This window comes from Fundulus heteroclitus, chromosome 11 (genome assembly GCF_011125445.2).
Source record: "Fundulus heteroclitus isolate FHET01 chromosome 11, MU-UCD_Fhet_4.1, whole genome shotgun sequence".
Taxonomy (NCBI): Eukaryota; Metazoa; Chordata; class Actinopteri; order Cyprinodontiformes; family Fundulidae; genus Fundulus; species Fundulus heteroclitus.
In genome coordinates, this window is record NC_046371.1 from 33,746,380 (window position 1) to 33,796,925 (window position 50,546).

Consider the following 50,546-nt stretch of genomic DNA (forward strand, 5'->3'; position numbering starts at 1 on the left):
AAATGTAATTGGTTATTAGAGAGATTAGAGATTTATTTGTTTTCAATTTGTGATTGTTTCAAGAATTGTGCTATTTTTTCTTGGCTTTCTCCCATTGAAACGTTGCTGGGGTTGGCGGCTATAAATTCTTTTAGCTCTAAGGGGTACAACCGCTTATCTGTAACAAGATGCACTGCATAGTGCACCTCGTCCAGTATTAAGTTAAGCTTTTCTAGATATGACTTTTATTCAGTTACTGTGATGTTCCTATGAGGCAAATTAGGATGGAACGCCAGACAGACGTCTAATGCAGCTCTGACAAAATGGCAAAGATGAGATCAACTAATTATGTAGATATGAATTACAAATTAATGTTGTATGTGTGAAAGATGAGTCGATGATAAAAATAATTCAGGGAGCAGATGCTTCAATAATGCTCATAATGCTATTTAAATGGCTTATTAGGATGCAATGGCACCAACCAGCCTGCTGTTTCACCTGTTTGGTGGAATCTCAACAAGTGATCCTAGAGCTCCCTCTTGTGGCAGAACGATTCTTAGAAAATTTGCAAACTAAACAATTACGTAATTTTTTAATTAATGATTAATACTACTTAAAGTGGATTGAAAGTGGCAAATTTACAGCAGTGTTGAAGTTTGAAGCTCAGGTATATTCATTTTATACAATCAAAATCGACAAATCCCAGATTTTCTGTTTCACACATAACAGTGAAACACTTGTGACCCCATTGATTATGCTAGCAAGTCAATTACACAAGGGTATAACAGCAGTATTATCGGCAAATGAGCTGCTTTGATCTACTTTAAGTATTTTCTTATTTTCAAAAATTCATTGTATAGATATGATTTACCATTATTCTTATCTGACCTCTTAAAGGGATCTCAATATCCCACACGTTTTTATTTGCAGCCCGAACATGTGATGTAATGATATCATCTGAATCTCTGCTTTGTAGTGGTTATAACAGACAGAAATTAGAAAAACTGATTATAAAAGCTTTTTAATTTTTTGTCAAAAAAACAAAACAAAAAACAACCAAAGACAGGGTTTGAATAACAAACAGAAAATTAATGGATAGGCATTAATGATCGACACATTTGTGGTATTCAGGTTATCCAAAATAAGGCCAAATTTCCACGTCCAATGTTCACATAAATTCAATTTACAACAGCTGTAACATTTAAGCAAAACTGAGAACATTCCTGAATTCATTTTCTGTTTTCATTGCAGACTTACATTAAAGTCCAATCTACGAACCAGAACTGAACAGACTTTAACTGTGAATGACAAAAAAACGGACAAAAACCAAACACTTCAGGGCGTTCTCCATTATGACGTGTCCATGGAAGCCGTTTCTGTAATGAAAAAATGAAAACACTTCACTTATTTGTTCACCTGTCTGAGGTTACAGTCACTTTTGGCTGAAAAATACACTGAATGTATTTTGCGACGAGATGTCTCAGAAATATCATGGTACAGCAAGAGCAGAGCAAATGGGCTGAGCTCTGCTGGAATCATTTTGATCTTATATCACTCGTTAATACATGTTCTTCTCATCTCAATCTGATTATTAACCAACAAATGATTATTTATCACTTCCTGATATATAAATCTTTAGTAACACCTGTGAACTTAGTTTTACGATTGCGCGCTTTCTTCTCTAATCTGAAGGGAAACTACAGTCCAATAAATACTATGTGAAACAGTTTTAGTGAGCACATTAACCCCAAAGCCCTCCTTCATGGCTGCTGGCTTTCCTCTGAATTTAAGCTGAATATAAAACATATGGGTGAACTGTTGAGTTGGGAACACACACACACACACACACACACACACACACACAGAAACTCACGTGTTTCATTGAAGAGGAAGGAATCCTGATACTCCTTCATGTACTGGGAGGACCTGGCCTCATCCAAGAAAAGAGAGTAAACCCTCTTAATGTCCTCCACCTGAACCTCTGTCCCCTGAGGAAAACCAAGGGCAGTCATGACCAAACGGCTCACATTTAAGTTAGAAACATCAGGGAACATTTGAGCTGATCTCAATGTCCAATATTAATAATGCCATTGTGGTTGATAACCCACATTTAAGGATATTATACACAGTTTTCTACATTTTCAAAGGAGTGACCACATCAGTGACATTGCTTCTCTGCTTCAGTTAAACAGCCCCATGCTGCGCTGCATCACCATCACTGCCTCATGCCCAAACTAACACCATATGCCCAACCCCACCTCTCCAGAGACACGTAACAAGTGGCAACAAGATGGAAATAAACATTGGTTATTAAAGTCGGCCTGATACCGATGCTGATGCAGATATAGGCGCATTCCACTGGGCCTACCTTGCGTTTACGACAGACCAGCCCCGCTGTGCTGATCAGCTGGATGGCGTAGCGTAGCGACGTCTCCATGCCGATCCGAGTGAGGACCGTGTGGGCCTCCTCGCTCAGCTCTACGTCCTCCTCTTCACACCTAAAACGTAAAGACGCAGATTTACTTCCCCGTTTGTGGCTGGGCAACCACAAGCGACCTTTGGAAGCGGATGGCGGGTAACGATGCTTACCGGATCTTTAGGATCTGCCTCGTCTCTTTCTCTGTGTAAGGAGAGGTGGCGATAATAAGCAAGCGATCCAGCAGGTCGATGGGGATGCCATGAGGGCTCTGGTAGTTTGTTCCACGGATTCTGCATGAACATTAAAGTCAGTAAATGACTCAAACAGTACCAGTAACACTAAGCCAACCTAACAGGTATACATAAACATATGAGATACATCAACGGCAATTTGGTCCTGTCTAGTTGCTCAGGTGTTACTAACGTTCACACAGCAGGGAAATGTCACCCAAATCCGTCTTTTTCATGGCAGTGTGAACGGCCCGATTCTGACATTTTCACCCAATAAAAGAAAGAAATTAAAACGATAAAATCGGCTTTGTGCCACTTCCATATGTGGTACTAACTCAGATACGTATCAGATGTTTTTCAAAGCGGTCATGTCACATTTTATCCGTCTTTAACGTCACTCTCCAACTAGGGCTGGGCGATAAATCGATTTAATCGATTATTTCGAATTTACAATTCTTTAAGATTTCATTTTTGGAAAATCTGGATTTTATTTTGCCAATACACTCATTGGGTTTCAATGAAGAGAACAGCATGTGATGCTGAATATATGTTTAGGCAAATGTATTGTCAAAATATTGTTAAGTAGAAACTGTTTTTTACTATAATACGAGGTACTTCATTTACTCATTTACTTTTTTTTAAACTTAGTTTAAAGTTCACAAGTGCAGTGAAGCCTGTTCTTAGCTCAATGTGTAATACCACTAGCAGCAAATGTTTTGTTATATTTTCATTGTTTATAATGGCACTGCTGCCATCTTGTTTTACAAGCCTGTTTCACAGGTTGTTTTTAGTTGCAATTTCAATTCAGGTCAACTCCCAGACGAAATGGTTGACATAAAAGCAAGGTTTTTAAATAATTTCTTTAATTTCTTTTTATGAAACAAAAAGGAGGAAAAAAATCGATTATTCGGATTTGGTATGATAAAATCGGAGATTTATTTTTTTAATCCATATCGCCCAGCCCTATCTACAACCTCCAGCTACACATCCACACACAGCAGCAGGCATTAGTGCTCCATTGTTAACAGCTGTGCTACTTTCTTCTTCCCTTACTTGGTCTTGTTATAATATGGTCTTAATATTGTCGGCGCTCATTGCTCAACAGCTTTCTAATAACAAGAAGAGATGCCGGCCAGCATCTGTTTTTCTCCCCAAGGTTTTTCTTTTAAAGAAACCTTTACTGAACACTTCTAGAAACAATTACATTCACCATAACCTCCGTAAGCAGCACGCTGCTGTGAGACGTGTTTTATCTGCGCATGCGGGTCGCTTTGCAGTATTGAACCGTCGCATTTGATAATAGTATGAACGGCCACTTCAAACAAATGTGATTTCAGCAAAAAGGTCGGAATTGAGCATCAGAGCCTGCAGTGTGAATGTAACCTATTATCCATTATGAACACAGAGGTCGATTACCACATAACATCATGATGCATCAACTATGGTGACGCACTTGTAAGTAAGTATTATCCAAGTGTACACAGTTCTATGAATTAGAGTTCTGGTGGATCCCATTCCCGTTTGGGTCCCAAACTGATAAAGGAAAGAAAGCATTCAGTGTGTTGTCTCCTACAGCGTGGAATCAGCTCCAGTCTGAGCTCAAGATGTCGGAAACGATTTCATTGGACTTATTTTGAGCGGTTCTTAAAGATAGACAAAAAGCTTCTATGAAACAGTGTCACTGCTTTTAAATTGTTTTTATTGTTTTATGTTTGTGCATATGTATTAATTGGTTTTATTTTTGTAACCAGGTTGTAGTGTTTTGCAGATTTCTGCCCAGGTCCCCCTTGAAAATGAGATCCAGATCTCAACGGGGTTTACCTGGTTAAATAAAGGAAATAAAAAAAAATTTAAATAATAATAATCATTTATAGGATCCACTAGAACTCTAATTCATAGAACTGTCTTTGTGTAGCTACAATTTGAGTATGGAACCTGGACATTTTCATAAACAGATGTATGAAGATATTAAACTGTACAGTGATGAGTGTTGTTCTCGATTAGCATTAATTGTACCGTGTGATGCCTCTGTTGGTGGCCATGATGAGAACGGGGGACAGGTCACTCTCCAGCGCGCGGTTCAGGAAGGAGAAACACTCCATGTCCAGCATATGGACCTCGTCGATAAATAACACCTGGACGCACAGACATGACATCTGGTTAAACTCTACCAGGTGTGAGCAGAAGAAAACAGTTCAAGGGACACAGTCATACATACCCCAGGAATAATCTCTGCCTTTCCCTCTTCCCTCCACTCACACACTTTGGCGTTTATCTGCTCGCGGACTTCAGACTTGATCTCTCCGGTGTCTCCAGAGAAGAGAGCCAGGAAGCCTTGTGTACGGCTGTTGATGACGTCGATCTCATGGAGCGACACGGTGTGTACCACCTCTTTCCTCTTCTGCAGCTCTCCCTCAGGACACTGGACAAACTTTGTCTACAAAAAACAAAACCATTAAGCATCACGCTGAGCCTTATAGTGGTGTTGGGCATTTATAGCCCAACACCAGAGGAACCACCTCCTATTGCCATTTTACCTGAAAGTTTTGTTCAGAGACCAACAATTTTGCCCATTCTTGTCAAATAGCTCAGTTTCAATCAGATTGAATGGAGTGTCTTTAAACAACATTTTCAAGTCCCATCACAGACTCCCAGATGGATTTAGGGTTGAATCTTGACTAGGCTGTTGTTCTGACTGAGCTTTTGGGTTCTTGTCCTGCTGGAAGGTGAACCTCTGCCCCAGTCTCAAGTATTTTACCAGCCTCTAACAGCTTTTCCTCCAGGATTGTGACGTATCTGGCTCCATCCATCCATCTTCAAATCAGCTCTGACCAGCTTCACCGTCTTTGCTACTGAAAACCACGTTTCATCATGGAGATGGTGTTTTCAGGGTGAAGCATTGATGCTTCTGATAACAATTAACAGCTCAGGTCCAGTAGTTTAATATGTACACTTCACCAAACGTTCCATGTGCAAAATGCTCCAAGTTTGGATGATATTTAATGGTCTAATGATGCTTTAATCTTTCCCACATTCTACCTCTGACTTTTCTGGTGTGCTGCCTGGTCTTCATGATGCCGTTTATTCACTAATCTCCAACAAACCTCTGGAGCAATTAGTTGCACTGGATTTTATCCAGGGTCATCAGGTGAATACAAATGTGCGCAACAATAGATTTTTATGTTTAAAACGTGTTTCCCACTTCGCATTACTTTGTGCTGGTTGGAGCGTTGCCACAGGGAGGAAGGGGAGAAGCTGTGCACAGCCAGGCTGAATCGCTTTGTCATGACATCGCCACGTGGAAAACGTCTTCACTGCATCTGACTCCAAGTTGTATTGCATTATGGGATATGTAGTGTGATTAGTGTGTGGGCTACACTGCCGGGCAACTAATAATAAGATATTTAGCTTGAAAAGCATGAACTAAGGTTTCATTGTACACAGGAAAGGCAGCAGAAGAGCCTGATGTGAGAGGCTTTAGTAAAGTGAAGCATACCTGAGCCCCCATAGCATCGTAGTCTCTGGCTCTAGTGAAGGAGCGTCCCAGCTTGGTGATCTTCCCGGTGGCTTTGTCAATGGTGATGACATCTCTTAAGAGGAGAAGGGAACAGAAACAGACAGGAGATTGGTGAGGTTTAGCTCAGTATCTGTTATAATAAAAACCTGGGAGAAACTAAAAGGAGACAAACTCACCCAGCTTGTACCTTCTCTTTGCTAAGACTGTCAATCATCTTGTTACCCAAATCATATATTGTCTCCATTTCAGTGGTCTTTAGGGTCAGCTTGCCCACTTTTGCCCCCTAATCAAACCAGGTCAATCTTCAGTCAATCTTTGCATTTCAGTTGTCCTTAGACATATAATGCATGTCTTCTAACACCATGAATGCAGTGCAGGGGTAAAGAAACATCAACAGTTAAAGCAGCTCACCGTTCCAGTGGCAGGTCTATCAATCTGGATCTCCACCACCTCTCCTTCTATGATCTCAGTTTCCTCCCTGTGAATAAAGAACATACAAATTCATTTATTGCATGCAAACACGGGAGTTTACAGTCCTGTCGTAACAAATCTCTTACTTGATTGTCACTCCAATGGCTTTTCTAAAAGCTTGGCTCAGTGCCTCAGTTTTGCTCATTTCCAAAGAGAAGATCTCACTCCCAGCCAGAGCTGTGAAGGGCGTGTCGGGGCCCAGTGACTGTGCTATCCCTGCAGGAGGACAAAGCCAGCAAATATGGAACATCGAGCAGGAACTCTTGTCTCAACAAAAATGTAAAATAGGTCAAAGTGAGCAGAAAATACCATGTTTAATCAAGGGAAATACTGTGTGCTGGAAAGCTGCCAATGTAGTTCTTACCCATTGCGATGGCAGTTTTTCCTGTGCCAGGCTGGCCGGCGATCAGTACCGCCCTGCCAGCAATGTGACCGTCTTTAATCATTTCCAAGATGACCCCTGCTGCACGACGGGAGGCCAGCTGGCCGACCATCCCCTGAGACACCTGCAGGTGAACAGGATCAGGTCACCTTCAGCACAAACTGAACACATTCTAATTCACTCCTCTACTACTAGCAAAGTAAACTGCACTTATCTAGCAACAGAAACAAGCTTGGATATATTTTCATGTTTTCATTAGAAAAAAAATTATTGCTGGCTAGTGCTGCATCAGGTCCCAAAACGCAAACAAACGCAATTTCCAAATAGCAGAGGTCTGTAATTTTTGGCTTCGTAACAATTAATGGATCAGACAAGTCCTTTAGGTGTCAGTAATATGTTTAAAGTGGGTTTGCTCCACATGGAAGGGTAGAGAGCTGCAGCAGTGAGATAATCTAGTTTTATTACTTGTTTTAGAGTTTATATAATTAAAAGTCCTTGTCTTAAATAGTCCTTGTATACAGATATCTTTATCTAGAGGCCATTCTTGTTGCTTGTGGCTAATGCAGAGAAAAGTCTAAATCAAATTGCAGTTTTGGTTGAAATGTATCGTAGGCAGAACGCAATCATTTCTGCTACAGGTTGAGATGCAGCGGCTCTTTTAGCACCTGATCTGCACAGCGACATTAACTTTTTTTAACTGCTCTTTTTTAATATAATACGAAATAACACATACGGCTTCTTGTCTTAATGCTAGAGGAAAGAAATTAGGTTTCTTTACCCAATATTAGTACTTTTAGAACACTGTATCAAGTGCAGTGCATGCATCATAGGTATGACAGGCCAATTAAAAATATCCCATATTCATCCAGCAAAAGTGTCATGTTTTAGGGACCAATGGCCCAAATCTCATTCTACCTACCTGTCTTGGCTCCAAAGCATCATCCAGACCAAGTCCACGAATGTGAGAGTGTGCCCCTAAAGCACAAGGTGACAAGAGAGAAAAAATTAGCTGCATTTGGAAGAGAAGATCAGATTAAGGATCCAAAGTAAACGTGGATTCCTACCAATTCTCTCAATCCGTGTGATGTCACGAACCTCTGGAACCTTTGTTGCCGCCATCTGTACCAGGGGTAGAAAAACCTCAAATATGGCAAAGTTTAAAATAATGACATTTAGACCTATAGAGCAATAATCACGTTGCTCTACAGGTCTAAATTTTAAACATTCCATCATTTGTCATCCATCCTATATTTTAATGCACTAGCATTTATCCAACCCAGGGAAAAAAGGATGGGTTTTAATATACTAGTTACCTTAGCGGTACTGATCCTTACCAGCAGCCACTGTGCTTCTTATACACACACAGCTTACAGTATTTAGCTACCAAGCTTTCCGGCAATCAAAATCACCACAAAAAGATTTCTAAGTTGGTTGGCTATTTAGGGATGCGTTAGAGAGGTCTTGGCCATCCAGTTGGTTGTCATAGTGACAACTGCAACAACGCAAGAGGGACATACCATTAGCGGGCAGGAAGGGCCTTTTTAATAAAAATACATTTAATTCTTAAAGTAGCCAAAGCTGTGTTACCAAAACAGAATTAGCTTGCCCATTTCTTCACAAAATAGCTTGAATTCAGTCAGACTGGATGGAGTGTCTGTGAACATCAGCTTTCAGGTTTTGCCAGATTCTCCATGGGATTTAGGTCCAGAATTTGACAGGGCCATTCCAATACATTGGTATGAATGTATAAGTATATCCATTCCATTACAGATCATCTGGCCTTATGACTACACCTCTTATCTTTCTGAATGATAAACCCATATCCCAGTCTTAAACCCTTGACAAAATTCAATTCCTGGACTGGCCTGTATTTAGGTAAATCCGTTTTGCCTGTCCCTGCTGACAAAAGCAATCTGCTGCAATCAGGGAGTACTGTTCTAGCTGACAAATGTTACAATAACCGAAGTTATTTCAACGGGATAAAACTAATGGCAGAGAGAAAAAACTGCTATTTAACTTGCAAAGTCTCTCTTAGTGGTCCTCACCAGGCAGCCACGATGATATTTATAATCACAGCAGGTTCTGTGACAATAATAACACCACTTTACCACTTAAAAGGATAGCAAGCTGCCTGGCTTGTTAGGAGTTCAGTTTGTTGTCATAGTGACCGCTGCAACTCGTGCCACAACAAGAGTGGCACACCGCTAGCAAGCAGGAAGTGTCTTTATATTTATTAGTGTTTTATTCGTTTATTCGTGTTAATGACCTAAGAATAAGTGAAGCAACAAAAATCGTAAAAGACTAACGGTATACCCAAGCGATACGTTCCCTCTGGTGGTGAATATTTAGGACAGGAATAAATACCTATGGCTAACGGTAGCTAATGATGTGCTAGCGCGTTAGCTTACTCCATTCATAGCTTTCTTTAAACCTGAAGCGCCACAACGTAACGTGATATAGACCCCATGCAGGCCAGCCTCACACACATTTCACTTTGAGCCCACAAGTAACTCTACCCGTGTGTAAAACAGTTAAACAACAAGGGGAATAGTCTACAGGTTTCACATTAAAACGTGCGCACTCACCTCCACAAGCACACTTAACGTGAAAAGGCAGCGGCGCTTCTTTCTGAAAAGGGTCCGCCTTATTGTGTCCGGAGAGAAACAACAATCGGTTTTCTTTTCCGGTACGTTTTCTCTATAGGCGTGCTGAGGGGCGAAAGTGAGCACAACGAATGTTTTTTTCTTTCTTTTCTTATTGAAAACTTCTCATTAAGGTAGGTCCTCAGCAAATGCTGATTTCTATACATTTATAACGCCATAAACGATGACTTGGACTCGGACCATTATAACGCTGCCGGAATCCTAGATTTCAAAGATTTCTCTTCACGTCGACGCTTATTAAAACAAAAACAAAAAACAGCTACCGCTGACAATATTATTATGCTTCATCATGCATCAGTTTTGTACAGCGTGGTGCAGGTTGCTTCGGTTTATTATATATATATATATATATATATATATATATATATATATATATATATATATATATATATATATATATATATATATATATATATATGTATATATATATGTATATATATATATATATATATATATATATATATATATATATATATATATATATATATATGTGTTTTCAAATTCATTAGATCACGTCATGTAAAAATTGCCATACCCATTTAAAACGAGCAGTGTTGTTTTTTTCTTTCAAATCTCATCAGTTTAGCTGTTCCGTACAATGTAACTACATTATAATTCCACATTTCTATTTTATTATCTGGAGTGGTTAAAGTTATTTGTTTTTAATCTGATTATGTAATGGAGATTACACGTTCCCCTCTACCACCCAACCGTGGATATTAGAAAACAAATATTTCTGTACGGAGTGATGGGGGTGGAAGGGATTGGTTCAGGGAGGGATATTGCTACAGGGAAAATTAGTGCAGCTTGATGATAAATATTCCTTTACTTTTGTCCAGAGAATCTTGAGCATGATGGGGGAAAAACTCTCTGCAGGCAGTGCTGTAAACATTTCTCCACCAGAGGTTGCAAGAATCATGTATTAAATATGTAAGAATGGAGCCATGTATTCCCTTAAGAAGTCGGACACTGAACGTCTGCCTACTGAGTTTGACATTACCAAACAATGCTTTAGTGCGGGGAAAAGCCATGTAGATTTGACCAATGCAGTAAAATGCTATCTAACCAATGGGCAGAAGTTGAGCCCTTAAGACACAGCCCTCCTGATTTGCATAATGAGGCAGAAATGCATACAGAAATGTAAAAAGGACAGGCAGAAATGTAAAAATGACAGGCAGAAATAAATAGCATCACAGAAATATATTGGGTAAAAAAATACAAAGGAAGAATAAAACATTATAACATTATTATAATATGTTATAATATAATAAAATATTATAACACATAAATAAATACCTAAATAAACAAGTAATTAATAAATAAAGTTGAAGATTATAACGGACAATAAATAAATAAGGTAATTATTACAAAGGCGAATAAATAAAGAAGCTAATTAAAATAGATATATACATTTATGTCTCACTGTATAATTTAATTTCTACCTACATTTATTAATTTGGTGGCAATTAATTGTATGCTTATTTATTTATTGAGCATTTATTTATTTCTATATTTATATTAAATATGGAAGACTTGGTCCTCCATAGCAAACACCCTCATCACTTGTGGCTGTAAATACAGTAAACGGTTGTTCTATAAAGTATTGATTCAGGGGCCCTGAATACAAGGCCACGTCACACATTCCATTTTTTTCAACATAAAAAATGCTGCAAACCATGCATCCACCTTCAATCTGCATGCCTTCAGTTTGATATATGAAAAAATTAAATAGTTAAACGACAGTTAATGCTCTGTAGCTAATTACATATGGTTTGCTTTAAACTGATGGCTGCTAAAATCAGAGACAGTTGAAATCACGGTTCTCAAACTCCAGTCCTTGACAGTTGTTGTCCTGATGCATGTAGACGCAACCCTGTTCCAATCCGCCTGAACCAGAATGTTGAAAATGATTGCTGGGTGCAAAGGTGGGAGGTGGGAGAACTAAGGCAAGGCAGCTGTTAATCACTTTTGCATCTCTCTGTTTGAAGACGATTTTATTGATTAACTGGAATGTACGAAAGCCCAGTTGTTGTGATCTGAACTGGCTGAAAGACTTCATAGTATAAATAATAATGGAACATGCAGCTTTATTACTACAGGACTCATAAAGAGATGGCTTTGATCAACAAATATTACCTCTTCAGCATGTCTACAGAGCTCTTATGACCTAATATCCATGCCGGACTATCAGAATCAGACATACTTTAATAATCCCAGAGGAAATTACTTTAGTTACACGCTCCAGATATCCAAACATTTTTATATATATATATTTACAACATTCCACACAAAGTAATATAAATATATACATATATAAGTCAATATATATATACGTATATATATATATATATATATATATATATATATATATATATATATATATATATACGTATATGGATGGATGGATGGATGGATGGATGGATATACATATATATACATATATATATATATATATATATATATATATATATATATATATATATATATATATATATATATATATATATATATATATATATATATATATATATATGTACAACTATAGATCCAAATAAAGTGATGGTACATACCTAAAAGTTGCAGGACACTGCCTCTCGAGGATCGACGAGTCTTGCTTCAAATGAGTCTGAGTTGACAAGACTGTTGTTGTCATGCATGTCCGCTGGGGTTCAGAAGTCTCTTATGTGCACTCAATCTGTATTGTGCAACTTTTAAGCCAATTTTTAAGCCCTCACAAAAAAAATGGAAAATCCTAATTTTAGGATGCATATAAACTGACCCTGCAACATTAATTTTCATGTTAACATTAACTTACAGTAGTTTTCATGTCTTTTACTATAATGTTTTTTCAGTCCCCCTTCAGGCAGAAGTTGCAGGATTCCACAATAACCTTGTTTTTACCTATGATGCCAAGAGGATGCAGAACTTTACATAGAAAAATGGTTGTGAAATACTAAATTAATAAGAGATTTAATGAAAATCATGTTGGCCACTAACTTATAAAACAAGAGAAAAATGAGTCCAAGTCATGCGTTCATTTCAGAGCCTCTCAGTTACTCATCACCTGTTTCTGTACAGTCCTCCACAAACCTCTCAGAGCGCTACAAAACCAACACTGCTGTTCAGACAGAAGCCTGTTACGTTCATGTATTGTGCTTCCTGGCATGAGTCTACAAAAATCAGTTTGTTTTCTTGGTAATCTTCTAGTTTTGTTGGGAATGATGGAAATGTTGATGCTGCAAGTAAGTGTTTAGTATTAAGACAGGTTGTGTATGGTTTGCTATCTTGTTGAACAACAAAGCAAACTTCAGAAGCATGAAGCGTAATAAAGTAATGGGGTAAAGTGAGACAATGACATCACACCTTTGGTATTACATCAAGTGTTTACTGCTAAAAATAACTTTAATATCAAATGATCATAACATACATCAATCACTGACAGTTTACAATGTCTGGAGTTCCTCTATAAATGCTTTCCCCCTAATATTGGTTCATATTAAGTCAAAGAAAATTCACATCCAACATAAGCTTCCCTTTGATCAGCACACATTTTCAATGTAAAAACAGCAAAAATATTCTGGTAACATGCATTTATATGTATAAAAAGTAATCACAGGTGGTTGTACTGTGATCATTAGACGAATGTTGTTTGATTAAAGCTGGTTGAGGGTGATGGCAGAGTCGTACCAAATCCAGAAGCCTGGATAGACGGGCTCGGTAAAGGAGGCCTTGAAGCGGTGGAGGAGGGACATGGTATCTCCTACGGCGTAGAATGCGAGAGTGCCCCCATCGTAGTCCAGGAAGACCCCGATGCGGGAGGAGTAAGGCGCGTTGATTTCTATCTGATCTTTGTTATGGCGGGCTGAGTAGCTGGAGTCGGAGCAGAACAGGCTCCACGATTTGCGGTTGTAGCCAATGCGGCAGCCATCTCCGTAGCCCGTCCTCTTGATGCCTTTGTAGGTGACTCCGATGGCAGCCCCTTCCCCACTCCAGTCTACCTCCCAGTAGTAGGCGCCTGCAGCAAGGTTCTCTTTACATAGGACCTGGGGCAGGGAGTCGAACCTGGCTGGGTTGTCGCTATAAGATTGGGGGTCTCTCTTGAGGGTGGCCTTTCTATTCCCTCGAGACAAGTAGAGCTGTCGGTAGGCTGTGTTTGGGTCCAGAGTGAGTTGGCAAGCATCTAAAGGATTTAAAAAACATTCACTCAGCATCAGGAATCGTTTAACATAAATTACTTGGGGTTAAATATAAACGAGTAAACGAAAGAAGGCAGAGGAACCCCTCACCAGGGCACCAATAACTGCAAGGTTACTGATGCAGAATCTAATTAGCATTTCCACCTCTGTTAGATTTTTAACTAATTTCTGCAAGGGCATGCTTTGCAGGGGGAAAGCGGGAGACCCTCTGGCTGGACACACACACATAATCAGAAAAATCCCAGCGGTAAGATGTCACCTGCCTGCTGTGTATCTCCACCTCTGCAGGTCACAGTTGGTGGGACACCCGGTGGCCTCGTCTAGTTCGGTCCGGCCTTTGATCTGGAATGCCAGAAGCATTGACACTGTTTGTGAATTTGACCACAAACAAAGTTCACCAAACAAAGACCATCTAAGAGGTCAGACCAAGGACCAGTGAGACTCCATCTCAGTCTTAAACCAGCTGGGCTTTTTTCAAGCTTCTGGATGCCACGCTTCTAACTTGTTTCCCTTTTCCATTGGCGTCTACCCAGCACAACATGGCTCATTCCTACTTGACTCGACGCGGTTGGGTTGTTTTCTATTACAACCAGGTACCACATCAAGCAAGGTAACATGATGTGTTTGCATGAGACAAATAGAAAACGCAACAATGGAGGGCATGGTAGCGATGTTGAACGTGCTGCTCAGTCTACCAGGTTCATCTCTATCTTCTCCTCAGCCACCACACCCAAAAACGCTTGCACTTTGTCATTGGTCCTCAGAGATTTCAGAGCTTCCATTTTCTTTCAGTAGAATATACTCCGTCACTTTAATACACTCAGGCGCTCTTGTGAGCTTTTACATATGGCTGGTCAAATTCTCGTGAATCACATGAGTGACACTACCAGTGACGCCACCGCCTAACCAAACAGTGGCCGACAGTCTTCTGACATTGCATCCCCACCCTGACTCGGCTTGCTTGGAACCCCTGCTGATAAGGTACTAAAAAGGGTCCGAAACTCTGGAAATGATACTATTGGAAACCCCTAATAACCAGGAAGAGCCATGCTGTGCCAAGCTGGCTTTGTGATATTGGAAGAGGGCCATTAGATGCAGATAAAAAGAAGCAACATTGAACATTGAGAGGCTCTCAGACTGAAATCAGGTGTAAATCAGTAACCTCCTAGTGTGCCAGCATACAAATATATTTGCAAAGAATATGCCCCTGTGTCTGTCACCCCTGTAGGACTTGTAGTTGTTTCTGATATCAGATTTTGTGGTCAGCCACAGGGTCTGACAAAGAGCCATTATTAGCATCTAGTTTGCATCATGCAGCGGGCTGAGCAGAAGGAAAGGAAGCAGTGAAGTGTGCCCCAGAAGGAACAAGAGACTCACATCTCATGAAGTCATCCCTGTAGTGAGGTTCCTGGACGGGGACGGACTTGTACATTGCAGCCTCTTCAGCTGCAGAAGCACATGTAGAAAAGGATCAGAAAACATCTGGCATAGTCTGTGGTGTAACACCGGCAGCCTGACACTCCTCGTCACAGTTAAACATTTAACCAGACTGCAACTCAATGGCCCCTGAATGACCTCTGATTAAAATCATGGGCAAATAAATAGTACTGAAAAGAGTCCAAAAGCTTTTGACTTTCAAATAGTTCTTAGTATGTTATCTGGTTATTGGGTCAACAGTAAAATTTTTACTAACATGGTTTTTATCATCCATTACATCAGGTAGGACATTTTCCTGGCTCACCTTTAATGGAGTGTTTCTTTTTGGGCTCGTCCAGCTGACAGAAGGCCATTTTGTTCACTGCAAATGGAAAAAAATAAGAAGTTGGACTTAGGTGTTGAGCTTTCACAATTTTCATGGTTGTTGAGAGGAACCGAGACCAACGGTTTTTGTCTCTGCCTCAGCACTCACCTGTTTTGGCGACCTTCACCAGCTCATCATTGCTAAATTCGTTCAGATGCTGCTTCATCTCGGACACGGCCTTGGTAACGGAGCCGAAGGTGAAGTAGGGATTCACGGTCACTGAAGGCAACTCCTCAGCCTCTGTCTGGGCTATCAACATGTGGTAACTCTGAAAAACAAAATCACTATCAATTAACTTTGGGTTTCGTCGACTAGGGTTAGGGATAAAGTAGAGGGTTTCTATGGGTGTGGGGCGTCTGTTGTTTTACCTGGATGAAGTGGATGTGGTCCTCAGTGCGGGACAGCTGAGTGATCTCATTGTCTCTCTTCTTCAAGTCAGCAATTTCGTGACTCAGACGCTCCATGTGGCCCTCTGCGTTGTTGAGGGCAGCTCTCTTGTTTGTCGATATCAGCTTGGCCATCTCCGTCTGCATCCTCTCTATGGAGCGCATCATGTCGCTAAACATTTTCTCGCATTCCTGCAGCGCTCTATGGGCCGAGTTCTACAGCGGGAGACAGGAGGTGTTTGTCATATAAATCAAGTGGTTGACGCCCCAGTTTTTTTCTTCTTACTAGTACACTTAAAGGAGCTGTCATCACTCTTTTGACATGGAATGTTGTCAGGGGTGGCTGATTTAACTTTCCCGTCAATGTTTAGTGGTTAGTCTGGTCTTATCTGTCTGATGGATGATGAGGGTTACGAACCTTGAGCGAGTCCACAGCTTGTTTCAGCTCCTCCATCTGCTTGAGACGGTCATGAATCCTTTCCTGGATCTCAGCCTGGGTGGCACCCAAACGTTGCTAAAATTGAAACATGAGAAAACGATAATTATGACAGCAGTGCCACATATTGGCTGCTAAATCATCTTGTTTTTTTGGGGGTTTTTTTGTTCCTTAAATGTTAAACATGTTGAGCTGACTTGGGAAGCTGTCCATACTGTGACAAATAGATATGTTCAATACTCTATCTGTCCCTGTCTTTCTGACATTGTTTTATCTGATTCATATCTAACTCAGCCTTGCGTCTACAGTGAACCATGGTGTAGATTTGCACAAGTCTATATTTTTTAAATGCTATGTATTTAGTCAAGTATATTGTAGAGTTATCGACACATAAAAGTGTGAGTCAGCCACCAGTTTGACATGTGTGTCTTAGTGGTTTGTAAAGTGTTATTTACCTGCTCCTCTGCTCTCTCCTGCTCTGCTGACACCATGTCGTGTCCCTTATGTTCTTTCACCGTACACAGCACACAGATACACATCTGATCTGTGCGGCAGTACAGCTCCAGGCCTTTCTGATGCTGTGGACAGATCTGCCTGTCCAGGTGGCCGATCTCATCAACCAGCTTGTGCCTTTTGAAAGTGGCCGACTCAAAGTGGGGTTTCAGATGCTTCTCGCAGTAGGAGGCCAGGCACATCAGGCAGGTCTTGATGGCTTTGTGCTTTTTGCCAACGCAAATGTCACAACCAACATCTTGGGGTCCGGCATAGTTGTAGTCCGGGGACGGAGGTGGCGGCGGAAAGGACTCCGAGTTGCGGGGCATGGTGGAGTACCGAGAGCCTCCCATGCGCCTCGGAGTGGGCCTCTTGTTGTAAGTTACCCTGCACTGCGGGCAGAGGTACGAGCCGGTGTGGTCAGCATGATCCCAGTAGGTCTTCAGGCAGATGGAGCAGAAGATGTGGCCGCACGGGATGGACACAGGGTCCCTCAGATATTCCTTACAGAGGAAGCAGCTGTCCTGGTCAGAAGACATGGTGAAGTAAACCCTCAATGCAGAGAAGAGCCTTCGGAGAGAGAAGCTGACTTGTGTCAGCACAGTGGCAAAGTGATCCTACAGGTAGTGCAGGCGCAAGTTTTATAGAGTAAACAGAGGGAAGCTAAACTGGTTAAGCCGAAACCAGTAAAACATGGGCGGGGTAAGAACAGGTCGCAGTGAATGTGTCCAACTCTTACAGAGTACAGAGAGAATGAATGAAATGTGATCAAAAGATACAAGTGTTTTTCTTGAGCAATAGAAAGCAAAAAATGGAGTCCTTTTATTTATTCCATTATTACAAAAAAGACAAACAGGTGTTTAGGAATTTTTAAGAAAGTAAGAGTGGTCAGAGTCAGAAATGGGGAATTCAATTGAATTTAATTGAATTTTCTTGTTACAAAAAGATTGGCAAGATGAAAAAAGGAGCATATACATGTAACCGAGATAAGGTGCTAAGAAATCCCAGGTGACTTAAGTGGACTTTAATTATTTACTACCTGGAAAAGTCTGCTTCCTCTCAGTATGTACCGATATTTACTATAATCAGAGTGCAAACAAGCTGACCTCTTGCTTGAGAGCAGATTTTCTGTTCTTCAGTGGATAATGTTAAGTCTTCTTATCAACAGTAAAAATCAACTTTGTTGTCTCAAATAATTTAAATAATACCACACCTCTGATGGCTGTAGCTAACTGGTTCTAAACCTTATTATAACAAGTAGCACTTTGTGATAGAAAATTTAAAGTGAGTACAACGATATTTAGATTTGCAAGTTTCTTTAAAAAATGAGCTGACCCATCCCCCTGATGTCAGAAACCCAAGTGAGAAAGTGAGAGGTTTCTCTCCATCTCTGGCCTTGAAATCCAATATGCCTGTCTGGCATAGAGAAGCTAGTAATAATTAAAAACTGTTTGTTTCCATTTTTGACCATCTGTGTTCCCTTAAGTCCATCACGCACTTAACTGAATGGTTTTACTACAGTGTTTGATGGGACAGCATGCACAGAAATCCATGCATTGTTCGTAGATTGTGTTGCTAATAGTAGTTAGCATGGTCACTGAGCTCATTAAACAGTGAATCCCACTGTTTCTGATACTTAGAACTGGGACAAGGTTAGGTTTGGTTTGATGTCATTCTCAGCATTATTTGCCACGAGCACAACCAAAATTAGTATAATAATGAGTCAAGCTTGAACTTCACATTTCATGTTCCATTGACAGACCTCAGTGTACTTTTTGGTTATAGATTGCCAGGAAGCAGTGCATAGCTGTGAAGTGGAAGAAATATGATCTGTGATTTATGGCATGCATTGTTGCATTGTTTAATATATATATGGACATATATGGACATCACATTTTGGGTTGTCCAGACCACAATACTAAAGATTGCTCTTTAGAGGCCAGCTGAAATGAACAGTTTAGAAGATTTACAATACAAACGGTTTGGGGTGTTTTTTTACTTTGTTGATCTCCCACCAATTATTGGCAGCAATTCAAAGAGCCATATGGTTCAAAGTGGCATTGTTGTTTTTTCTTTTGTTTCTTTGCACTCAGGAAAAGTGTTTAGGCACTGCATAAAGAGTTTTGAATGGCATTACTCAACTGTGACTTCATTGTAATATATTGAATCCACATATATGAATAATCTGATTGAATTTGAATTTGGAAAGTGCCTTGAGATGTATCATAAATTGGCGCTATATAAATAAAATTTAATTGAATTAAATATGTGGTCATTACTTTTCTCAGAAACTACATCATGTAAAAAGACAATTCTTTGTTTTTATACTTATCAGGTTCCATTTAGCCCTAATAGCACAGAGAAATTAAAAATGCATGTCATACAAGAGATCGGGTCTAAAAATACCTTTGGAAACTGTGGATCGTTTTCCTTTCAATACCCACATGTGCTACTTTGTGAACGTCTGTCACATAAAATCCAGATAAAAGATAAAGCTTTTGGTTACAAAGTGATTAAATGTTCAACTGGTATAAATCCATCTGGGAGGCCCTGTTGTCTTCTCCAGTCAGTGTGATGCTGACCTTCACCCCACCTGAAACCAGTTAATCATCAACTCTTTCAGCACTGATTTCCTTTGACAGGAAGCCCCTAGTTTCTATTAGTCACTAACCATGTGCCTTTTTAGTTTAAAACCAATTTAAATAAAGACATTTTCTTGTAAATAAGCGATTCAAAAGAGCCCGAACTCCTGAGTTCAACACTTTGTGTATAATTAATCTCACAGAGTGAGCACACCTCTCAGCTAGAATGGAGTTTCAGTGCCGTTGAGATGGAGTTAGGAATGCAACTACACTTGATAGCCCAGATAACAGGAGGGCCAGGAAAGCTTGCTTAAAAGATTCCATTGTGTTTGGGCCAGCGGGGCCCGAGCAGAGTGCCAAGCATTATATAGGCTCTGTTGTGTGTCAACAGCAGGAGCTACAGCTGACATCCAAGACCGAATGTAGCCTATTATTTCACTGAATCTCTATGTGGAGGTTTGATGTTGTGCACCATAAAAATGAAAATTATTTTCTTTCGTGAAATTCAAATTGTGTCTTTTATTTGGAACGATAGTTTACCCACTGAATTATGTCTTCGACAACTAACCCCTGATAATATTAGCTGTATAAGAGGGCTTGTTAATATTATTTAGATGAAATGGTTTTATAGCAGTGTTTTTTAGTCTGTTGTAATCGCATGCACTCCACATGTAAATTAGTTTTGCTAAAGTCGCAAATTGCAAACTGACTTTTAATGTATCTGATTTAAACTGACATCTTCTAGGGATCAGCTGCACACGGTCAGGGAGTGCCGGTAGGAGTGGTGGATGTTATTGTTCTGCTGCATTATTTGGTTTGGTCAACCCGGACTTTCAGAGCAAAACAGTTTACCCTTTCTGATCAGGATATTCACACCTAAAATTTTCTGTTTGCCTTTCACTCAACAGGTTTTAAACAAACCGTGGACTTTGTTCTCATAAAGCAAAACAGATATTTTTATAGAGCAGAAATAACTCATTGAGCTTCCTTCATGTCTCAGCCATGGGAAATATTTTATCTTACTTTTGCACTTTTTGTCTCAGCTGGAAGCTGTCTCATAGCAGACAAAAGTATGTAAATGAAAAAAAAAACATAGTTTCTATGTACTTGCTTACGTAAGGCCTTCTCTGTGCTGACATGGGCGTGTCCCAGGAGACACAGGGTTGCTTCCCTTCAGTTGTTTTCAGACAAAGGCTCAGAGGTGGCCTTCCTTTGAAGCTTTTACTCTGGCTGTTTAATATCTGACCAAATCAATATTTATATTGTTTCATAATCAATTTAGTTGCAGAAAGACTAACACAAAACATACACTCATGCATACTAAGACTAACACATACTTTGTAACTTTGCTTCATTAATCCTGTGTGTGAATTTGGAATTATGGGATTGGTCTAGTTTCCTCAAGCAAGTCTCACTCATACCAGGACCCAGTTTTTAGACTAATCTCTGCACCCAAACCCATTTCTGTCTACGCTCTACATGCGGAGCAAAATCCGAAAGTGCATCCTCTGCCTTCAGTTTTTCTTGCTCGTCTTCGGTGAAGTGGATCCTTGTTGTTCCTTTGATCAAACACCACTTGTCCTCCCCTGCTGCAGAAGACAAACACGCTGCACACCCTAGCTAAGGCGGACCCTTCACACTGAACTTGGAATGAACTCAAGTTAACTAGAAACTTTCTGTCTCATTCAACAAAAAAGAACTCCTACATCCTTTCTATGGATTGTTCAAATCAACGTAAATCTTTCTACAAGCCTAGTAAAAAACTAGTTGCTAACATGCACAGCATACAACAGAAAATGTTTGATTACTTTCTTCAAATTCAGACGTTTTCGTGCAATAGGTGTTTAAAAAGTTTGGGACTGCCCAGATGACCATGTTATTGCCCTGTGAGCTTCTGTTTAGTAAATTTACAATATTTAAGTTTATAATGGAACAATATTTAAATGTATAATATTTAATATTCAATTGAAGAATTTACTTTTGAATGTTTTTAAGCGACACCTCAATCAGACTCTTTCAGTGTATGACATCATGGAAAAATCAACATAAACCCACTGAGACATTGGGAGAATAATTGTGGGCCTCCACAAATCTGGTTGATACTTGGGTGCAATGTCCAGAAAATGCCTGAAGGTGCCACGTTCAAACAATTATATGTAACTATAACCAGCATAAGAATATCCCAGAGACATGTTTGATTTGGTGCAAGATATGCAGATCAACCAGAGAATAAAAGTGAAAGATCTATTTAAGGTTTTGGCAGAAACTGGTTAGAAGATCTTTAATTTCCACACCACAACGGGCCCTTCATGGACTGAGCAGCCACGCAGTAAGGAAGAAGCCATTACAACAAAAGCAACATAAAAATTAAATTACATTCTGAAAAGGGACTGATAAAGAGTTACAGGGGTGGCAGCGACATGTTGTGTGCATGCCATATTGCAGGAGGGACGAAAGAAGATTATGTGGAAATTCTGGAGCAACACCTCAAGAAAGCATCCAAGAAGTTAGAACTAGGGTGCAAATAGGTATTCCGAATGGAAAGAGACCCTAAGCATGCAGACATATTTGTTAGAAAGTGACATCAAAGTCAGTGTTTTAGAGTGTCCATGACGAAGCCCTGATCTCAGTCCCATGGAAAAGTTGTGGGCAGATCTGCAAAGGTGTGTCTGAGAAAGGCGGCCTACAAACCCAACTTACTTAGACCAGCTCTGTCAGGAGGAAGGGGCCAAAATGACTGCTAACTACTGTGAGAAACCCAGGGGAGGATAGCCAAAATGTTTCACCAAAGTCCTGTTTTCAACAGCAGTTCTACAATATATTAATGAAATATGTATATGTATGTAAACTTCTGAATTTAAAGGCATTTTTGAAATACTCTATAAAAGAAATCTCGCTTATGATTCTGGCTTTTAATTAATAGAATAATTTGGTGAAACCCTAGCTGACCTAAAAACATGACGATTTTAATCTGGGTACATTTTTAAACGAGGCTGTTTGTTGCTTCCAGTCCTCTGGTTTGTACTGTGTGTGCCTAAAGAGGGTCCCCTCTCTGCGAGGCTCCTTTCTGTGGATCTGCAGCGGTTCCCTCCCCAGCTGGCCTGTTAATCTGTGAGCACCGAACATTTGCTTTCCTCGAGAGGAAGGAAGGAAAACTGGCTTATCAGAAACCTGGCCAAATATGGAGTGGGCGAAACTACCAAGTGGATGACATAAAGCGAGATAATAGTGGTGAGGACATTTTACTTTAGCTAACCCTATATTCAGTGTTGGATCGCTACGAATCAGTTAGAAAATTTGGAATACCAAAAAGAACTTGAAATTGTGTGTGTTTTGCATTAATGCTGTGAGAGTAAACACTTTGAATGGCGCGTCAGTATGGGGGGGTGGAGGGGGGGGGGGGGGGGTTGTTCCTAGATTTATTAAAAACTAATGATGCATTGTTATCAGACACTTTATACTCAAAGTCATGCAGTATCTCCCGCTGCATTTTTATCACCATCTTGCATTAAGTAATGTGGAGTCAGGGTGACGGGGAGTGTTTTTTTTGTTTTACCACTACGAAAATGTGACATAGCATGCAGAGTAATACAGAAACCATTCATTGCAACACACTTGGACGTGACAGGAATGCTGTTTGTGTTTGTTCAGGCATACCTGTGCGTTTCCACTGGCCATGTCAGCCACGACCGCCCGGCACACATCTACTGTTACACATGGCTCGTCAGAGCCAACCGACGGGTCCGACCGGTCACCGAGTCAATACTGCAACTCTGACGTGCCCAACAAGTTACGGGGTTTGTTTTAAACAAGGCTAGAAATTATTAGACTTTATCTGAGCTCGGCACGTCTGTTTGTTTTTATCCCCCCTCCCCCGATGAAATTCCTACAGTACTCCAGGCTGCTTTAATGTTTGTCGAACTATAACCGGTTTAAGACAATGGCAATTCTGTGTGACAACAATAGGTGGAAACGCAGCTGCCGGGACGTGTGTGCGCAATCCAGCCACAGATGAGCCTCATGAGGAATTCAGGAAGAGAGGAAGCTGCTGGGAGAAAGGAAACGCTTTTCTTCCACACTAAATCACGCTGAATTTATTTATTTATTTTTTTCACGTTTCATTCATTCTCCTTCTTTCACTTTCTTCTCTCTAATCTCCTTCTACCTTGTTCTCTCTTGCTTCTTGCTAAACCTGCTTATCTAAGCAGGGCAGGGCTCGACGCGCTCACGGCACAGGGGGAGGGGCCTCTCTTGCTTTCAATCAATAACCTCTGGAATTTAGAAATACAAGTAGATCCTGTCCCTGGCAGGCTGTACCACACGGCCGAGGGCGGGCTCTCTCTCACACACTGCGCGAACTCCCTATCCACTTCTGGCACTCGCTCTGTCTGTTTCTGCAGGTCTGACCGGCTCTGGAGCCCATCACAATGGCCGATCACACTTCTCCAGATTATTTCAGCTGCTCACTGTGCCAGAATCTCCTCAAGGACCCTGTGGCCATCCCCTGCGGCCACAGCTTCTGCATGGACTGCATAAGTGGCTACTGGAACGAAGCGGACTACACGGGGATTTACATTTGTCCCCAGTGCAAGATCACGTTCACCCAGAGGCCTGTGCTGCGACCCAATGCCACCCTCAGCATGGTGGCCGACAAGATCAAGAAGAGTGGCCTGAACCTCAACCTGAGCACATCCCAGGGAAACGTCTACGCCGGGGCGAGCGACGTGCCCTGCGACTTCTGCATGGGGAGGAAGCTCAAGGCGGTGAAGTCCTGCCTGAACTGTCTGGCGTCTTACTGCGAGAAGCACTTGAGGCCGCACTACGAGTCGGCCACGTTCAAAAAGCACAAGCTGGTGGACGAGCTGGGCAACCTGGACAGGAAGATCTGCCCGCAGCACCAGAAGTCCCTGGAGCTCTTCTGCCGGACGGACCAGATGTGTATCTGTGCCATCTGCACCGTCAGTGAGCACAGGGGCCACGACATTGTGTCGGCCGAGGCGGAGAGGGGCGAGAAACAGGTAGGGCTGTCTGCTTTCATACAGCGCTTCTTGTGGTATTGTTCAGCTGTCTGCTTCTCAGGGGCTGCTGCTTCTGAAACTCTCCGTGCTGATTGATGAAGCCAAACTTTGCATGTACACACTCTCTCAGTAAACTTGAGTGAACGCAAGCAGGGTATCATTTTTTTCCCACCTTCTGCTGCCGCTCTGGGATTGCTGCTTGGACTTTGACCCATTTCTCCAACGTTATCAGCTTCCCTGGCAGGCATTCAGGGCCGCCAAAACAAACCCGGCTCTCTGATTAGCTGCCTGGAAGCTAAGGGGAAGTGGGGAGGGGGGGTGTCAATGGGAGTGTCTTACATTTACACACATACACCTTCCTAAAAGCTGCTTTCCAGAGAATATGGTGACCCAGCTGCGAGATAAAGACAGAGATACCGCAGCCTTCCCTTGCGCTGAGTGGGTTGCCACCTGTGGGAGTGGGGCCTGGGATGGGACTGGAATGTCAGGGAGTGAAGGCAGACAACACCTCGCTTCAATCTCTCTTTGGCAATGCGAGGTGAAATGACTCATGGACGACACAGCCCATAAAACAATGCGGGGCAGATAAGAGCGTCAGCAGATACTGCAGTGGGACTGATATACAGTAGGAGAGTCTTTATAGCTGCCAGGGATGATGACCGAAACACTTTTCAGCCCACGGTGGGGAAGCAATGCAACACGTACAACTCTGGCCGCCTGGTTTCCCTCATGCAAGGATTTATAACCCCATCCTCACATCCTTTACTCCATCCTCCCCCCTCCCCCCTTTCATGTTATCCCCCTGCCTTCCCAGATTCCCCGCATTCCTCAAGCTTATCTTGGAGAATGGCTTGGCGGGTTTGAGTAAAAGCCGAATTAGAAGCCTCCCATTCTGTCGCCACGCACCTTGAAATTTCTCTTGAACATGCAGGCAGCAGCCGTAGTTTCACATTCCTGCCGTGGCCGGAATTCCTCCATAGAGCTTTTTTTTCTTCCTGCCTCTGAGATAAAAGCGAGCCGCGTTTAAGAAGCGTCTTTGAGTGGGGTCTTGTTTGATGTGCCAAAGGGCCTCCCCAGATATTCTCTCATGAGAAGATTCCAGCCTTTATTTGTGTCCTGCACTATAAAAAAACACAATATTTGCCTATGCCTGTCCCGATCTGAGTTAACGGCACTTGTTTTAAACCTTTCTTCCAACATTGCATGATGCAATAGAGGAGGATAGTGCTGTTTATCTGTGTGGGAGTGAGTGCCTAAAAAAAGTGCAGAAAGGGATAGATTTGTAATCCTCCTTTTATTTCCAGAAACTGTTGGGAGTATCCCAAGCTGAGATTAGACAAAAATGCCAGGAAAGGGTGAAGGAGCTGGAGGAACTCAAGACTGCGGTGGATTCGCTCAAGGTAGGGTGTTCTCTTTTTTTTTTGTTCTTGCACAGCAATTTTACAATTTAAACCTAATCGGCTACGCTTTATCCATCGACTGCATTTCTTTGCAGAACTCGGCCCAGAGAGCCATGGTGGAGAGCCAGAAGATGTTCGAGGACATGATTCGCTCCATTGAGAGGATGCGGTCGGAGGTGACCAAGTTGATCGGCATCAACGAGAAGGCCGCTTTCAACCAGGCCGAGGCTTTGATCGAGCGACTGGAGCAGGAGATCGACGAGCTCAAGAAGAAGGAGTCCGGCCTCAAGCAGCTGCACAGCACCGAAGATCACATCCACTTCTTGCAAGTACGATGACTTTTTTACGATTTTCGCCAAGCACACGCCTGCCGTGTACAGGTGAGTTAGTTTAGACGCCCTCGCTGATTTTCCTCCCTTGCCTCTTCCCGGCAGAACTTTAACTACCTGTGCACCCCAACTGATGACGGCTTCATACCCAAGGTGACGGTCAACCCTGACTTCTCCTTCGCCACGGTCAGGAAAGCTGTGGCTGAGATTAAAGATCGCCTCGAGGAGTTTGGGAGAGAGGAGCTGCTCAAAATCTCCAAAACAGGTTGGATCTGAGTGGCAGAAAGGGTCATAAAAGAGGGTGAAAACCAGCTATTTTGTCTTAAACACCAGTATGCTCTGCTTTACAGTGAACGAGGTCCCAATCTACACTAAAGAGAGCCGGACGTTGGACAGGAGGAGCAGAGGTGAGCGCCATCACGTTCTTTACACCCTCATGGGTTAATTATTGTGAAGGTTGACGTTATCATATCTGCAAGCTATAGGAGGGCGCCTCATACGAGCTTATAGAGGCTTTGAAAAAGTATTCACGCCGTATGAACTGTTCCACACGTCTCTCATTGAATCCGCTATCTTGGATGTGTTTTATTTGGATATTATATGATAGACAAACAAAAAAACATAAATATGAAGTAGACAAGTAGACATTTTTCCTAAAAAAAATAAACCTGAAAAGTATGCCCCCCCCCCCCCCCCCCCCCCGATTGCTGTCAAACAAGTAAATCAGTCCTCCTGCATGCAATTTAGTCTGTTATACATCCAGCAGTTTGAAGTTTGTCGGAGAACATTAGGGAACAACCAGCCACATGAAGACCAAGGAACCCAGCAGAAAAGTCAGGGTGAAGGTTGTGGAGAAGTTTAAAGCAGAGTTATGTTATCAAAAAAAAAAAAAAAAACATTACCTCAGGCTTTGAACACCTCACAGAGCTCGGTTCAGTCCATTAACCCCAAACCTACCAAGACATGACTGTCCACCTAAACTGACGGGCACTGCAAGGAGAGTATTAATCAGAGAAGCAACTCCGAAAGAGATGCAGAGATCCACAGCTCAGGTTGGAGGATTTGTTGGCGTGGCAGCCATTAGTTGTGCACGCACACAAATCTGGCAAGAGTGGCTAGAAGGAAAGCCGTTGCTGAAGGCACACAGCCAGAACCACACTGGACATTTTTAGATCAAAGCTTATGCAAGGTTCAGAACGCCCAGTCAACCTCCAGGCTTAAAACTAGTTGATCATCTGTAACAAGACTTGAAAACTGATGTTTATACATGCTCTCCATCCAATCTGGCGGAGATTGAGCGATTCTTCCAAAGAGGGATGGGAACATTTCTAGTCTCGAAGGACTTGCAGCTGTAATTGCAGCAAGAGTTAGTTCTGTGGAGTACGGACTAAGGGCGCCATAGATCCAAAACGCACCTCATTCGTTAAAGCTATTTTCACAATTACGCACCACTGCCGGTGTATCACATCAAAAGGAGTTCAAGTGAGACTAATACCGTAAGGTACCTTGTCGTGTTAATGTCGCTATCACTGCACATCAGCAAAGCATTGGATGCGTCTTAGTGTGTCTTATCTGTGTTTTCTTGCTCCTCAGGCAAAGAGATGACGGTGGACAATACTCCTCCTCCAGAGCCAAAGGCCAGAGCAGATTTTATCAAATGTATGAAACTCTTACATTTTGTTCTGAAGCCACCAACCTGATTCCAGTGAGCAAACCTTTGAAAATGTTTGATTCTCTTCATTCAGACTTCTGCCAGCTGAAACTGGACCCAGTCACTGCCTACAAAGAGCTCTATATCTCCGAGGGCAGCAGGAAGGTCATCCGCACCAGAGACCTGCAGCCCTACAACGACAACCCTGAGCGGTTCGACAGCTTCGCCCAGGTGCTGTGCCGAGAGGCCCTGTCCGGAGGTCGCTTCTACTGGGAAATCGAGTGGAGCGGGGAGTTCTCCATCGGTGTGGCCTACCGAGGCATCAGCCGCAAAGGCAAAGGCTCGCTGTGCCTGCTGGGCTACAACGACAAATCCTGGAGCCTCCTCTGTTCTGACACGGGATACTCCGCCTGGCACAACCGGGTGGACAAAGCCGTGAGCGGGCCGCACTCGTCCAGGATAGGCGTGTACCTGGACCACGCGGCGGGCGTGCTGGCGTTCTACAGCATAGGCAGCACCATGACGCTCCTGCACAGGTTCCAGACCACCTTCGTGGAGCCCGTCTATCCGGGCTTCGGAGTCGGAACGTCTGTGAAGATCTGCAGCCTCAAGTGAAACCCTGATATATGAGCCTCCGTCTGAAAATATTCCAAAATTTTTTAATTTTTTTTATTTCATATAACACACAGCATTGAAATATATATTTTTGCAGAAATGTATAACTATATCAAACCACATTAATGGAGTTCCACTAATTATGGTTAAAGGAGAATGTGTGCATTTTTTTTAACTCAACACAGCCCATAACGTATTAGATTTTTTGCACTGTGCTGTTGAATCATATTTTAAACATGGTTTACTGAAATATTACTGAAATGTAAGATCAACGTGTGGAGCAGCTGACATCTTCTGTATAATGTACAATGGGTTAGTGTGGTGTAAATTAAACTACCAGTAACATTTATTACGCGCGATCCACTAAGTGTTTTTCCCTCACGTCTATTAAACATCATAATTTACATCATATTCAGCTCAAACTATTTAATCAAAACCGACGCGAAATCTTTCACATGTTCTGATTTTGTATGATTTATTTTTGTAATGAGATGTCCCAGTGTGATGCAATCTAACTGTAGTTGTTTATAACTCGCTCTCTTTAAGTGTACGCGTTTTATAGTGAGCGTTGTTTTGGTTGTGCGCTTTCCGTGCATTCAAGAAGAGCGCTTCATTGTCATTTCAGTTTGTTTTTTTCTTTGTTTTGTTTCATGTCATTCGATGGCTGTTGCATCTGTTGAGAGCCCTGAAAGTTTGCTTTCACTTGAACTAACTCTTATTTAATTTTATGGCTGTTTTCCAGCATAATTATATAATTCATATAAAAGCTTTGTTTTGTAAAAAAAAAAAAAAAAAATCAATTATGGTTCTAAATAAAGAACTAAATACATGACTTTGTTTTTGTCGTGATGCCAGATTGAACGCTACATAAAATGCAGAAGTATTCAATGTGGGGGTCATGGGACTTAGTTTCTTTTGTGTGAACGTCTCCTTTAATCTGCACTTTTTAAAATAATGTAATAGCTGGTAAATATGTCCACTTTAGTTTACCTTCAGTCCCCGTATAAAGGAAGGAGCAACATCCCCTGCAGCTGGCACGAGGAATCTTGTGTTTTGGTCCAAACCCGGACTAATGACAGCTGATTCTTGCTGAATTATTTCTCCCTTCTTTTCATGCCAGCCTGCCAAATTGTCCATTTTATGATTTTACACCACCTTTCCCATAATGTTTGCCTGAAAACATGCAGCTCATCACCTAATTTTCCCATTATATTTTGACTCCACTTTTCATTCATTGCAGTGTTCTCAGCAGCTTTGTAAAGAAGCACGAGAAGCTGCTCCAGCTCCACATATGAATTAGATCAGGAAGGATGCTTCACTGTTGCCGTCACAAAGACCTCAGTGGTGCTCCCCTTTTCCAGACAACTTATTTCCCAGAAGCTGTCTTACTCACACACGTTTTCAGCTCTGCACATTTTCTGTAGCACTGAAATACATTGACTTTGTTGACCTGAACCCACCTCCTAACCTTTGCTTAGTTAGTGGCCCATTGCTTGTTCCCAAGTTCAGACTTGCGTACTCATGCCTAGATCTTGCTTTAGAAGTTTTACATGATGTTTTGTTGCTCCTGATGCCCCCAGGTACCGACATAGAAGACAGTCCTCGCACAGCCTCGCCATTAGTCAAAGGGGTCCTGGACCCTAAATGGCTGGAGACCTTTGGTTAGGATACGGATTCACACTAAACGTAATGTGTGCATGCGTTAGAATTTTGCTTTAACAAGTGCAAAATGTAATGATTGCACTTTTATTGGAATTTGTTTAGAAGTGAACACGGTGGCACATAAACGCTGAATCCGTTTTCAGCACAAAACTAAGCCATCAAGGCTAGATTTACCTCCAACTCCACCTGCTGGCTGGCTGAAGAAAGTCTACTAAAATAGTACATTTGTTAAATGTTATGTCTGCTAAGGACCTTTACTTATTTGATGTGCCTTTATTGTTAACTATCTGATTTCAATATCTCTACATCACCTCTACTCTGATTAATTAGGTGCAAACAGTGAAATCAGGAGGAAAATCAGAGTGAGCTTTTAATTGTGGGGTTTTATCATAAAATGATCTGCTCTTTATCAGCTTCTACAATCTCCTTTATCTCAAGTGTAGGAAACTTAAAACAGATGCATACAGAGTAGCCATCGTTACTTATGATTTATAGCTTAGACCAAAATGGAAACGCTGTATGTGGAAAACCTAGGTAGGTTCAACCGTTCAACAGCTTGTAAATGCACATTTAGAACCGACTTAGAAGTGTCCAATCAACTTTATCCATAGATCAGCACACTTCACAAAGGACTGGTGACAACTGTTCCTTAATAGTGCATCCACCCCAGCATTTAAAACAAGTTCAAACCAGAACTTTCACTGGGCCACTGTAACACAATGGTTTGAATTTTGATTGGCTGCTGTTTGGGGGATTATTGTCCTCTTCCATCAGCCGGTTTGGGGCTAAGCTTCAGCTTTGGCTTTATATTTGAATCTAGATCATTTTGCTAGACAGAAACTAGTCGACTCAATCACTCCAAGGAACGAAGGTCCCTTGACTGCAAAACCAAGCACAAATCATCAATTCTCCACCGCCATGCTTCAGTTGGCTGCACATTACAAGCCCTATATTACCAAAATCACATCAATCTACTATAACACAATATCGCCACCTAGTTTTACTTAAGAGTGTGCTGTTAGCTAAATAACTCCAATGTATTTAAAGTGTTTTTTAGCTTTATAAATTTTAATTTAAATGCACAAGTTGTATATTAGGACTAGGGTTAAATTAGCCTGCAGGAAACAAAGCATCTCTACAACCAAAAAAGGCGACAAGACTGAAACAAACAATAGATTTCTGTTTATTGGTTCCCAGTATTCTTACAGAAGATTGAGCATAGAACGCTCTAAAGGAAAAAAGAAACATCCAAAACGTCCAAAAATATCAGACATCGTAGCCAATGAGACCGCCTTTGCCAATGCACTCTCCGATGTAGAACCACATCAGCACTTCGGTGGCCACCAACCCGTTCCTCACAGCATCCTGAAACAAAGAGATTTCATCAGCAAGGCAACTGTGCAGTCAATGTTTCACATCACATTAAATGTGTTTTTCAGTGAAGACGAGTCAGGTGGTCGTTTCCACTTCTAAAATTGAAGTTAGAGGAACCAAAACAGGATGTTCCTTTCGCTTGCTGCTTTTAAAGAGATAAGGGATGTCAGCAAATAACACAAAGCTAAATCAATCACAGCAACGTGCCTTTGTTTCAATATAAAGTCCAAGTGTGTCACCGCACATGCTGGATATCTCTCAGTTTGGGTTAAGGCTTAAGAAAAACTCTCAGGGGAACAGAAACAGACCCGAAGTTACTATAGTATAACAACCTAACACAAAACGGTAAATCAGAGCTTTTTGACATTTTACAGTTTATTTTTGAATAGATTTTGTAGAAAAAAAATATCAGTAGTTTAATATTTTGTGAAATTGAGCACACTTTCTGGTGTGCAAATAAAAAAAAAAAAAGAAAAAAAAAAAAGAGGAAGAGCTATACGCTGTTTAGTTAAAAGAGATATGCTGTAATTTAGCTGGGCCAATAAAACAGACCAATCCCATAACCTGGAGGATTTAACAGCGAAGCAAAAGGAGACAGCTTTGTAACTTTGCCCTGTTTGACAAACCACTTAGTTCATTCTAAACAGTGTTGACCTTTCAATCAACGCAAAGAGTAGCAACTAAAGAATAAACTTTTAGAAAAGGAATCCAGTGTTGGCCCTACCATTCTACAAGAGATGGGGTGTGCCCCACCCTGCCAACAAAATGGCCAGCCCCTACAAGAAGGTCATAGCATGTGATAAAGTATCAAACGTCTGTATGTGTTCACGGTTAATTTCATTTAAATGATCAGCCTCTCTAAGGCTCCCACATACATGGGTGTACCAGAGTGGAAAGGTAAGTGCAGAGCTCCATCTGACGAGTGCGTAGGCGGCGTCTCACTATTAACTGCTCGGCAGGAAGGAGTCATTGCACTGAACTGTGTGACACCGAGCTGACAAACTGACCTGCTCCAAGACAGCCGCGACTCACAAGCACCTGGCCGTCACAGCCACTCTGTGGCGTACTGACAGGTGGGGAATGTAGGAATTTATCACAAGAAATGAAGCCGAGAAGTGCGCTCGACTATCAAGGGTAAGACGTCCATGGAGCGTCTCACAGTTTGTGCACAGTACACCCAGCTGTGCTGGAGCCTTCAGTCATGAGTCGCCCCCCCCCCTTTTATTTTCAGCTCAGGTAACCTCACACTCCTGGCGGGAGTGTGAGGTTACCTGAAAAGCCCCTGGAAAGCTGTGGTAAAACATGGATTGAAAACAGAATATAGAACGGGTTAACGAATGGTCCAATAACCTGATGTTTTTTCCCCCATCACAAAAAATACCCTTGAGTTTCCTCTTTTAATAGGACTGTATAAATGTTTAAGCTAAACACGTGGTCTGGGAGTCATTAAAAAGTTGTTTACAGTTCCTTTAGAGAAGATGGGTGGTGTTGGTGCAGGCCCATCACTGCGGCCTCAGCCAGGGGTCCGTTTTTCGTACGTTGCTTAAAACATCCGAGATCAAATGACACATCCAAGATGATTTCATCGGCTAATCATGATCCGGCTAATTGGGTTCTTCGAACACACCTGTTGTTTATGATTAGTATGGCTGAATTAAGTTATCTGAGATAACTGCACGTTCATGCCTTTGTTTAAAAGGGGAAATGTATCGATAGTAGAAACAATGATCAGTAGCGCTGCTATTGGCTGTTCAGCATGGTCAAAGAACGCCCACAGTTTTTCTCCCAAGCAGAACACGAGCTTTTAATGGAAGGTTATGCTGAATTTGAGTCATTAATTAAAACACCTCAAAATCTGTTAAAGCCAGGAGAGAGGGCTGGCAAAAAGTAGCAGACAAATTAAATCGTAAATACTGTCCATTGTAGATGTTTCTATCACTTTCTACAGTATGAAATTTTACAGTTTAATAATTTCATATTTACTTTGTTCTTTTATATCAGAGCCTCCATGGGACCCACTAGAACATGGGGACAAGTAAAAGTGAAATACAAGAATATTCTACAAAATGGTAGCCTTTAATTATTATACTTTATTTTAAAAAGCCACTTGTTATGTCAAGAGATCCAAATTTCGGTGTCATTCCTTAGACACTGGAAGTAAAGGACACGTGCAAACTGGGAATTTTAACAAAACAAATTCTTTGTCTAGAAAAAATTAAGGTCTTCCTTTTCCAAGTCATACACATTTTACATGGTAAAACTGTATTGCTCTGTGTCTAGATAATCCGTCCATAGTTTTTTCTAATACAATATACGGCTCGACAGGAAGCAAGCCTTTCAAAGTAAAACTAAACTTCACAATAAAATGGCCTGAACAAATTTTCTTACTGAATATGATAAAAAAATAAAAAGCAAACCATCATACAAATAACTTAAATATTTTCTATTTATGGCTCTAACACTACTTTTTCCTCTTTAAAGGCCACTGTTAAATGATGTGCTTGTCTGTTTATAACAGCCACCAAGAAAAATCTCTCTACAATTATACTGATGTGCTAAAGGATCCTGTCTATTGCGCAATACGTGATTAATTCGAAAAACTCTGCAAATTATTCTTGCACCTTCCGCAACAGGTTGCAGTCGTAAAAATGGACATGGCTACGACAGACTTCCCTACCTCCTCCGCTTATACAGCTGCGATCTAATCCTGTTTACATGAAATAAGCCTGCTCGCGAGCTGGCGCACATGTTGCTATGACAGCAAGTCCAGGATGAGTTTCGAAGAACCGAACAATCCAAGATAATGCCAAATCGTCAACAATCAAATCCAGCTAACTGAGTTAGCGACGTACGAAGAACGGGCCCCAGGACCACTAAACGGGGTTTGTTGTTGTTGTTGTGGTGGGTGGAGCGCACCTTCATGGTGGTCTGGCCGAGGCGGCCCGCCTGGAAGGCCTTGACCAGATTGGAGGCTCCCTCGATGGCCTTGGGGATCTCAGCGGGGGTCGGGGGAACCAGCTCAACGCGAGCATAATACCAGAAGGTTGCTAGCCGAGGCTTGGAATAGGTGACAGCGGCTGCAGGGGGAGACACATATCACAGTCAGCCCAGGTGTCAACCTATAATACTTTACTTTAAGAGATCAAACCGGGCTGCAGCGCTGCTAAGTAGCATCAGTTGCACAGCTCCATGCCAGAGGAAGCAGCCAAGCTCCTTACGCGGGCAAAGCAACATTTACCGGGTTGCAACCACTGAGCTATATTATACACATTTTGCCGAAAAACTGAAGTCACTGGCCGCCATCTTGCTCCTCCCTACTCTCACAGAATCCAATAGGATTTGGTTGCAACAAAAAGCAGTTTTCTGGCTGTGTGAAATCGTTTCATAGGTAATTCTACAGTCAGTGGATGTACTAACACTTCACATCAACTACTAGGAAATTAGGTGCTGAAATATTTTACATGTTATTCATCTTAACTATACATATAAGTATATATAAATATTTGTACATGTATAATGTATATATATATGAATACATATATGTAAATATATGTTTTTGTATATTGTTATTTATATATTTATAAATGTTATATATGTATATTTAAATGAATAAAATGCAAAATATTTCAGCACATGACTTTCTCAGTACTTGATAGTTTTAGAACATAACATAAAAGTATATGGCATTTGACATTTTAAAAGTTTTAAGCCCCCCCTGAACATGAGAAAATCCTCGTTATTCGATGCTGTAGCGCACATATTACCTAGTTACTGGGGGGAAATAGGGAGTACCAATATGGCGGCTGGTGGCTTCAAAGCGACTCGTTCTAACAGCGGGCGATTAGCACTCCAGTGTATTATACAGTTCAGTGATTACAACAAAAAGCTCAACATTAAATTAGCGCGCAGTCATTTTAAGGCTAAATAGAAGCTTCCGCTTCATTCATCTGAAAGCTACGTCACCACCGATAGCATCCTCCTCCTCCTCCTCGATCTGTCGAAGTCTTACGTATAAAGATTGATCCTAGATAATAAAAACACAGAGCAAAAACAAAGGTAACTCACCCCCAACAAGAGTAGGTATTTTAGCAACCATTTTCTGCACAGCCTGTGCCATGGTGGAGCGTTTATAGATGCTGAGTTTCCCCCGGTTCTGCTAGCCCACTGAATGTCACCTCCAGCCGAAGGACCACTGACTCCAGCTGAGCTGACCACGCTACTGCCTGTGCACAAACCACCGGCGTCCCGTTGCTGCCATCTTCTGGACACAGACGGTCCCTACATATCAAGATTTGTCGCTCGCCAATATTACGTGCCAGTTTGATTTGCAGTTTTTACAGTTTTTATTGGTTGCGTTGACCTGTTTCAAGAAACTGGCAACCTCTCAATTTTCAGCATCTCCATCTCTGCAGAGCAAAGGACACCTCTTGCAAATGAGTTAACCCATTTTCATTGGTTTAACCCATTTTCCCCACCCTTTTGCAAAACAGTTAACGCAGATGTCATTCAAGCGGTCCAAACTCCATTGCTTTAGCTGTGGTAGCAAAACAGAAACCATTTGTTCCAAGCGCTTAGAAACTTCTTGATCAGAATGAAATCACTGGAGCACCTGATTGACACTTCTTTACACAATTTTTCAATTTGCAGTCAGTTTGCAGGCTTTATGTAAAAGATGCCATGTTGTGTGTTGTTCTTTGCAAGCATGGATGGTCTAAGGCAGATGAGAGTCAGAATAAGAGGTAGATGGTTTAGGGGAAGAAGATTATGAGAAAGAGGAATCCGTGTGCAAGGTGGCAGTGTAGCTGGAAGGGCTGACGTTACAGATGAAATTTGGGCAACTATGATTGATCATGTAGTAAATCATGGCCTTTCACTTAGAGGGGCGGGACAAAAAGTCCAACCTGTTCTCAACAGAAACACGGCTGCATCAATTGTAAAAATCCAATTGTCAAAATCCACATTTTTCAAAACAGTTAACGCAGACACCTAAACAGTGGCACCAACGGTCAAAATGACACATTTTGTTTGTGAAAGGCTCCAACTCAGCCAAAACATTTAAAATATGGAACAAAAGCACATTTTAACCTCAAACAACATAACTTGCACACAAATGTTTGAGCCCTTCCAATCACTCATTACACAAGGGGCAACCAAATACCGCACTCAATGTGAATCAGTGCAGCATTGCTGGTCATTGTAGCCAAAGACTGTACGCAGCTTACATGTCAGTATCATTTGTAGTCAAATTTGCCTTCTTGCAAAAAATGTATCCAGAATCAGATGTGCATTGATGCAAATTTTATTGATTAATCATTCTTTTTTTTTAAAGATTGTGGCTACAAATGAAATATTCCTACAGAAAATACTAGAGCTGTCTGTCTCTTCTAGTCTCTTCTCTCTTAACGAATAGGCCACATGGCCTCATCTTCATCACACTCAATATTTTCCCTTGCGATGCACCAAGGGAAACATCTTCTTGCATGACTGATCCATCCTTGACATGCCTCTGCATCTATATCATGGGCAGCAGCAGTCATTGCATTGAGCAAGGGCATCTGCTCATAGGGGAAGTGATCATATACCTTCCATCTCCATGCACTGAAGAATTCCTCTATAGCAATAGATAGAGATGTATATACTGTATAGCAGCAATACCTGCTCTCCCATCGAAAAACTCTTATAATGGATGCAACCGTGTTTCTATTGAGAACAGGTTGGACTCTTTGTCCTGCCTCTCTAAGTGAAAGGCCATGATTATTAAATCATGATCAATCATAGTTGCCTGAATTTCATCTGTAACTTGAGCCCTTCTAGCTACACTGCCACCTCGCACAGAGATTCCTCTTCCTCGGACTCCTCTTCCCCTGAGCCCTCTACCTCTTATTCTGACTCTTATCTGCCTTAGACCATCCATGCTTGCAAAGATCAACACACAGCATGGCACCTTTTAAGGCCTGCAGACTGACTGCAAATTGAAGAGTTGTGTAAAGAAGTTTCAATCAGATGCTTCAGTGATTTCATACCGATCAAGAAGTTTCTAAGAGCTTGGAACATATGGTTTCTGTTTTGCTACCACAGCTGAAGCAGTGGAGTTTGGACTGCTTGAATGACATCTGCGTGAACTGTTTTGCAAAAGGGCGGGGAAAATGTGTCAAACCAATGAGAATGGATTAATTCTAGCTACCTTATATTTTAAACAAGGAATGAGAGGCTTCACAGGTTTGTCATTCATTTCAGTTTTATTTCAATAGTGCCAATTGACATCACATGTCATCTCAAGGCACTTTACAAAGTTATTTGAATCAAATCATACAGACAGACTGGTAGAAAAGATTTTTATCTAAGGAAACCCAGCAGATTGCAACGAGTCATTGACTCTTAAGCTTTTATTTAAGAATCAACAATTCTGAAATAAATAATTATTGATACCCATCCTCAACAGTATCAGGAATTAAGTTATTCATAATCTTTCACTATCTTTTGATTAATCCAGGAGAACATAAAAGAACACAAACTCGGCATGAAACAATCCCTACAAAGAGACTTCAAAACAGTTTTGGGTCTCTTTCTAAAGTTGAAAGAAATTGTTCTCACCTAATGTTGAGTTATGCTATCTAAATTTAATCTGAGGTAAAAATGTTGTAGAGGGAAAACCAGGCAGGGAGGATCAGAAGGACCTTTTCTTCATCCGCTTCTCACATCAGAACCTGTCACAAGTATGAGGAGGGCTTGGCTTGGTCCCAATTTAGGTGCTGTCTGACCCTCAGAACTTTATTTTGATTGCAGCCCATATGGTTTGCTGATGGGAAATCTCTGAATAAACAGGGAAGTTTACTCCAACAGAGAGGTTGCAGGTTCATAGGACCCTTAGGATGTCTCGGTGGGTCCTCACTGAAAAACAAAGTGGCACCACAGTGTGTGTCTATGTAGAAGGAAAAAACACTCTGTTGGAACTAAAAAGACAGCCCGCTGTGCATAAAAACATTGAAACCAGGGGGTTAGGCCTACTTCTTTTTGTTTGTTTGTATGTCTGAGCTCACGACTCGCAACTTAACTGTGGAAGTTAGCCAAGTCAACTTTATTGTCAATTTTGCTATATCTACCCAACATACAGCTGAATTAAGACATTGATCTCATGGACTCACGGTGCAACAAGCAACCAAGATCTAAAATACAAACAATCACCAGATTAACAGGCAATAAAACAGGCAGAGGTAACAATGCAGTGAGGGACTTAGCAACTTGAGGCGGATAAGCCTGTCAACGAATCAGAGAGGAAATTTGGCAGATAGCCTAAATGGCCGCATCCCATTATGCATCCAATAAATAAAAAGGTACTTTTTCCTACCACCTTGTTTCAACTTGAGAGAATGCAAAACATTTGGTGCCGTACATACTGTAAAGCAGCCTGGAGCTGAGTTACCTCAAGGTTTCAAACATGTACTCTAAGGAATAGGAAAGCTGACCTGCATTTTGAAGAGTTACACATTATCCCCAATTTATAATAACGAATCAATTCAAGCTGGTTTGTTTTTGTATTCTGTGTCCTCTTCCCGAATTTTCAGCAAACTGCCTGTAATGGGGCAGTTCTGCTCCTCAAAAAGGATATTTCAAGATGGCACTCTGGCCTCGTCTATAAAATGGTAACTTGAATTTGTATGACCTTCAGCCACCACCACAGCAGAGACTGTGGTTAGGGACTTCCCTAAGGTTCTTGACACTGCCAAAGAAGAGCCTGAGCAAGGTGGCTGCCAGGGGGAAGTCAGTATGCGGTCTGGACCGACACCAGACCTAGCCAGGATTTGTAGTTTATTTTAAAAGGTTTCATGACTTCATAACTTCTAAACTATAGCAGAACAAGATAATTCTCTTTAAAAGGAAATCCAAACAAAAAGATCTCACATCAGCACAGCAAGGTCTGAGAAAAACTCACTTGAAGGTCTTGGGCCGTTGTCTGCTGGACAAGAGGTTAATTTGACCAGATCTAAAAGGCACAGGGACGGCACTTTGAAAAGCTGAATGGAAGTAGCTAAATGTGTGTAAGGAGTCAGATATGAGGCGTTTGTGTGCACTGCAGTAACTATGAGTGTGGGTGCTGTTCTAAGATGTGGATGTTCTGGTCCTAATGAGACAGCACTCAAGTGGATAATCCCAAATGATATTTTGATGACGGATCAAAAATCAGATGAAATCATTTAAAAATCCGCCTCTGGGCCAAATCCTACAGTGGCCCTGAAGTGCAAAGCACTACAACATTTAACAAAAGTGCTACAACATTACACAGTGATCAATTCTGTCACGTTTTAATGCAGGTGAACCCAATTTTCAGCCAGACACAGAGATACATTTTAAAGGGTTTATCGAAGGGGTGAATAATGGCAGATGAAGCAGGCAAACAGTCACAGTCTTGGCAGAGAATCCTGGTAGAAAGGGCTGGTTTACTGGGATGAGCAGAGAACCACCAGAACGGGTAAGCAAGCAGCTGAAACTCACGGAGGAACAGGCAGCAAAGCAGCATGGAGACTCGGGCAATGTCAACTAGGAGAGTTCAGCAGGCAGGGCACACAGGATCCGGTAGAGCAGGAAACAGGCTGAGCTGCAGCACGCAGACACTGGCGACCTTAGCAGGAGAGTCCAGCTGGCAGAGCACACATGAGCAGGTGAAGCAAAGGCAAATCTCACAGGAAGAGCAATGAAGAGAGTGAGCAATGAGGAGCAGGAAGAAGTGAGTGAGAGAGACGTTCTGGCAGAGGCAGGTATTAGTAGGCTGGTGAACAGGTGAGCTGAGTGACTAATTAGTGGGAACAAGTGCAGATAATCTAGAGTGGGATGGTGTCTGGAGGCAGACTGAGCTGGAAGGATAACTGCTGGTGGTTGAAACGGTGAACGAATGAACAATAAAGTCCTCATAAGTGTAATGTTAAACTAAACAGAACCATAACTATGACAGATTTGTGTTTTATTTGTGCTTTGAGTCCTGTTTCTGTCAGCTAGTGTTTGACAAGGCATTTCTTTTTGCGTTAACCACAGTGACTAACTGACCTGCTGCCACTGTGAAGCAAGTTCTACACTGGTGGCAACAAGACACAAAAACTGAAGCTGCAAAGTTATCTTGTGTCACTCCCATAACCCACTGGTTTATGATCCAGAGACAAAGTATATTTAGATGAATCTTTGGCAAAGAAATTGATTTCTTTATTGTAGTCTTACATAATGTACAGTCTGTCATACCAGCTGTTACATAACATACAGAGAATTTTATCAGACAAAGTTTAGTTAAAGATATATACATTTTAACAACAGCATGAAAAATATCTTTGTTATTTTCTACCATCTCAGAAAGTTTGGATTTCCTTTTAATCCCCGGTGTGTGATTGAGGTAACTTTGGTATAAAAATTTTTCATCAGTGATTCACCAATATGAACAGTATCAAGAATTACAGAAATGCAATTTTGTACTGAATAAAAACTATGCTAACGGAAATTTTTTAAATACGGGTTATACTCCAGACTTACAAACTGCTTATTTGAATCTCTGCTTCTTCTTCTTCTAAAAAAAACAAAACAATCCTGGCTGCGATGCATCCCTGTCACGTGACCGAACAAAAATCAAATGACCAACCTCCTTCCCCCTCTTCAAACACAGGCACAAAAGGCATCTAGATGGAAATAAACATTGGTGCATAATATCGTCCCAGTTTTAGTAATCGGGCCGATACCGATATGTTAAAAAATGACTAACATTGGCCAATACTGATGTTAATGCCGATATATCGTGCATCCCTAGTTTTTGTCTTCTTCAGCTCTTTTAATAAAATCTCCAAAAAGGTGCTGGGAAAAGTCTTCAAAATTGTTCATGCTCACAAAAATGAAATCTCAAAATCTTCCTTTTCCTGCTGACATAAAACCACAATAAGTAGTAAGGACAGTGCTCAAAGATGACTGTAAATGTTTGGTTATCAGAATTGATATTCCCTCACCTTTCTGTCTGTGACATTAGATGCTGGCCTCTCTTCCTCCTTCTTTTTGTTGTAGCTTATCTGATCCATAACCAATAAGGAAAGACTGTTCCCCCCACTTTTCACCAGTGTGATCACATCATCCAGACATTTCTCCTCCACATTTTTGCTGTTAACTTCCAATACAACATCTCCGGCAACCAGCCCTGCTCTTTGTGCAGGACCTCCAAAAACCACCTACAGCAGAAGAGAAATGTCAACAACTGAATGAACCCATCTCCCAAAATCTTTGTGCTGATGAGTGCAGGTAGTTGTGAGGTGCATGAGTGGCAGGTCCCACCTCACTGATGAAAGTCCCAGGTCTCTGTAGAAAAGAGTCCAGGTGAAAGCCATATCCAAGAGGACTTTTTTCGATTGTGTAGAGTTTAGAATTGCAAAAGTCATTGGCATCCTTTGGTAACAGCTGAACATCTTCAGTGTTCCTATTTTTTTTCTCAGCTTCCTCACCATCACAGAACAGAAGAGGAGACAAGCCCAGCTGCAGTAAAAAAAAAAAAAGACAACGAACAATAAAAGCAAAGTATGATACAAACATATGTTACAGGAGGCTTACCTCAGGATATGTGTTCTTGAAATATGTGCTACAATCTTAATTCGCCTATCGCTTCATTTCATTTTTAAGGAAAAAACCCTCTTCTTTAGCATTGTATAGTTGTCCTCAGTAACAGTTATTAACTACGTGGTTTGGCTGATTTTCACAAATTCTATACCCATCCCATTTTGCTGTTGCTTTGACCGCAGTTATCATGTAGTGCTCCGAGAAGTTCCACCTGAAGTACATTAAGGATGCCATCCCTGCTGGCCTGGACAGCCTGTAGTTTATCTACAGGGAGTATCGCTCAACAGAGGATGCTGTCTCGTTCACTTGGGACGGCTCTGACTCCTCTCCAGCATCCCAACACCTAGGTTAGGATGGACTTCATGGACTTCAGCTCAGCCTTCAACACCGTGCTCCCAGACATGCTGGATCTGAAACTGCACAGCCCGTGATTATCTCCATCTCTCTGGTCTTGGATCAGTGACTTCCTCACCAACAGGAAGGCTGAACACACTCTTCTATGCATACAGGGGAAGGTGGCGGAGCATGTAGACCACATTAGGTTCCTGGGCATTCACATCTCCTCTGACCGCTCCTAGACTGTGAACACCTCCCACCTGGTGAAGAAGGCCCAATGACGGCTCTTTTTTATCAAGAAACTGAAATGGACTGGACTTTCTACTCAGCTGCTAATAAACTTTTATAGAGCTGCAATCGAAAGCATCTTTTTGTCTAAGCTTAGCAGTGTGGTATGGGAGCTGCACAGCACAGGAGAGGAAGGATCTAGCATCTACAAGTTCTAGACAGGGTCCAGAAAAGGGCCAGACGTATAGCCACAGATCCCACCCACCAGAGCAATTCATTGTTTGTCTCGCTTCCATAAGGTAAACAATTCAGGGCCATTACATTGAAAACTAATAGACTTAAAATAGCTTCTTTTACAAAGATGTGAGGGCTATTGCGCCCTGCTGAGAATCAAAAAACCACCAGCCCAGTTCATAATGTGCTACATGTTTACAAACACGCTACTGGTTCCAAAGGTTCTTGATCCAATGAGAATTATTTACACTGTTTCACACATGCTAATGTCTATTTGCACACTTTAGTTTCTCAGGGAATGTTTGTTTGGACATCTATGCACATTGCACAGTTCTGTAACTTGAAGATTTAAATTAATCTCACAGAATTTTACATCATTCTGTAAACTGACTGCTACCTGTTTTTTTTTTTTTGTCTCAAGCATCATTTAACTTGAACATTTCGACATGAAATTTAAATTTTTGATAACGACAATTTGCACATTTTTAACTTCTCAGGGAGCGTAACTAATCTGATACACTGATCCAACAACAGTTATCTACATCGTCTTTAAAGGGACTACTATCTGTCTTCTTGACTCAAACATGAATCTTATCAGATGCTAAGGACTATTTTCATGCTTTAAGCTTCTCAGGAAGTCTTATTGGTGCATTGAACTAATTTCTTTTTGAAAAATATTATGTATTGTGTCTGTGTGTTATGTGTAATCTAAATGCATTCTGAGCTGGTGTCTCACCAAAATTGCATTATGATAACATGGTAACACACAATTGCAATAAAGATTTTTGATGCTTGATTGATTTTCTTACAATTGATTGTTTGATTGCCTGGATGATTATTGGATTTGTCTGTTGATTGAGCAGTTGATCAGTCAATAGTTTCTTTTTTTGGGGGGGGGGGGGGGGTCTATGAGCTGGCTTGTCAGCTGGCTTGTCTGTAGGTTGGTTAGTTTGTTGGTCTAGTGGTTTGTCAGTTTATTGTTAATTTATCTGGTTGGTTTGTTGGTTGGCAGATTGTTTTTATATCTTTTGGTGCTTTTGTTGTTAGTTTGGTTAGTTGATTGGTTGATAAGTTTGGCTGTTGGTTGGTCAGTCAGTTGTTTATTTATTTGGTTGATCTGTTGGCTGGCCTTTCTGTCATTCTAATAGTTGGTCAGTCAATTCTTTGTCTATTCAATTGGTTGGTTGGTGGGTTTGTTGGCTCGTTAGTTGGTCAGTTGATTGATTGTTCATTTGCCTGCTTTGTTGGTTGCTTACTTGATTAGTTGGTGGTTTTGCTGGCTGACAGGTCAGTTGGTTGTGTTGGGCTTTGATGGCTCGGTAAGCATTAACCAAGAGGGATAAATCCTCCGATCATAAAATTAGCAGGGCTTAATGCAAAGAATGAAACAATGTTTGTCTTTAGATGCATTTAGACAGATGACCTTCACAGGGTACATTCTGCTTCTCGCCCATTGCTGCAACCACCTTATAACCCTGAATGAGGTTGACTGGGTATAGAAATTGGATTGCTCTTTTGGCCCTTTGTTTTTGCCCATTTGCTACAAAAACTAATAAGTTATTCTCATTTGATTGGTTTTAGTAAAAAACATATAGTGTGATGGGCATAAAAGTAGTAGTTTTTTTAATCAACACAGAAATGATCAGATTGCTAATAGATGAAAACTTTGCATATAGACAAAATAAACATTGTAAAGAAAATGCAAAAGTGAAGAACAAATAAAGTCTAATTCCTACAATGGTATCTTAAGAAAAAGGAAGTAATAAAGTTCCTGAAAAAAACAAAAAAAAAAAAAAAAAAAACAAGTGGATAATGATCTGGCCCTGTACAGGAATTACAAGATGTATCACACTTCAACGTGCAAGTCCTCTTTTCCCAAGTTTCGGTATATATTTCTTTGAGCATCCTTGTGTTTTTCCAAAAATACAACCAGTTTTGTCTAACAGTATTATCTCTGGTATCTTTCATAGTTACTACCAAAGGAATGGGAATTTGTTTTTAACAATCCGCAAATAACAGAGCTACCGGAAAATTGTCATGCACAGGAAATATTCAATTTTAAATCTAAGCAGAATTTCTTCAACCCTGTTGAACTATTCCTTTAATCCAGTTTTATGGATTACAAGAAAGTCTAGCTCTGGGATTTTGGGATGGCAAATCCCTTCTACACAAGTGCTTAAGATAAAAAAAAACAAAAACTATGTTGAGTGAGACTTTAAGCGATTCCCACCTGGTTGTAATACCCTAACCCAGATTGTGTGATTGTGGTGAGGAAGACCTGCTTTCCACTTAGTCTCACTCTTTCCACAATCTCCTCGTGTCTGAGTGAATCCACTGATTCTCCATTGACCTCCAGCAGGATCTCTCCATCCTGCATACCTGCCTTCTCTGCTGGACTGCCACTGTCCACCTCACGCAGAACATGATCTGATAAATAAAATAAATTTAAACCAAAAAAGGCAAACAGGGTTCGCTTATATTTCCGTTTACACCATTTTCTTCTTCTCACATGTGTTTCCTGAAGGTGTCCTCTCCAGTCGGAGCAGAAACCCATACCCTTCTGGCCCAGAGATCAGGTGGAGCTTTCTGGCTCTGAAGGGCAGCTTGTGCGGCGCAGCCATGGCGGGCAAAATAGGCATCTTCCTTCGCATGTAGATCCTCTCACTTTCACCGTCTATCACCAGGATTGTGATGCTATTTCCACATTTTTTCATCTACAACAAAACCAGAAAAGATCATTGTTGAATTTAGATTTTGCATTCGTTCTGAAATACTATGCCATCCTAATGTGATAGTACAAACCATTCGACTGAGGGCAGAATGTGTAAGGTGGGACACCATTGCTCCGTTCATCCACACCAGGTGATCTCCCTTGCAGACTCCTGCCTTTTCAGCCGCACCGCCATTCACCATGTTCACCAAGAACCGGCCTTTCTCTCCTTGGATGCAGACACAGGAGGATCAGCCTAATATTGCTGTGCCTACATCAACAGAACAGCTATCTAATCTTGAACATTGGACCTTTTGGGATTGCCAGGAGTCAAGTTACCTTCCAAGGCTGTAAAGCTGATACCCAGACCTGAAGCAGGATCCTTGGTGATGTGGCAGAGCCTGGGAGGCTTGCATGGTTCTTCATCGAGGGTTCCTGATAACAGTCGGAGGTCCTGACCTCTTGCCACAGACTGCTCGTATTCCTCACCATCCAGCACCAACAAGCATAACTGCTGTCCACTAAGTTTAATCTTCCTAGCAACCTGGTGCACATATAATAGCTCAAGACAGAATTCATAATATGCCCCAAGTCAAGAGTGACATCTGGATAAAATGATCTTACCTCAGGATGGGGAACATCTTCAACATAGCAGTTGTTGACCTCTAGAAGCCTGTCTCCGTCTCGAAGGCCACTGCGTGCAGCGATGCCCCCTGGCACCACGTTTCTAATCACGTGTCCATGGCTACCTCTCTCCAATCTCAAGTTGAAGCCGTAGGTGTCCCCTTCTTCTCGTTTGAGAATGCATAGGCGTGGCCTGGGAGTCCACACAGAATCTGATTTAAAAGAGGAAAATAGGCTTTGTTTTAAAGAGTAGCTCGTCTTGGTGCTGTGTTGTACCGCACTTTGAAGAAAGTGCAAGCATGATACCTGTGCAGTCTGTGATGACCAAGGCAGGGTTGTCGATTCCCACTCTTGGATCAAATGTAAATTTCCTTTGGGACAAAAGTCAAATTTGTCATTAGCCAGAAAATATATGACTAGGTGAATTTAAGTGTCTTACAGTAGGATAAAGCTCGGAGTTTGTGAGATGCTGCTTAACTGCACAACCTCACCTTGAATTACAGCATTTATCTCTGCACAGCAGGAGAGGCCTTATGTGCAGCCTCAAAGTATTTCAGATTACTGCAGCCCTAAAAATCTTCACGCTAACCCAAGCGGTACATCACTTTAGAGAACATATCGAGACTGATACACTAATGGGGCACAAGAAAAATCTCCGTTCTGTTTAATGCTTTATCTGGTTGTTGTACTCTGTGACACAGAACCAGTCAAAATGTCAAACTAAGCACTTTCCATTCCAGTTAATAATAACCCAAATCAGTTAGAGTTTTTAATAATGGTTGAACAGGGAACAGGGTTTAAAAAACATGTTAGAATAAATACAACAAACAAGAAAGTGGACTTACTCTGTCAACATGATGACTTCCAGCACACCATTAAAAAAAACAAAGAAGACACGAGGTGAATATCTTTGGTTGCATAAAACTTTAATTATAAAAGTCCTTATCTGCTCATCTGCTGATGAGAGGATAAAAGACGTTTACATAATACAGTTTACCATTTAAAATTTTAAACCTCTGCTTTCAAAATATTGCTGCTTATAACACTGCACACACACTCATTACCTATCAGCCATTATGATATTATGACATCCTGATATAACTGGACCTTATAGCTCTGGTTATGTCTAACTGGTAGTAAAACCTCCTTTTTTACAGTAGGGGTCATATCTGAGCCCTCGCTGATATATCTGCTGACTTTAACTGACAAGTGAAACTCCATAAAACTGGGTTTGACTTTGTTTCATCATCTTTGGTCTTTGTCCCTTTTAACAAGCTGGAGAAATTGCAAAACATAAAATCTGTTAGAGGAGCAATGTCCTAAAGCATGCCTGAAAATATCTGGATTACGTTCTTGATGTGGTGAGCTTGGACACCAGAACGGATCTGCGTTTTTGCATTCAGGCGCAAGCAGCACTGGCTCATACATTCCAAGAGTACAGGGCGTTTTCTGCAGAAGCACATCTGAGCCAGAGTGCACCGAGCAAGGTCCTTTCATTGTGGAAAAAATGTAATCCCTGCAGGGTAATGCAGTGCCTGGCAAAGGCCTTTATTTTCTTTGGAGTTTTTCCACAAGTTGTTTCTTTACAACTACACGCTTCAGTGAGTACTTCAGTGAGTACCCCCCCCCCCCACCCCCCAAATAAAAATCTGAAAAGTGTGGCTTGCAGTTGTATCCAGCACCCCCTGGGGTCAGTACTTTATCAAAAAAAAAAAAACTTTCAGTACAATTACAGCTGTAAGTGTCTGTGGGTTTGTCTGTGCCAGGTGTGCACATCTCAGGACCAAATTTATTTTCTTATTTTTCTTTACAAAACAGCTCTAGCTCAGTCAGGTGGAATGGAGACTGTGTTTGAACATCTGTTTTCAGGTCTTGCCACAGGTTATCATTTGAATTTATATCTGGACGTTAACTGGACCATTTTAACACATGAAAATACTTAACTCTAAATCATTAATTTTAGCTGAAGTTGTTTGTTTGGTTATATTGCCCTGCCAAAAGTTTAATCTCAATTGTTGTTCCATCAAAAACCATTTGAACCACCTGAGCTGTGGCTTTCTGCAGCTCCTTCAGAGGTATTATGGTTTTCTTGGTTGCTTCTGGGATTAATGCTCTCCTTACCAGGCGATGGGTTCAGGTAGGTTTGCAGTTGGGTCGTATTCTTTCCATTTTTGGACGGTGGATTGAATAATGTTAATCAGTGAAACATTCAGGGCTTGGGATATTGTTTCATAACCCAACTCTCTTTTAAACTTCTTCCTTGGTCTTCATCGCCTCAGTGGCTTTTACAGAACAGCTGGATTTATGCTGAGATGAAAATACTCACATTTACTAGTTAGATGACTTTTGAAAGCAGTTGGTAGCAATGGATTTCACTCAGGAGTATTCAAATAAAGGGGGCTGAATACAAATGTCCACCACGCTTTGCAGATGATAATTTTCCAGAAAATGGAAAGCCATGTATCATTTTCCTTTCCCTTAACTATCATGTCTATTTTGAGTTTGTTTGCCATGTTTTTGTAAATTGACAAAACGTAAAAAAAAAAAAAAAGTTGTTTTGAATACTTTTGCAAGGTACTGCAGATAGTTGTATTTGCTCTTCCCTGTCTCCCATAGTAAATGAGGTGATATGAAAATGCCTGCAGCATCACACTGAGCTGCCGCTGTGCCCTTCTCTAACAGTGCTACACATTCTGCCATATTTCTGTCTCTCTGACAGGACCAGCGTTACGGATGCTTAAAAATGTGCTGCCGTCGGATATCCAGCTCTTACAACAGACCTGTGTCACTCCACTCAGGCACCTCTGGACAGCTAATGGGTCACTGTTTGCTTTTCCTCTCATAAACCGTCTCTTCAGTCTTCACGTAAGGTCCAAACAGAATGATTGACTTCAGCTGATATTGTCTTGTACAGCCAGCGCTTTTGTATTTAAAGTAGGTGTCTTTTAAAACACACTGAATGCGATCAAATTTAATTAACTTAAACTTCTAATTTTGTACTGTCTTTCACAGCATCGTTCACGTACAGCAGGATCAGAACAATGAGAAAACAAACACAGAAAGGGTACTGCATGGAGCATAAATGCACAGTTGTGTGAAATGTAGAAGCCAGATGGAAACGAGCAGGATTAAAGCTACTGTAAAGCCACAAAACACAAGCATGTTAAATGACAGAATAAATGCACGCCTTACCTTCACCTGAGCTCATGTTGAGCTGCTTTCAACATCAGGACAGCAGACCACACAGAGGGAAGGACCTTTGTGAACGTATGTGCAGAGACTCCTCCCTTTGAGGGGTTAATGTTTGATCAGAGTGGGATGTTTTGAGCACACATGTCTGTGTCGCATTGTTATGCAGACAAAATGCGCAGAACGCTCTGAGCGATTGTTCCTAAGTGGTCTGTCTCCAAAGGAATAGTCAATACACAGAGCTTTGGGGGAAACTTTCAGATCATTGTTCTGCCGGAGTTACAGAGTTGCGACCCAGACTGGCAGTCAGGGTCAGGGCCGAAGATTGTGCGAAAACTGATAAACAATCCAATAGAAATACAGACGAGTGAAAAGGAAAAAACACCAACATCAGAATAAGTGAGCATAGATCCCAACATGCACACTGTTTGGAAATGTGTTGAACATTTTCAGACTTTGGCACTTTATAGAAGCACAGATTTTGATGTGGACGGTAAAGGGTGGCTGATTTCCAAATGTTTTGCTAATACGAGTTTTTTACTCGACCTGAACCAAATCAATACTTTGTAGAGCCGCCTTTTACTGGGGGTAGAGCTGCAGGTATCTAGAAAATGTCTCTACAGGCAGAAAAGTTTCAAACAGTCTGGTTCCAGACACATTGTCTCGGGTAGTCTGTCTGTTGTAATTAACAACCAAGTCTTGCCACAAATTCTGGTTTGGGCTCCGGTTTGGACTTTGACTGGACCATTGCCCCTGTCTCATATCTTTAACAGGATTTCTTGCAGGAACGCCCTTTATTCTGCTCCACCCATCTTCCTATCGACTCTGACCAGCACAGTGTCCCAGGTAAAGAAAATACTCTTCAACACATGACGTGGGGATCGTGTGCTCAGGATCATGTACAGCATTTGTTACATAGTTCATGGTTCCTCCTTCATAGTTGCAATAATTTTCAGGTTCAAGTCAGCAAGCTTCAATTTTGGTATCTTTGCCCCCTACATGGCTGGTGACAAATTTAAATGGGGCAAAAAATAACTTTGTTCT

General features: G+C 41.4%; 5 protein-coding genes across 7 annotated transcripts; 1 reads left to right on the forward strand and 4 right to left on the reverse strand.

Annotated features, from left to right (window-relative positions):
• Positions 1-1,024: 1,024 nt before the first annotated feature.
• On the reverse strand, positions 1,025-9,662 carry ruvbl2 (RuvB-like AAA ATPase 2). The gene is made up of 14 exons (XM_021317892.2): positions 9,584-9,662; positions 8,063-8,117; positions 7,918-7,973; positions 6,981-7,122; positions 6,703-6,832; positions 6,557-6,623; positions 6,322-6,428; positions 6,125-6,218; positions 4,847-5,065; positions 4,645-4,763; positions 2,569-2,688; positions 2,348-2,477; positions 1,853-1,967; positions 1,025-1,355 (listed from the first exon to the last, which is right to left on the reverse strand). The coding sequence occupies exons 2-14, from the start codon at positions 8,115-8,117 to the stop codon at positions 1,330-1,332; spliced, it is 1,380 nt and encodes a 459-aa protein (XP_021173567.1). The 5' UTR covers positions 9,584-9,662; the 3' UTR covers positions 1,025-1,329.
• Positions 9,663-9,701: 39 nt separating this feature from the next.
• On the forward strand, positions 9,702-29,399 carry ftr82 (finTRIM family, member 82). 2 transcript variants are annotated; one of them, XM_036143417.1, is made up of 8 exons: positions 9,702-9,774; positions 23,955-24,572; positions 25,877-25,972; positions 26,068-26,301; positions 26,407-26,566; positions 26,652-26,708; positions 27,895-27,960; positions 28,047-29,396. In XM_036143417.1, the coding sequence occupies exons 2-8, from the start codon at positions 23,982-23,984 to the stop codon at positions 28,565-28,567; spliced, it is 1,725 nt and encodes a 574-aa protein (XP_035999310.1). In that variant the 5' UTR covers positions 9,702-9,774; positions 23,955-23,981; the 3' UTR covers positions 28,568-29,396. The 2 variants fall into 2 exon arrangements, with proteins under 2 accessions (XP_035999310.1, XP_012720656.2); XM_012865202.3 differs by lacking the exon at positions 9,702-9,774 and having other exon boundaries at positions 23,680-24,572; positions 28,047-29,399.
• On the reverse strand, positions 13,026-17,600 carry ftr83 (finTRIM family, member 83). Its single transcript, XM_012865204.2, has 7 exons — positions 16,936-17,600; positions 16,463-16,558; positions 16,027-16,260; positions 15,767-15,926; positions 15,599-15,655; positions 15,235-15,303; positions 13,026-13,841 (listed from the first exon to the last, which is right to left on the reverse strand). The coding sequence occupies exons 1-7, from the start codon at positions 17,509-17,511 to the stop codon at positions 13,315-13,317; spliced, it is 1,719 nt and encodes a 572-aa protein (XP_012720658.2). The 5' UTR covers positions 17,512-17,600; the 3' UTR covers positions 13,026-13,314.
• A 1,990-nt stretch (positions 29,400-31,389) lies between the features above and the next one.
• LOC118564601 (ATP synthase subunit g, mitochondrial-like) lies at positions 31,390-35,809 on the reverse strand. Its single transcript, XM_036143419.1, has 3 exons — positions 35,669-35,809; positions 34,520-34,680; positions 31,390-31,594 (listed from the first exon to the last, which is right to left on the reverse strand). The coding sequence occupies exons 1-3, from the start codon at positions 35,718-35,720 to the stop codon at positions 31,496-31,498; spliced, it is 312 nt and encodes a 103-aa protein (XP_035999312.1). The 5' UTR covers positions 35,721-35,809; the 3' UTR covers positions 31,390-31,495.
• A 2,135-nt stretch (positions 35,810-37,944) lies between these two features.
• pdzd3b (PDZ domain containing 3b) lies at positions 37,945-49,581 on the reverse strand. 2 transcript variants are annotated; one of them, XM_012865266.3, is made up of 11 exons: positions 49,506-49,581; positions 47,159-47,174; positions 46,620-46,684; positions 46,314-46,525; positions 46,029-46,233; positions 45,782-45,918; positions 45,489-45,693; positions 45,210-45,406; positions 41,903-42,100; positions 41,584-41,799; positions 37,945-41,499 (listed from the first exon to the last, which is right to left on the reverse strand). In XM_012865266.3, exons 1-11 carry the CDS (start codon positions 49,519-49,521, stop codon positions 41,464-41,466), a joined length of 1,503 nt encoding a protein of 500 aa, XP_012720720.2. In that variant the 5' UTR covers positions 49,522-49,581; the 3' UTR covers positions 37,945-41,463. The 2 variants fall into 2 exon arrangements, with proteins under 2 accessions (XP_012720720.2, XP_012720721.2); XM_012865267.3 differs by having other exon boundaries at positions 37,946-41,496.
• Between the last annotated feature and the right edge of the window lie 965 nt (positions 49,582-50,546).

Coding starts and splice junctions, on each gene's coding strand:
- LOC118564601 (XM_036143419.1), bottom strand. CDS start 35,720: ATGGCACAGGCTGTGCAGAAAATGGTTGCTAAAATACCTACTCTTGTT. Junction 34,681..35,668: donor AATACCTACTCTTGTTGGGG/GTGAGTTACCTT, acceptor CTCCCCCTGCAG/CCGCTGTCACCTATTCCAAG. Junction 31,595..34,519: donor TCGGCCAGACCACCATGAAG/GTGCGCTCCACC, acceptor TCTTTGTTTCAG/GATGCTGTGAGGAACGGGTT.
- ruvbl2 (XM_021317892.2), bottom strand. CDS start 8,117: ATGGCGGCAACAAAGGTTCCAGAGGTTCGTGACATCACACGGATTGAG. Junction 6,833..6,980: donor AAAAACTGCCATCGCAATGG/GTAAGAACTACA, acceptor GTCCTCCTGCAG/GGATAGCACAGTCACTGGGC. Junction 6,429..6,556: donor ATAGACCTGCCACTGGAACG/GTGAGCTGCTTT, acceptor TGGTTTGATTAG/GGGGCAAAAGTGGGCAAGCT.
- ftr82 (XM_036143417.1), top strand. CDS start 23,982: ATGGCCGATCACACTTCTCCAGATTATTTCAGCTGCTCACTGTGCCAG. Junction 26,567..26,651: donor GCTCAAAATCTCCAAAACAG/GTTGGATCTGAG, acceptor TCTGCTTTACAG/TGAACGAGGTCCCAATCTAC. Junction 27,961..28,046: donor CAGAGCAGATTTTATCAAAT/GTATGAAACTCT, acceptor CTCTTCATTCAG/ACTTCTGCCAGCTGAAACTG.
- ftr83 (XM_012865204.2), bottom strand. CDS start 17,511: ATGTCTTCTGACCAGGACAGCTGCTTCCTCTGTAAGGAATATCTGAGG. Junction 15,927..16,026: donor ACCACATCCACTTCATCCAG/GTAAAACAACAG, acceptor TTTGTTTTTCAG/AGTTACCACATGTTGATAGC. Junction 15,304..15,598: donor AAAGAAACACTCCATTAAAG/GTGAGCCAGGAA, acceptor GTGCTTCTGCAG/CTGAAGAGGCTGCAATGTAC.
- pdzd3b (XM_012865266.3), bottom strand. Junction 46,526..46,619: donor GGTCATCACAGACTGCACAG/GTATCATGCTTG, acceptor CTTTTAAATCAG/ATTCTGTGTGGACTCCCAGG. Junction 45,407..45,488: donor GACACCTTCAGGAAACACAT/GTGAGAAGAAGA, acceptor TTTATTTATCAG/ATCATGTTCTGCGTGAGGTG.